At 46.4% G+C, this 61,913-nt stretch overlaps 7 protein-coding genes and 2 pseudogenes across 10 annotated transcripts; 6 read left to right on the top strand and 3 right to left on the bottom strand.

Annotated features, from left to right (window-relative positions):
• Positions 1 to 9,682: 9,682 nt before the first annotated feature.
• On the top strand, positions 9,683 to 14,226 carry LOC101766583 (probable E3 ubiquitin-protein ligase BAH1-like 1). Of its 3 annotated transcripts, none has more exons than XM_004958601.3 (7): positions 9,683 to 10,094; positions 11,156 to 11,400; positions 11,754 to 12,005; positions 12,191 to 12,328; positions 12,405 to 12,463; positions 12,577 to 12,685; positions 14,010 to 14,226. In XM_004958601.3, exons 1-6 carry the CDS (start codon positions 9,929 to 9,931, stop codon positions 12,680 to 12,682), a joined length of 966 nt encoding a protein of 321 aa, XP_004958658.1. In that variant the 5' UTR covers positions 9,683 to 9,928; the 3' UTR covers positions 12,683 to 12,685; positions 14,010 to 14,226. The 3 variants fall into 3 exon arrangements, with proteins under 3 accessions (XP_004958658.1, XP_004958657.1, XP_004958656.1); XM_004958600.3 differs by lacking the exon at positions 14,010 to 14,226 and adding an exon at positions 13,011 to 13,146; XM_004958599.3 differs by lacking the exon at positions 14,010 to 14,226 and having other exon boundaries at positions 12,577 to 12,935.
• Positions 13,051 to 18,200, bottom strand: LOC101767667 (sentrin-specific protease 1). 2 transcript variants are annotated; one of them, XM_004958602.3, is made up of 10 exons: positions 16,371 to 18,200; positions 15,811 to 15,890; positions 15,617 to 15,710; positions 15,341 to 15,439; positions 14,494 to 14,586; positions 14,284 to 14,403; positions 14,036 to 14,136; positions 13,752 to 13,824; positions 13,527 to 13,637; positions 13,051 to 13,286 (listed from the first exon to the last, which is right to left on the bottom strand). In XM_004958602.3, the coding sequence occupies exons 1-9, from the start codon at positions 17,106 to 17,108 to the stop codon at positions 13,575 to 13,577; spliced, it is 1,461 nt and encodes a 486-aa protein (XP_004958659.1). In that variant the 5' UTR covers positions 17,109 to 18,200; the 3' UTR covers positions 13,051 to 13,286; positions 13,527 to 13,574. The 2 variants fall into 2 exon arrangements, with proteins under 2 accessions (XP_004958659.1, XP_012699438.1); XM_012843984.3 differs by lacking the exons at positions 13,051 to 13,286; positions 13,527 to 13,637 and having other exon boundaries at positions 13,778 to 13,824; positions 14,036 to 14,131.
• A 20-nt stretch (positions 18,201 to 18,220) lies between these two features.
• Positions 18,221 to 24,272, top strand: LOC101768068 (annotated as a pseudogene).
• Positions 24,273 to 25,397: 1,125 nt separating this feature from the next.
• Positions 25,398 to 27,244, top strand: LOC101776435 (annotated as a pseudogene).
• A 6,705-nt stretch (positions 27,245 to 33,949) lies between these two features.
• On the bottom strand, positions 33,950 to 36,182 carry LOC101775625. Its single transcript, XM_004959826.3, has 2 exons — positions 36,147 to 36,182; positions 33,950 to 35,508 (listed from the first exon to the last, which is right to left on the bottom strand). Exon 2 carries the CDS (start codon positions 35,476 to 35,478, stop codon positions 34,207 to 34,209), a length of 1,272 nt encoding a protein of 423 aa, XP_004959883.1. The 5' UTR covers positions 35,479 to 35,508; positions 36,147 to 36,182; the 3' UTR covers positions 33,950 to 34,206.
• Positions 36,183 to 37,118: 936 nt separating this feature from the next.
• Positions 37,119 to 40,181, bottom strand: LOC101766175. Its single transcript, XM_004958598.3, has 7 exons — positions 38,989 to 40,181; positions 38,580 to 38,657; positions 38,349 to 38,491; positions 37,886 to 37,956; positions 37,687 to 37,782; positions 37,421 to 37,513; positions 37,119 to 37,344 (listed from the first exon to the last, which is right to left on the bottom strand). Exons 1-7 carry the CDS (start codon positions 39,469 to 39,471, stop codon positions 37,262 to 37,264), a joined length of 1,047 nt encoding a protein of 348 aa, XP_004958655.1. The 5' UTR covers positions 39,472 to 40,181; the 3' UTR covers positions 37,119 to 37,261.
• Positions 40,182 to 40,975: 794 nt separating this feature from the next.
• On the top strand, positions 40,976 to 42,942 carry LOC101765755 (beta-D-glucosyl crocetin beta-1,6-glucosyltransferase). The gene has a single exon (XM_004958597.2). The coding sequence runs from the start codon at positions 41,087 to 41,089 to the stop codon at positions 42,716 to 42,718; it is 1,632 nt and encodes a 543-aa protein (XP_004958654.2). The 5' UTR covers positions 40,976 to 41,086; the 3' UTR covers positions 42,719 to 42,942.
• Positions 42,943 to 45,859: 2,917 nt separating this feature from the next.
• Positions 45,860 to 47,082, top strand: LOC101775227 (protein LURP-one-related 11). Its single transcript, XM_004959825.2, has 2 exons — positions 45,860 to 46,096; positions 46,205 to 47,082. Exons 1-2 carry the CDS (start codon positions 45,860 to 45,862, stop codon positions 46,598 to 46,600), a joined length of 633 nt encoding a protein of 210 aa, XP_004959882.1. The 3' UTR covers positions 46,601 to 47,082.
• Positions 47,083 to 47,685: 603 nt separating this feature from the next.
• On the top strand, positions 47,686 to 51,836 carry LOC101765351 (probable GTP-binding protein OBGC1, chloroplastic). The gene is made up of 7 exons (XM_004958596.4): positions 47,686 to 49,076; positions 49,859 to 50,132; positions 50,279 to 50,570; positions 50,693 to 50,852; positions 50,929 to 51,037; positions 51,125 to 51,255; positions 51,475 to 51,836. Exons 1-6 carry the CDS (start codon positions 47,743 to 47,745, stop codon positions 51,218 to 51,220), a joined length of 2,265 nt encoding a protein of 754 aa, XP_004958653.1. The 5' UTR covers positions 47,686 to 47,742; the 3' UTR covers positions 51,221 to 51,255; positions 51,475 to 51,836.
• Positions 51,837 to 61,913: the final 10,077 nt, after the last annotated feature.

Here is a 61,913-nt window from a genome sequence, read left to right as displayed (position 1 = left end):
AGCTAGCTAGACGGCACTCATCAATTTTGCCTTTTGAGCTCTGTATAACTTTTTCACCACTACTGGTACATACTTCTACAGACCAGTGAATGAATTTCTCTGAAGCAAAGCAATTCTTCAGCTAGCCTTGTCAAAATTCAAAAGTACGTAGTTGAACACGGGATGCCGTACTAGAACCGTTGCCCATCTCTTATCATTCCTTAGCTTCTGTAGCTAGCAATGGACGGAGTAGCACTGTGGTAGACGTACGGTACGTACTTGGATGAAAAAGGAGCTCATGATCATCAGCTATTCAGCCATGACTGGGCATGCAGCAAATTCAAAAGGAATACGTATATGCATGTACAAACAATATATAATACGATAAGAGTTTGTACAAGCAAGCAGCAGTACTGGATGATATTTTCTCCCACGCGCATCCAACCAGCCGCGGAGGGGGTTGTGCGGGGATGAGGAGATGACGGGGGGTCCGTCCCGGCGAGGCGACAACGGGGGTCGCCGGCGGCGGCTAACCTTGGCGCTGCGGCCGAGCGCGGCGGCGGGGCTGCCAGCGGGCATCGAGGAATCTCAGGTATGGATGCCTCCTTTGCAGATTCCGACGGGAGTGAAGGAGATCAGGAGCTGGGGAGTAGATGTGGAGTGCTCGACGAGAGCTCGGAGGAGGAGGGAAACGGGCGTGTTCGTCGGCGACGACACTCGGCGCCGTTCTTTATTTTTTCTCCTCAGCGGACCCGCTGGCCGGGGTGCGAAGCGGTGGCTCTCGCTTCTGGCCGCTGGCGGAGGAGTCGAGTTCGGATGAGGAGGAGGTCCGGCGTTCGCCGGAGCTGGAAGAAAAGTCGGAGGCGGAGTTCCTGCGAGATGCTACTTTAGCTGGTTTTACAGCGGTTGATTTAAGAAGAGCTTTGGCTCGGTTGATTGTGGAGATGGAAATGCCAAACACCCGAGGACGCTTGCGCGGAGGGTAGTGGACGCCGGGGCGGCGCGGAGAAGACCTGATGTCAGGCCATGGCGCGGTCCCCTTCCTAGGCGGGGGTCCTCACTGGTACAGGTGGCCAAATGGGCGGCCCGGCCGATCTGGCCCGAGCACCGTTTGGCCCCACCCGTTTAGGCTCGGCACGGTTCGACCCAGATAATAACCGTGCCGTGCCGTGCCGACCCATGGGCCGAAGCAACGGCCCAGGCCCGGCACTAAGGGCTATTAGCCGTGCTAGTCGGTCCGGTGGCCCGTCGGGCTCATGAAGGCGCCCCTTCTAGCCCGGCCCAGTTAAAAAAAATCCCTCATGAAATTAAATTTCTAAAGGCAAGAGGTATTGTACATACAAATATTTGTACATATATATATTTAGAGGTAATGCACGTACAAACACATATACAAATTATAACTAAACGTGCTTAAACGTGCCTCCATTGTGCCCTGGCGGGCCGGCCGTTAATCGTGCCGTGCCGGGCCGACCGATGGGCTGACGCAGTGGCCCAGGCCCAACACTAAGGATGGGCTGGGCTAGCCCAGGTATGGCTAAGATAGTGCCAGGCCGGGCTGGTACCGGGCCAATTTTTCGGGCCGTGGGCCGGCCCATGGGCCTCATGCCTTATGGCCATCTATACTCACTAGAATGTTCACTAGGTGACATGGGTGAAGGATCTTTGTTCTAAAGGACGAGCAAAGGGGAGGCTGAGGCTGACAGAGTTGGCCGGTGCTGCTGTTCGGAGTGACTCTGACGCCGAGGTGTTCGTCGGTGCTCCAATGGTGGCGGAATCCTCAGATTCAGGCGATGGAAATTTTGAATATCGAATGGAACATACGTTTCAGTTTCCTAGACCAAATGTTTGGGCTGGCTACTCGGGCTGTGTAAAGGTTAGGGCCCATCCAGTTTTCTAGTGTGCGAGTGGTCTAGGGCATCTATTTACGAACAGAGGAAAACACAAAGGTTTCACAACGCATCGTCTTTCCACTGCCCAAAAACAGCACGATTCGTTTGCATCTACTAAGCTACCTGCAACAAGCGATAAGGTGAGGGGGAGTGCTAAAGCAGTGATGCAATGAGGAGCAGGATGGCACGCGCGACTTCCCAGGGGCGAGCCATGACAGGAGGAGGAGGCCATGACCATGATGGTCGCCGGGGTTTTGGAGCAGAAGGGAGGTTCAGTGGAGGAGGTCATAGCGGAGGTGGCAGGACCCATGGAAGGGAATGGTTCCCAGTGATAGATAATGGTAGTGGCGGCACTAGAGGCCGAGGCCGCGGATGGCTGCGACTTGGTTTCAGAGTCAGGCGTGGAGGCCGTACCTCGAGGGATAGCTAGGTGGATGGAACAAGTGGCAAGAGCAGGTAAAAGGTCGCGATGTTGGGCTTACAGGGAGACATGCCATGGGGAAGAAACCTGCTCTGAACTTTAGAACCGAGAAAATGGGCAAGGAAAAAGATAACATGCAGAAAAGAGTTACAACAGAGACCGAGGGTGAAGATATTCAGATGGAGGAAGCAGTTGAGGGGAAAGAGGAAGCAGTTGAGGGGAACAAAGGTGACTGTGATGATGCAAGGCTGGGGGTTAGGTGCTTGAGATGCACAAAGAAGGGACACTTAGCGGCAAAGTGTTCAGTTGAGCTGTACTATGTAATCTGTAACAGCACTGAGCATGTGAATCATAGATGTCCAGTGCTCAAACAACCTTGGCCAGTTGCGCATGCTGTGGGCTATGTAGTCCATGGACTAGGTTTCTATCATATACCACATCCCCCTTTGCCTAGAGCAAGGAAGGTTTCAAAAATGGCCTTAATCACAACAGTGGGAGGACAACAAACCAAGAATCAGGTGCATACCCAACTTCAAAGAATTTTTCCTAGTAAGTGGGAATGGGAACTTACTGACCATGAGGATAAGTCTTCCATCACAAAATTTCCTTTAAAGTCTGAATTGCAAAGAGCAATGGTCTTTGGAGGGGCTGATGTTAAGGAGCAGGGTATTCCACTAGATGTGAGATTGCAATTTGATGTTTGGCATGAAAAGGAGAAGGGATTTTTGCTACCTAAAGTATGGATTAGAGTTAGGATGAGAAAGGAATTAAGGGAGTTTCTTAATCTCTGGGCAGTTGGTTCTATGTTGGGATCAACACAAACAGTGGATATGGAAATGACAAGGAAGAATAATTTTGGGAGAGTTTTTGTGTCGGTTCTTAATCCAACACTGATCCCTCCACATCTGGATGTGGTGATAGGGGATCATTATTTTGAGTTGGAGTTTGGAGTGGAAATAATAGGGGTGGATGAGAATGGAGAAGAAACAATAATTGAATGGAGTGGAGATGCAGATGGAGAAGGGGAAGAGGAGGGAGATGGGGAGGACCATTCACTAGAAGATCCAGAGATGAGTAGGGAAAAAAAGGAGGAAGAGTTCAGAAGGGCTTAATGAAAGGAAGGGAGGACATAATGGTGGTAAACATACTGATCATGTTAAACATGATGGGGGCAGGTTTGGACTCTCTCAGGGAGAAAGTACAGAAGATGAATGAGCATGAATTCATGTCTTTCCTAAAGGAAAAGGCAGAAGCAATTCTAGATTTTCAGTACACAAGACACTCGAGGAACTAGCGGAGAAAGTTATGGCTGAGGATAATGAGTCTTCATTGATGAATACAAATTTAGAGGAGATGGAGAGGGATTATAAATCTGGCCGCATTGTGTACCAGCCAATGGGTTGTGATAGGGTGAACAGTCTTGCTCATTTCTCATTCCGATGACAACAATGTTGGCAAGGAGTGGCAGGCTGTTCAGAATATTCAGGAAGAAGAGATGGAAGGAACGGAGGACTCTTTACAGAAACAGTAATGCGGACACCAAAGACAATTGGCAGGGCTAAATAACCTTCTAATGTTTATGCTCGGTTTGGTGATGGAGAGTTCCCGGTGGTTGCAGCCATACCAGAGACGGTAATATCTCCTAGTAGGGCCAGTCCAAGGCTGGTGCGTGCTACTGATGAGCATACCTTGGCGAAGGCTGAGCGGAGGGTGGCAGAAAAGAATTTGGAGAACATGGAAGGTAACCTGTCAAAAACCTCTTGTTGCCCTTTAATTTTAAGCAATATTGTACATAACATTAAACAACTAGGAGTACGTTGTGGTTCCACAGATAGTGAAGTTGCTTATTCAGTAAAACAACTCTTTTGGATAAAAAAGTTCTAGTGTTTCCCATATACCTTGTTCTGATGACATGTTTAGTCAATTGTCACATGATAGCGGAACTGATGATGATAGCATAGATTTGCTAGAACAGATTATTGTTAAAAGCTTTGTGGGAAGCTTGTAGTGGAGGTTTTTGATTATGACAGCTATCACCTAAGTAGTGATTGAATTGCTATCACAAAAAGAAATAAGTCTAGCGCTAAGTCACAGAGAAAAAAGACTTGTAAGGTGAAATTGTCAAATAAGCTGAAAATGGTTTCCAAATGAGAGGTCTTAGTGACTTGGCTAAAACAAAATTCCTTGCTGACAGTGTTAATGAGCATAACTTAGATTTTATTGCCCTGCTAGAAACAAGAAACAAGGATTTCACCCAATCGACGCTTATTAACTTTGCGGGGGAAGAAATTATATTTGGCATTGGACAGAATCTCTTGGGAGATCAGGAGATATTTTACTAGGAGTGAATCTAGACATTATTGACATAGGGAGTATATATGAAGGAGATTTTTATGTGAAGTTCCACCTGAGAAATAGGAAAGATAATTTCTAATGGGTGTTAGTGGTTGTTTATGGGGCAGCCTAACCTGAGTTCAAGGAAGTTTTTCTTACGGAATTAGTATTATGCTTGGAGGTGATTTCAATATCATCAAAAACCCAAGTGAGAAAAACAATGATAGGTATGATAATAAGTGGCCTTTCCTGTTTAACACCATTATTGATGGCTTAAATTTAAGAGAGATCGAGATGTCTGGATGCAAATTCACATGGGCTAATTTTTTGGAAACCTCGACTTACGAAAAGCTTTATAGAATGCTGGTAAGCACGGAATGGGAACAGAAATTTCCCCTGGCCACAGTTGTTGCTCTGAGTAGGGAGATTTCAGACCATACTTCGTTGCTTATGGATACCGGGGAAGGCAGTCAGACCAAGAAACAAGCTTTATTTAAGTTTGAGCTTGGTTGGCTTTTAAGAGATGGTGTCAGACGTTTGGAACAAAGAGAAGAAAGGTTCTACACATATGCAAAAATGGCAGAATAAAATTAGGAGGCTGCGATAGTTTCTAAGGAGCTGGGCCAAAAATATGAATGGGGTATATAAGAGAGAAAAACAAGAATTTCTTAGGAAGGCAAGCGATTTAGATAAAAAGGTTGAATCTCAGCTTTTGACACAACAGGAAGTCAATTTAAAACAAAATATTAAGGATAGGCTAACTCAACTCCTTACAGAGAAAGGAATCAGATGGTTTCAAGGAGCCAAAACTATAGAGCTTCTTCAGGGAGATAATGATACCAAGTACTTCCAGTTGGTAGCAAATGGCAAAAGAAGGAAAACTAGAATATTTCGACTTGAGCAAGAAGAAGAAGTTATAGAAGGGGAAGAGAACCTTAAAAAATACATCACAAAATACTACAAAGGGTTGTTCGGCCCTGCGGAGAGAAACAATATCCTTGAATGAAGCTAGGACCGAAGATATCCCTTAAGTGGTAAATATAGAGAATGAAATCCTAATAGAGTGCTTCACTGAAAAAGAGGTCAGAGATGCCATTTTCCAAATGAAACACAATAACACGCCAGGGCTTGATGGTTTTTCGGTTGAGTTTTATCAAGTGTTTTGAAGCCTTATAAAAGATGACCTAATGGACATGTTTAAAGATTTCCACAAAGGCAAGCTCCCTCTTTTTAGCCTAAATTTTGGGATTTTAACTCTGATCCCAAAATTAAAGGAAGTTAAGATGGTACAACAGTATAGACCAATTTGTATGCTAAATGTTAGCTTCAAAATCTTTACAAAAGTTGTGGCTAATAGATTTAGTATAGTAGCAAATAAAGTTATTAGACCAACACAGATGGCTTTCTTACCAGGAAGATACATTATGGAGGGGTAGTCATTTTGCATGAAACAATTCATGAGCTCCATAGGAAAAAGCAAGATGGGATTATTCTCAAACTAGATTTTGAGAAGGCCTATGACAAAGTAGATTAGAATTTCTTACAACAAGCTTTAAGAATGAAGGGCTTTTCTCCTTTATGGTGTAACTGGATAGAGAACATTGTGAGTGGGGGCAGTGTGGGAGTCAAAGTAAATGATGACGTTGGGCATTTCTTCCAAACCAAAAAGGGCTTGAGACAAGGTGATCCCTTATCACCCATTCTTTTTAACGTTGTGACAGATATGCTAGCAATCTTGATCTCAAGGGTTGGAGAGAATGACCAGTTTAGGGGCCTAGTGCCTCATTTTGTGGATGGAGGCCTATCCATCCTCCAATATGCTGATGATACAATACTCTTTATGAAAAATGATTTAGAGCAGGCTAAAAACTTAAAAATGGTGCTATGTATCTTTGAAAAGTTATCCGGTCTCAAAATCAATTTCCACAAGAGTGAATTGTTTTTTTTATGCTAAGGAAGTGGTAGGAGAATATGTGCAGCTTTTTGGCTGTAAAGAGGATCCTTCCCTTTTAGATATCTTGGCATACCAATGAATCACCATCAGATATCAAATAAAGATTGGGGTTTGATTGAAGAAAGATTTCAGAAAAAATTGAGTAATTGGAAGGGCAAGATGCTATCAGTAGGAGGAAGACTAGTGCTAATAAACTCAATACTCTCCAGCTTACCTATGTTCATGATGTCATTTTTTGAATACCTAAAGGTGTTCTTAGAAAATTGGACTACTACGGATCTCATTTCTTTTGGCAGTATGATGAACACAAGAAAAAGTACAGATTGGCAAAATGGAGTATATTGTGTCAACAAAAGAGTATGGGCGGGCTAGGAATTATTAATCTGAAATTTCAGAATAGGTGTTTATTAAGCAAATGGCTATATAAACTCCTAAACGAGGATGGTATTTGGCAAAATTTGCTCAGGCAAAAGTATTTAAACAATAAGATGTTGACACAAGTTACTAAAAAACCGGGTCCAGCCTCATGGAGGTTAAATTCATATCCAAAGGTCATTTTAAAATCCAAAGTGGCAACCAAACTATATTTGGGAGGACTTATGGGTTGAAAATGAGACTTTAATGGATAGATATCCCTCTCTGTACAACATCACTAGGAAGAAAAATGAATCTGTTGCCAAAGTGCTAGGCACAATTCCTCTCAATGTGTCCTTTAGATGTGCATTGACAGGAAACAAATTGGCTCAATGGTTTGACCTGGTTGCAAGAGTGGCAAATTGCTCGCTGAACGAGCAGGATGACGTGTTTGTTTGGAATCTAAATAAGAGCAATAGATTCACAATTAGGTCGATGTATATAGACCAAATGAGGACTGAGGGAACACCATCAAGGTGTGTGTCATGGAAGTTAAAAATACCACTCAAAATTAAAGTTTTCTTGTGGTATTTGAAGAAGGGGTCATTCTAGTAAAGGTGACGGGTCCATAGACCTGGGGTCCTCAACGGGACTACTTTCCCGCGATGCTTAGCCCAATAAAGAGCACAACAACAACATGTACCTGGGTCGGCCCAGCTACGCACAGCCGGGCCAAGACCACGACCTAGCCGCCAACCGGCTCCTCCGACCAGGAGGCCTGGTCGACGCCCTAACTAGAGGGAGCCAGCCAGGGGTGGGACCACAATCCGACCCCGACTGAGTACTCCCGACCGAGCGCTCCCGACTGAGTGCTCCCGGCCGGGGACTTGCCGTACCACTCACACTGACCTCCCCGACCGACCCGGTCAAGGCGGACTGGGACACCTGACCGAGGACGCCCGCCCGGAGTGGGCCCAAGGAGTAGGTGGGATGGATAACGAGGCAGCGCCCAGGTCAGCTGGCCGTACGGAGAGCCGTACCACGCCACGCCCTGCGCACGTCTGCATAGTGGCACCGTAAACCTACCCACTATGGCGTACTGTCCTGACGAGGAGAACAGGGACCGAGGATGGAGGCCATACCGTATCCACCGACGTGGAATTCAACAAGACTAGGCAGTGCCCGTACACTCACTCTCTTATCCTTCCCCGACCTGTAAGGACCGTCCTCTTGTACTATAAAAGGGGACAGACCCCCCCGCTTCTACACGGAGAGAGAGGCGTGCTCTCAGACGTTCACACACACCCTTTTACACTCTTACGCTTTCACACATATACACTTAGCGCCCGTCAGAGCTCCTGCCACTCTCTTCCACTGAGATGAGAATAAGGCCAGGACTCAGGCAACCCCCTCTCATACTCCTCTTGTTTGTACCCTACTGCAAACTTTGAGTACCTGGGCTCAGGAATAAAGTCGACCGACTGACCCCAACTGGACGTAGGGCGCGTTGCCCGAACCAATATATATCCTATGTCATTGGGTGCTTATATTCAATCTAACGCACGGCAAAACTATAAATATTTACTTGTCAGCCAGATTTCGCACCGACAAAAGGGTAACCTGGTTAAAAGAAAATGGTAAGGCAGCACCAAATGTTGCTTCTGTAGCTGTAATGAGACTATACAACATTTGTTTTTTGAATGTTACATGGCAAGGTTTGTTTGGAATGCTGTGCATATTACTTTCGGTATTCAACCACCAAGTAGTGTCTATAATCTATCGGGTTCTTGGCTTAGAAATTTCTCTTTGAAGCTTAGAAATCAAATTCTTGTGGGAGCTACAGCTCTTTGTTGAGCTATTTGGTTGAGTAGAAATGATGTTGTATTCAACAGAAACACCCCTAACTCTTGTATGCAGTGGACAAGAAGTTGGTCACTGCTATCTAAAGAAGAAAACTGCTATCTAAAGAAGAAGAGAAGATTAATCTAAAAGAAAGCCGTTAAAAGCTGGAAGTCACAGTGATGAGATTTTCAGCAACTTCGGTTGGAAAGTCAAGAATAGGCTTCAGTGCTAGAGTGTGTAGTTTTTCTTTCATTTGAATGCTTTGTTCTGCCATACAGTGGCGGTAGCCTAAGTGCTACTTTTTGTTTCTGTTCCGTTTGGCTGTAGACATTCACGGAGAATGGTTGAGGTCGGATATTTTTCCTTAATTAAAAAAAGCAGTACTGGGTCAAATTCCCTGTGGAGGCCAAAGAGAGCGCTACGGAATTCGGGATACACGTAGCTGATAGAGACCATGCCGGAATCGGAATTGATTAGACGGCAGTCGTGTTGAAAAACGGTGCGACCTGCTAGCGTTTATCGAATTGGACACTAGAAGGAAATCCCGCGTCCCGCGACGTACACGACCCTAAACATGCGTTCAATCCATAGATTGAGCACAGGCTAGCTGCTACAGCTACACGTGCGGTGCCCAAGCGCGCATCATCAAACCGGGGAAACAAACAAAAGCTTCCTTGAAGAAATGCATCATCAAAGCAGGAAAAGAAAGCTTCCCGAAGAAATGGCATTTCGGCATCCGAGTAGAGCATGGCAGGAAACGAGCGGCGTATGCGAGCAGGCAAGTCCTTTCCAACCCCACTACTAAAAGAAGACATGGAATGCATTTGGCTCTGCCATCCGGCGCCTTCCTTTCCTTTCCTTTGGCTCACCTGTCACCTCCTCCTATAAAGGAAAGCGGAGGAGCCCGTCGGCTTCGGCTCTTGCAAAAAGCCTCCCACTCCCGTCAACCACGCCGCACGAGCCCGTGGGCGACCTCCCTTTTCCTCGACCCTATCTTGGCATGCATTCTGCTCGAGCTCCATCATATCCGAAGCATCCGCAGCAATCCCATCCGCTCCCCGTTGATCCTACGAGACTCCTCTGATCCCGCCACCTCCTACTCGCGTCTCATCCCTTGCTCAGCCAGAGCCCCAGCCAACCACCAAGTTTCACATGAAGTTTGCCAAGAAGTACGCGACGTACATGAAGGGGATGGAGGCGGAGCTCCCCGCCGTGGGGCTCAAGCGCCTCAAGAAGATGCTCAAGAAATGCCGCTCCCATGACGGTGCCGCCGCTGGCTCCCCCGCCGCCGCCGACCGCTGCCCCGGGCATTGCTCTGGTAAAACACGAAACTAGCTTGCTACTCTTCATTTCCTTTCCTGCTCTGAGTCAATTTCCATCGTTAAGCAAAGAGACTAAAAAAAACCTTCACTTCGTTCGCTTTACCAGAGCGATGCCCGGTGCAAAAAAAACGAAACTAGCTTGCTACTCTTCATTTCCTTTCCTGCTCTGAGCCAATTTCCATCGTTAAGCAAAGAGATTAAAAAAAACCTTCACTTCGTTCGCTTAAGCAAAAGGACACCAAGCCTTTGAGCAGGATTACAACTGGTCGATGTCAGGTGGCAATATTTTTGCATTGTAAGCGCGTCATATGCCTGCAGGTTCGATCCGCTCGACAGTTTCTTCACGGAACACATAACCCGTCCTGTTGGCACCTGTCTGATGGTTTTACGAGTTCAACAAGTTTTATATTTCGAGTTCTACGAGTCGATCCTTCCTGACAAAGTCCACCTCACTTCACCTTGTTGACGTTCCTCCTATTGCAATATCTTTTTGTGAATGTCTGGTTTCATGGTTTGTTTATCAACATGACAACATCCTGACCTTTCATTCTTGAAACCAAAAGTTTGCTTTGTCCGTTGAAAACAACCCTTGGAGCATAAGCCAGTTGTATTTCGTTTAGCTTTTCACCCGATCTATATGCATACGCCTGTTTTGAAGGTAAGGCCTATATTGTGGGTTGGAGATTTGTCTACCGGCACTGCAAATTTTTAATCCTGGATTAATGTAGATTATATCAACCAAAAATACAGTAGCATATATCTCGGTAAACGGTGTCTGTGGTGCAACCATTGGCCCTTGGCCGCACTAGGTCGTACTACCTGTTAAATAATTTGCAAGTGCTTACACTCTTCCCGTGCAGAGGTGCCGAAGATGATGGCATCTATAAACAAAAGGCCACTTGTCATCCACCGTGTCGATCTAGCATTTGAATGACGCATTCTTTTTTAACCAAGACTTGTCTACTCTGATTTTGGGGGATGACTTTGGGGATGCCTACCTCTTTTGTATATTGCCTGTCATTTTTGGTCCACTAAAGAATTTCTAACAAACGTGCAGTGTGCGATGGGAGTTTCTTTCCATCTCTTCTGAATGAGATGTCGGCTGTTGTCGGTTGCTTCAACGAAAAGGCCAAGAAGCTGCTGGAATTGCACCTGGCGTCAGGCTTCAAAAAATACGCCATGTGGTTCACCAGCAAGGGTGACGAGAGCCATGGAAAATTGATACAGCAAGGCAAAGACTTGGTTACGTATGCAATTATAAATGCCGTGGCCATGAGGAAGATTTTGAAGAAGTATGACAAGGCATGACCTTCGACTCAAGCATCTTGCACTTTCTTAGTACCTGAGATGAGAAAACAATATCACTTCGATTCTCTTAATATAATACTAGAAAAAAATAAAATAACTAGAAAGCGTGCACCAAGTTTGCATACATTTACCAGGACCTTTGTTTTTTTGAAGTGCATAAGGTGCTATAGGGTGCGTTATCGTTAGGGTAACTGTATATTTGAGCTGCATTACCATTTTTTATAGACTGAAAAGGAGCTAAATCCACACACACAAAAAGAGATCCATCTGCCTTTGCATTTCAGATTATAATAACTAGGTGTGAGTAGTAAGCACTCACAAAGAAGTAAAAGCAACTCCTTTTCCAGATACATTACTCAAAGCAAGGGCAAGAATTCAAAGCTCAAGCTCAGAGTCTGCACATTGAGATACTTCAATCCCCATGGCTCTGTGAGCTGATGGCATTCTACATGAACTTGAGAAGGAGCAAGAAGAACAAGGCTGCAATTGAGCTCTTCAGTGACTGTTCCCTCATATTCGATGATGACAGACCAACGCTCTCATGCAATCTCTTTGACTCTATGCATGTTGACATTAGCTTGACATGTTCCATTTGCTTGGTGAGCTAACTTCTGACAACGATAGAGCAATTTTGCTCTATGGACTTCCATTACAAATTTACGTTAACAATATATGCTGATTACATTGTCCAAGTTGCATGGGAAAGGAATAGTCCTTTTGTAACTTGTTCCTTGTGATATTTAAGCCCACCGTCCAATTCTCTTTTTTATTCTTGCTTTTGCAGGACACGGTGTTCGATCCAGTCTCTCTTTCTTGTGGTCACATATTTTGCTACTTGTGCTGCTGTTCTGCTGCATCTGTGACCATTGTTGATGGGCTAAAGTCCGCAAATCACAAATCAAAATGTCCCCTATGCCGACAGGTAAACAATTTATCACTTAATTTCAATGAGCAGATACTTGGACACTGCTCAAACAACCATTCTATCTTCATTGCAGCAAGGGGTCTTTCCTGATGCTGTGCACCTGGATGAACTCAATATGCTACTGAGCCATAGGTAAGTGCGCCTATACAACCTCCCAGAAGTAAAGAGAGATTAAAAAAAACTGCTCTCTGTTTTTCATCTCTTGATTATGTATTACTAATACACAATTGTTAATATCCCAACAGTTGTCCAGAGTACTGGGAGAAGAGGACGCAATCAGAGCGAGTTGAGCGTGTTCGCCTGGCTAAGGAGCATTGGGAGTCACAGTGCAGAGCATTCTTGGGCATCTAGATAGTGAGTTTCTACCAGTGGAAACTTGGTTCAATTTGTCAAGATTTTTGTCGGTAGATCATGCTTTGCCACAACTCTTTTGGTAATAAAGTTGGATCTAACCTCTGTTGATAGAATTTACCTGTAAGCAGTTCACTTTTGTGCTCCTAGCTTGGCTGCAGAAAGAGAGCAACTGTAGTGGCTGTTCAAGTGTAATTGCATGTGTTTACATGTAACCCTCTTGATTCACCTTTGTGATTTTATCCTAAAAGTATGAAGTAGTTCCATCATTTTTCTGGACCAGTTTGAGTCCATATACATCAAGTTTACATAGGACGTATGGTTGCAGGACTCCTGCATCTATGCACAACCGAAGATCCACACTGAAGTCATGCAATCGCTGGCTCTAGTTCCAACAGCATATGTTATGTTTATGTCAAAGGGAACAAAACGAACTATGTGTCAGTTACTTGTACTACCTCAGTTACAACTTACAAGGGTGAGAGTACTGAGTCAAACTACTTCTGAACTCATACATTTTCTCTAGCCAAGCATTATCATCTTAACCAACTTATCTTTTCCCTTCTCCCTACTCTAGCAAAATCAGGTCCTAGATAATACATGCCTGCAAAGATGTAGTCATGGACATGATTTGACACCAACAACTTATAATAACATCTCCAGAGTTCAACAGAAAAACATACTCCCCCCGTTCCAAATTGTAAGTCGTTTTGGAATTTTAGACAAAACATATATCTAGATGCATAGCAAAAGCTATGTATCTAAAAAACCAAAATGACTTACAAATTGGAACGGAGGGAGTATTTAATTTGTATCGTTGCTGGAAAAAATGCAAGAAGAATACCTGACTTGACAGGATGTCAAAGAATATTAGCCATACAATGGCCATTCTTCAGTCAGCTCTTAATCTCAAAATCTCTTTTGCTGTTCGTTTCCTAAAATACATTATGTGTTCCTGCAAACAATAGCTCATTTAGACAAATCCAATCTACATGAACAAGGTAAATGCATAAAGATAGTTTCCTCGTAGAACTTTACGTGTAACAATATACTTAACCAATCAACTTACCTGACTGAAAGATGGTTCGAGACCTCTGCTATGGAAATCGATGTATTTAAGCATAAACATACCACAATCCCACCTGTAACAATGTAAAGGTGTCAAACATATCCAGGCTGCCGATTGCTATGTACAGCATAAATTTAGGATAGAAAACACTTGGATGTTGAAAATGCAGTATTGTGCTCAACACTGGAATTTAATACTTTATATGATTTCCTTTTCTGGAACCAAAGAAATAAACAATCGCACACTGAATTTATGCAGTGATCAGTACTAGAAGGAAGAAGTACCCATTATGCTGCAAAGGAAGACGGTCTGATACTTCTACCACCCAAGAACTAGTGTCTATCTCTATACTCTTGTCCTTCAATTCGTCCATGATATATCTAGTCTGGCACAAACAGAAAACATAATTTAGACCTTCAACCTCACAATAGTATATACAATAATCACAAAACTGGAATAGTTTGCAACCCCATGCATTTCAGACAATGAACTCTAGTAGCAATGTAACATTCGGTTTGGTGGGTAAGCTTACAAGTACTCTCAGTACATCATGGCCCGAACCTCCAAGAGAATCAAGATATTGGAAAGTTTTATCCTTCATGTTTATAACTGCCAGGCACCAATGTATATCTCTATGTACTGGAATAAAGATCTGTATGATAAATTATGACAATCAGTTGAAATGTGGGAAATAAGCATATAAAAGGGGGGAAAGGACAGTAGAAAAAAACAGCAACTTTACTTTCTCACACTCAGTAAGTCCATATCCCAACTTTTTGAATGTTGTCCATCTTCTGACAGACTGATAGTCATAACCAGCTATTCCACAAGTAAGCTGGGCAATAATTAAGAAGTTGTGAGATCTGCTAGACACTAGCCAAATGCTAAAACAAATGAGAAGAAATAACTTGTAATTTAAAGGAAAGTTAGACTCCAATCATATGCTGGTATTCTAGCTAAACTGAGATGGATGCTAAGACAACAAAAGGTGATCTTTTATAATGTATAATTCTTGCTTGTAAATGAGGCAATAAAAAAAGTAAGGAGTTCTGGCAGAAGCTAATTTGTCAATGCCATTTTCTGAACTCCAGGAGAACAGGAAAATGTGTTCAATTTAGAAAAAGAAGACCAAACACATGTATATATCAGGTAATCACTATATGTTCTTTTATATATGCATAAGAAGACCAAACAGATATATTGTGAGCTTCAAGGTAAGGGTCCGGAATCAAGTTATCACTATGCAGATCAGTTAACTTGTTAAAGAGACCATCTACTATGATGTAGATGCCTGTTCATAAATTATTGTACAATCTCACATTCTGATTTCCAATAGCAAAACTTGCTGATATTAACCAAGATCCATCTTGACAAGACGTAAACCATTGATTAACCAATAATTAAATCCCTGATCGGTAATGCTTTTGCTACCTATGCAGTATAAGACCATAAGTCCCAAATAGGATTTATATATATATATATATATATATATATATATATATATATATATATATGCAAATAGGCCCAACATTTTAAAAGGCATTCTATATTTGCAGTACAGGAAGAAAAGACAATGTGGTCTGACAAACCTTCTTGTAAAAGAATGTATTGAAGAAATGGCATTTCAAAAACCTTTGGGGCTCCCTTTCTGCCCTCTCCTTCAACAATTCGATATATAAATTGATGACCTGCAAGGAGGAAAAACTATAACACCAGAGGTAGCAATATGACCCTAGCATCACACAGATATGTTGAAGCATCATTTAACATCTCTTTCAATATGTTCTGTCTCAGATGAAGAAAAGGTATTCAGTACACTTGTTTCAAAAGAAGAGGAAGAAGAAGAGATCAGTACAGGTATTCACCTCATCATTTAACCAACCACGAGGTCTCAAGCATTCAAGTTTTTCTTTAGTAATCGCAATGTTAGAAGGCTCATGCATCACTATGATTTCATTACTGCAAAAAGTAGAGAGGAGGAATCAGAATGCCACTTAATTGCACCAACATTATCAAGCAAAAGTTGCATACAAAATCAAGCATTGGATGCAAAGAATACCTATGACCACTATCATATAGAAGATTGTTAACTTCTCTTTCATCTTTGTCGGTTAGAGGTGTAAATAGTTCGGACAGATCCTGCAATAAACAAGTACAAAAATTCTTGCATGTCAATGACGTTACTACATATGAAAAGCTAATTATAGAAGTCACAACCAATGAAGGGTAATTGGCCAATATGCTAATTTATATGTTTGACACAGTAGAAACTACCAAAGGAAGATTACTTTTAAAATTGAGTTTATACAGACAGATCATAGTGTCTACTGAAATTTAAGGCTCAAAAGGAAGTTACAATACCCTGGATCTTTGGTGGTATTCACCCTAACTAATAAATGCACAATAGTTATTTAGATGAGCTACTTCCACAAGTATATTTCACAGAACACAGTTCATAAAACCTTAATGTGCACGAGCCAATTTACTACTCGAATGAACAAGCCATGTGTTTGTTTTCTCAATATACTCCATGAATCAATAATGGCTACCTACTTGTATCTATGGGACAGCACAGAGCACACCGGGGAATTCAGTATGCTTGAGCTCCTAGAGACTCACCTCGAATCCTGACTCACGCAATCTCGTCCACTCGAGTGCCTCATTGTGGAACGGCGCCCTCTTCTCCGGCGGCGTTGGAGACTCCAGTGCGGAGACGCTCCAATCGCCAATTCCCCTCCTCACGACATCGACCTTCTCCGGTTCAAGGTCCGGCTCCAACGTGAGATCCACTACTTCCGGCGACCCCTCGAGCCGCTCCCTGTGCACATCCAAGCCACCGTCGCTGGTCGTCTTCCGCAGCAGCTGTGAGATGAGGTTACCCATGTTTACTGAAGCGGGATTCCGGCGACTCCAGGGGGCTGGTTCGTCGGTCGCGAGGAGGAACCGGAGGGCGAAGGGGCGAAGGCCAGGGAAGCGCCTAACCCTGGAAAAAGGTCTGCGGCTGCGGCGGGTAGTGGAGATGTGGTGGCGGGCGTCGTCGAAGCGGAGCTTGCGGCGGCGGCGCGGGGAGGAGGCTAGCGCGATGCGGAGGTTAAACGGTCGGACGGCAGGGAACGGGCTGGTGCTGGGGAGGCGGTTGCTGCGGCAACGGCAGAGGCGAGCCGGAGATGTGCTCTCGTCGTGGCAATGCTTGCAGGGAAGGTGAGGCGCGCTGGCGAGCGCGATGCGAAGGCCGAAGCACCGGACGGCGGGGAACGGGGTGGGAGCGAGGAGGCGGCGGCGGCGAGTCGGGGAGGCGCCCCCGTGAGCATCGTCGCGGCGGCGCTTGCGGCAGTGGCGGGCTGCAGCGCTGCTCATGCCGCCGAGGGACGGCGGCGCATGGGATGGCGGCGTGCGCGCGGTAGCTGGGAAGTGTTGGCGGCGGCCGCGAGGAGGAAGGGGAGGGGAGGGAACTGCGAACGGGGAAATGGATGCTGGCGGCGGAGTTTGGATTTGAAATCGGGGACAGGGGATCGACGGGATCAAGTAGCCGCCGGTAATTTCGCGTCTAATTTCGATTACGGTACAAAGTACAAACCGTAAAACATATCGAAAACGGTGATAATTTGATACTTTTTGTCACCCGCAAAACCTTGTCAAGACGGGATTTCAGTCTAATAGAACTCTTAGATCTCTATAAGACGAGCAAGACAGAGGAAGAGACGGATTGTAGAAATTAAGTTCCATTTGGATTATCACGATGGTGGATGGCACGTTTTGTAGCAATACTTCATGAACCGTAATCAAAACTTTGAAATTAAGCTCATGAAGTATTGCTGAAGCCGGATCCTAAAAACCGAGAATTTTACTCATGAATTACTGGTGAGTGGATCACATAAACCGGTAGAATGTGAAAATAGGTTAGATTTCAAAATCCTGTGAAAGTCGGATCATAGTAAGAGGTGATCATAATGAAACCCGTAATCAAACTTCAATAACTATGCTGTGGTGGTGGTGGAGGAGGCGAGCGCGGTGGAGAGTTAACGAGATGTTGTCTGATCTCGATAAAAGATGATGCGAAATTACGACCGTAAAAGGTGCCAACACGCACTAGTTATAGTGCATAGAGAAAAAAAATTGCATTAGTGAAAGTAAGAGATGATAAAAGGTACACTATAAATAAAAACCGAGTATACGGTAAAATGCAAGATAGACGGAGTGCTTATAAAAAGAAGAAAAATGACGTGATTCAAGGAGTGTTACACTGTAATTTTGATTCAGTGGGTCAAGTTCGGTATCAACTTTCTCGTTGGTACAGTAAGATAACCAGCCTATTAGACTGGTGTGACTTGTAAAATTCTGATTAAAAATATTATAATGAATAATGACACTTGACACGTCTACAAATTAGATTTCTTAAACTTTACGCAAGTGGCAATCTAGAAAGCTCCTCTACCATAGCCTGCAGGGAAACATCCAAAACGAACGCAGACTAGTGACCGGCCCCGTCCGTCCGTCCGATGTGTACTCGGACCATCGTCAACCGTCCCGAGTCGGCACCACCCCGCCTCCCCGTCTGCTCCCACGTGCCGTCCGTGTGGCCATCGGCCATCACCGTCTCCCCACGCCCTCTCCCTCGTCCCACCCTTTCCGCGCACTCCACATCGCCTTCCCCCCTCCCTCCCTTCCCTCACCCACCGCCCCCCGCCGCTCCAGGGCCCGGAATGTCGGACGAAGGCGGCGCCGGCGAGCCGCTCAGCGACCGCCAGAAGCGGGAGATCGCCGTCTGGTTCCTCTCCAACGCGCCCGCCGGCGAGATCCACTACGTCGCCAAAGGCAACCCCCCCTCCTTTCCTCCTGATCCTATGCGTGCAATCCGGCTCGATTTTTGACTCTGCTCGAATGCGTGGCGTGGCGTGGGTCCGCAGATGTGCGCGCTCTGCTGGGGGACGACGCGGTGTACGAGGCCGCCGCCGCGGAGGCCTTCCCGGAGTACAACAAGGCCCACCTCGTGTCTCTCGAGCTCCCGGACCGCAGTGGCGACGTGAGCATCTCTCTCCTGATTTCTGTTTGCTGATTCGCTCTGGCGTTTCGTATTCTTAATATGCGCAGCGGTTATGAATTTGGGAAGGGAGGCTATATCTGCAATAGCATCGCCATCTGTAAATTACTAGTAATTAAGTCATAGGAATCCTGCCTTTTTGCATCAGTCATTGCTACTATGCTTTTAGATTCAGAGGCTCAGAGCACCTGCGGACTGCATAATTGTTGTTTATGAGAACTTAAAACATTTTGGCAGATCCCTCCCTTTGATAACATGATAAGTAGGGGCATTTTGTGTTGCAATGGTCACTGTCAAATGAAAGTTGGGTATAATGCCTTTATGCTTGCCGAAATTTTGATGAAACATTGATTTCAATTGTGTGTGTGCAGATAATCATCACAACATTTGGGGAGCTTGACAAGAATAATTATCTGGACCCCAGGACTGCTCAAGTTGCTACTGTTGATCATATTAAACAGGTAATGTTGCACAGCACTAACAGTGTTTCCCCTGCCATACTAAACAGATCTGTTATACCAACTGTACAGCTGATGTTTTTCAATGTTAGGAAACATAGTACACCAAACAATCTAATCATCGTAGAGAATAGTTTACCTTAAGGTGTTTGGTGAAGTTTCTTATTAAGTATATGGATGTGGGGCTCTTTTCTAGTTTTACAGATTTTATATGGTCACTCTCAAATATAGATCTTCATTTAATGAATCCATAATGTTTTGTATTTTCATGATAAAAGACTTGTACAAAATTGAGGCCTGCTGCAGATGAGGAGCTTCCATCAGCTTATATTGAAGAGTTTAGGTAGACTAGCTCAGCTTCTTTCCTTTTACTCATTCTCAGCTTCCATATTATACCACCCAACTCAACATATGTTGCCTAATCTTATGTATTAATACAGGAGTGCTTTAGATGTTGAATTGTCAAAATATGTTGCTGAAGCTTATCCCAAAGGGGTCTGTGCCGTTTATTGTACCAGTGGAAAAGATATAGAGGGACCAGGAGCAGATTTCGGTTTTGCAGTAGTTATTTCTGCTGCTAAGCGTAGCCCACAGAACTTTTGGTATTGTTCGATTCATGTCTTCTGTCTTTTCCTTGTTCTTAAAGAAATCATGTTTTCTTTATTCTTGCACATATGGATCAGTGTGTTTGGTTCTGCATTATAGGGAGACTTCAACTTTTATGGACCCTTTTTAGCCTTTAAGGTGATTTACCAATTACCATTTTCCATATTCTCTATAGTTTAGATCTTTATTCAGGAAAGATCCTTAAAATCTAATTTTCTATCAGTGTGTCCTTGCATTCCTACTTATTTTTTTTCATTCAGTATGCAACTTTTGGTCATTAGGTTTTTCATGAGTAACTGAGTATACTGTTTATCATCTGCCTATAACTTTATGACATGTTTAATACCTCTACGTTCTTTGTATTTCTCTGTCTGAAGAATTGTTTATAGATTTGCTCTGCCTATCACTAGAGTTGTGTTAAGCATGCTCCTTATAGATTTGCTCTTTTAATCGTTTAGCCTCTGATGAAGGCCAACTGGTTACTGAATATTGTGTCATCCAGCAATGGCAGCTGGCGTTCAATTTGGACTATGGAATTCAATTATGAGTTGCAATTTGTTGATATTAAAGGAAAGATACAGGTTGGCCTTTTTTACTTAACTGAAACTAAGAGCTCTAACTTATGTTAGTATAATAAATAGAAGTTGATAACTTTTGTGTAAATATCGCTTGCATATACACCAGGTAGATGCTCACTATTTTGAAGAGGGAAATGTCCAGCTGGATACTAACATCGATCGCAAGGACTCCACCATAATGCAGGTTAGTTAATGAATTAATTTTCAATTTTTAGCCCTTAATATTAATATGTCATCCTTTCTTTCCTGACCCCACACATTTAGTCCATCCGCTGTTTCATTGGTTGTCACCTGTTTGGTGTGTTTCACCTGCACAAAATAATTCATTCTACAATGTAGCATATTCCTTCTACATGGTATCTATTTGATTTAGGTGTTTGTTAGAACTTAAAAAGTATTCCATGTACGTGTTTCGTTATAATGCATGCATTTAGGCATACTTTCTATGATTTAGTATCTATAGTTTGTAGGACTACCTGGTTCTCTCTTCTTTAGAAAAGTAAGGAATAAAGAATGAAGTGAACTTAAATCATGCCTCTGACATTATATTTCTCATGTTTGATATTTTAGTCACCGGACGATTCTGCGGTTTCAATAGCCAGCATCATTCGACATCATGAGTCTGAGTATTTGTCATCTCTTGAGGTCTGAATCTGTCTGATGTTTATATTCAACCAATCAGCCACTGATGCTAAACATTGAATAATGCTGAGTTTTCTTTACACGCAGGAATCATACTTGAATTTATCTGATGCAACTTTCAAGGTAGGCAGGAATGGACAGTTTTAAATGATAGTTATAATAGTTACAGTGCTATATCGTCATTGCTACATGTCCTTTTGACCTTTTGTTTCACAATCGCTGAAACTGCTCATAATTTTGGCACAGGATCTTCGGAGGAAACTTCCAGTTACCCGAACCCTTTTTCCATGGCATAACACATTAGCCTTCAGTCTGACGAGAGACCTCGCCAAAGAACTAGCGCTCGGAAAATGAAGTCTGCAGACTATGTCACCAGATAGCTTCAAGTGGAAATTTTATCTCCATGCCATGTGATGTTCTGTAGATTGTGCTATTCATATGTCGTAACCAGCAATCTTCATCTTTTGATCGGTGAGCTTCACCGCCCGTGTAAATCAAGAGAACACACTTTTTGTGGAGAATTGCATTTCCTGAAAATATACATCCATTCAAATTTCCTCCCGTCTGTCATCCAGAAGTAAAATCTTGCCCTCTGCAAGGCTTCTATAGACGTGTGTTTGTTTAATCACCATTGCCATGGATTATTACAGGTGTTCATGTCTCATTTAAAAATCTGTATTATGTGGAGATTGATATCAGAACTCAGACCAAAGAATGCACAGTTTTTTTTAAGGTAAGAATGCACAGTTTTTTTTTAAAGGTAAGAATGCACATATTAGCCATTACTGCTGTTATGAAATTTCTATATGGGCCACATGATACGAACCCAAATATTAGGCCCGGCCCGGCCCATATGGTCCATACTTGGCGCAGCCCAAAGGAAATCTATAAGCCTCTGACTCGGCTCTTCTTCCTTCTCCTTTCCTCCCTCCCCCAACCGAAAACCCGAGCTTCCTAGGGTTCCGCCGCCATGGTAAGTCCCCTTTCTCGCCTCCTCTGATCATGGACCTCTCTCCTCAACTTCCTGCTCCTCTCATTCCGATCCATCTGAGCTCCCCGGCTCTTCCGTTTGCTCATCGATTTCGCTTTTTTTTTAAAAAAAATTGTGCTGATTTTTCCCGTGCACGAGTTGGCTGCAGCCGCAGGGAGACCACATAGAGCTGCACCAGAAGCGCCATGGGCGGCGCCTGGACTACGAGGAGCGCAAGCGCAAGCGCGAGGCGCGCAAGGTGCACAGACTTTCGAAGGATGCCCAGAAGGTGCTGTCTGATCTGACAATTTACCAACGTTTTGGGTTGTTGTTCATGTGTTCCTGTTGCTGATGACTGCGTGCTTTTTTGTTATCCCAGTTGCTTGGTGCTAAGGGTAAGAGGTTCGCCAAGAAACGGTATGCCGAGAAGGCGCAGATGAAGAAGACGTAAGCGCCCGTTTGCTACTCCCAGTTCATTTGATACTTTAAGCAGTAGATATGAGTTTGAATTTGATGCTTCTAGTATATGTGAGAATTAACTGATTCAACTGATGTATGAAAATTTGTAAGTCCTACTCCTACCTAGGGACAGGAAGTCTGAGCATGAAAATTTGTTGACAACTCAATGTTGAATATACCTTTCTGACTGCAATTTTATTTATGCGGGCTTTACTTAAATTGGCTCTTTTGCAGCCTGAAAATGCACGATGAATCAACTTCACGGCAGAAGGCTGATGATGTCCAAGAGGGTGCCCTTCCTCCGTATCTGCTGGATCGTGATCAGACACAGCGTGCCAAGGTAAATGACTGTTCTTGGCTTCTCACCAGCTAATTGTAATACAGTCATCTTATGGCATTGATCATTGGTGTCTGGTGAAACACAGGTTCTTAGCAACACAATCAAGCAAAAGAGGAAGGAAAAGGCTGGCAAATGGGATGTTCCCTTGCCAAAGGTATTTTTCAACTCAAAAGGCCAATTCCTGGTTGCTGCAGTATGTTCTTGTGTACATTGACTAACTACTGTCACAATTTTATTCCTTTCAGGTCAGACCTGTAGCTGAAGAAGAGATGTTTAAGGTTCTGCGAACTGGCAAGCGAAAAAGTAAGTGATGATGGGGTTTGTTAATGAATGTGGAATTTGTTTGCGTTAGTTTTTTTTTTTTTTGCATGACAAGCTACACATTGTTATGCTTTGAGGAAATTTAATATGCTACATGCGTGCAAAACAACTGATTTTTGTAAATAACGTGTTCCATCTATTAAAGATTCTATAAACACTTCATAAGATAGCACACAAAATTGTACATCTCTTTCCTTCGATCTGAATACTGTAGTTGATCTTATTTTCCTTATTATGCAGCCAAGCAGTGGAAGAGAATGGTTACTAAAGCCACCTTTGTTGGAGCTGGGTTTACAAGGAAGCCGCCAAAGTATGAACGGTTCATCCGGCCAACTGGTCTGCGTTTCACTAAAGCTCATGTGACTCACCCAGAACTGAAATGTACTTTCAACCTGGACATTATTTCTGTGAAGAAAAACCCAAATGGTCCAATGTACACTTCTCTTGGTGTTATGACAAGGGGAACAATCATTGAGGTATGTCAAGCATTTTTTGCCAATCATTGCATAACTATCGTGGTTGATACTTTTGGTATTTGATTATCTAGCAATATTTGATGCTTGTCATAGTCACTGAGATAAGATATACCTCTCCCCATCCTCCAAAATTGGTGCTTACATTGGCCTTCCTTTCAGGTGAATGTTAGTGAACTTGGTCTGGTAACTCCTGCTGGAAAAGTTGTTTGGGGTAAGAGATCTGCTGGCCTTTGCGTTTCTTTTCCAGACCTTCCCTGAGTCCTTCAGTAAACCAAATTTCTTGTGTTGCAGGTAAATACGCTCAAGTAACAAACAACCCAGAGAATGATGGGTGTATCAATGCTGTCTTGTTAGTGTAGAGCCATAGTGAAATTCCGTTTTGCTTGTTCATCTTACCATTTGTATCCGCTCTGATGAAGATGCATTTTTGACCGATGTTGTGGCAATTCAGGTAGTCTGTTGTGCACCATGGGCATAACATGTGGCAGATTCCAGTAGCTTATTGTGCACCATGAACATAACATATCTGTATTGTGGCTTCACAACAAATGGCTTCACAATTTATAGCCCGCTGTAAAATTTGAGGAAATTCAGGTTAGCAACGTTTTCTGGAACTTAATGGTTCTCGTTGATGAGCTGTCTTTGTACATATTATCATGTATCAACCTACATCTAGTTTAAAATGATCGTCACCAAAGATTTGATCATCTTCTGTCACGGTGGGATGTTTAAATCAAACATACTTTTTCGGAATGCTTTAATTCAATATGAATGCTTCACAAGTACAACAACAGATAAAACTTGCGAGCAAAATACTGATTTCTTGAGTAGCACATCAAATCCAAATGTTAAATTGAAGTCTGTTTTTCCTTCAATAATTCACACCATGTAACTTGGGAAGATGATAATATGGAGGGCCATCAGCAGATGAAAATTCTATCTACTGGAGCTGAATTGGTCATATTCAGATAATTGACGTCAACTGCATTCTCCCCGAAATCATCTGCAGAAGTGTTTTATCTGTTATTAAACTGATACACATGTCATGCCAATGACGAAACAAAGCGGGAACCTAACCTTCGTACACTGTTCTTACAATTTGAACATAATCACGAATCATCTCTTGGTAGATAATGCCATCAGGATGTGCATCCAAGACGACCAATGTTCCTGTCGCGTGTGGCGCAGCTGCTGTTTCACTCCAGCGCATAGTTTGTTGCTACTAGTACTTACAGGTTGTATTTGTTTTCCAATGTAGCGTTATTATGCAAAAAAAAACCGTGTGCGTGTGCCCGGATAATCCGCGTTGTAATATTCTTTTTCTTTGTCAAGGTGCGCAGCTCTCCGCGTATTCTCGAGAAAAAAAGTTGCGGAGGAAAATCATGAAATGCCAGTTAATGCATAGAGATTGAGATTACAAAGACATCATAGTTAGCATCAGTCGCTGGCACTGAAGTGTTCAGCTTGGAGCTTGTTGGAATCGTAGCACTGATGGTGAGGTATGGAAGCTGCAAGAAATTGCGCAGCAAGTTGGAGATACTACGCCGGCCGGTACAGCCGATCGCTGGTTGCAATTGGGTCCTAGTGGCTCGACGTCGTCAGAAATCTGTACTTTTTTTTTCTAGAATACGAAATCTGTACTGAAACAGACCCGCTCTCTAGTCCGGTGATCCAGAGACCGTCGACGCAGCAAAGATCGACAAGAGCACGTCCGGCTGAAAAGCTGAAACGACTAATTTGTTGTGAGAGGAAAACACTGTTTGATGGCTGATAAGCCGGCTGAATAAGCTGAAGCGAACAGGCCGATTGTTTCCTCTATTTTTCTCTACACAACTCCCAATTGGGTGGTGATTTTGGGTATAGAAAAGGGTTCTGGCTGGTTAAAATTTCTCGGCAGCATCACTTGTCATCCTGCACCCAACAGGATCAGTTTGTTCTTGGTGGATAGATAAGAGACCGGACCTGCAAGAACTAAACGCAAATCGCCGCCATGGCCGACCTCCCACTCTACCTCCTCTTGGTATCTCTGCTCGTCGCCATCCCACTCTTCTACTTCCGCCGGTCGTCAGCGCGCGGGCACGGCAGCGCGCTACGGCTCCCGCCGTCGCCGTGGGCGCTGCCGGTCATCGGCCACATCCACCACCTCGCGCTCGCGGGCGCGCTCCCGCACCGCGCCATGCGTGACCTCGCGGCGCCTCGGTCCGCTCATGCTGCTCCGGCTCGGCGAGCTCCAGGTCCTCGTCGCGTCCTCGGCCGACGCGGCGCGCGAGATCATGCGGGCAAAGGACCTCGCCTTCGCGACGCGGCCCATCAGCCCGACGGCCAGGGTCCTGCTCGGCGAGGGCAGCTACGGCATCGTCTCACCACGGAGCTCTTCTGCGCGCGCCGCGTCCGGTCGTTCAGGGCCGTGCACGAGGAGGAGGTCCGCCGCCTCCTCCGCTCCGTCTCCGCGTCGGCTTCGGCGTTAGCCTCGCGGTGAACCTGAGCGAGATGGTGTCGGCGTACGTGGCCGACGCGTCGGTGCGCGCCATCATCGGCAGCAGGTTCAGGGACAGGGAGACGTTCCTGACGCTGCTGGAGCGGCGGCTGAAGATCATGCCGGCGAGCAGTTTGCCAGACCTCTTCCCCTCGTCGCGCCTGGCGATGTTCATCAGCCCGACACCGCGCTTGATGATGCGCGAACGCGAGAAAATGATGGCCTTCATCGACACCATCATCCAGGACCACCGAGACAACAGTGCCGCCGGCGTTGACGAGGAGGATTTGCTGGACGTGCTCTTGAGGATACATAGGGGGGACGAGCTGGATCCACCTCTCACCACTGACAACATGAAGAACGTGATAGTCGTAAGATTTCTCGCAAAGGAATTTTTTTAGAAGTTCTGCAAACTTTGTGCAGATAACAGATCACTTACGTACTGTGATTCCTCCAGGATATCTTCGCAGCGAGCAGCGAGACATCTGCCACGACGCTGTCCTGGATCATGGCGGAGCTCATGCGGAACCCGAGAGTGATGAGAAAGGCGCAGAACGAGGTGCGGCGAGTCCTCGACGGGGAGGAGAGTGTCACTGAGGATAGCCTCGGCGAGCTACGTTACCTCCCACTGGTCATCAAGGAGGCGCTCCGGCTGCACCCTCCGGCGACGTTGCTGATTCCACGGGAGTGCCGGAGCCCATGCCAGGTCCTCGGCTTCAACGTGCCGGCTGGAGTGATGGTGCTCGTGAACGCGTGGGCGATCGGCAGGGACCCGAGCAACTGGGACGCGCCGGAGGAGTTCATGCCGGGAGCGGTTCGAGAACAGCGACGTCGACTTCAAAGGGTCGGACTTCGAGTTCATCCCGTTCGGCGCCGGGCGGCGGATGTGTCCGGGCATAGGGTTTGGCCTGGCGAACATGGACCTCGCGCTCGCCTCTCTCCTTTACCACTTCGATTGGAAGCTGCCGGACGGGATGGAGCCCGGCCAGCTAGACATGACGGAGGCGCTGGGGATCACGACCCGCCGCCTCTCCCACCTCATGCTCGTCCCCACGGTCCGCGTGCCGTTGCGCGGGGAATAGAGACTAAGGTGTTTTGGTCGTTCAAAATAATAATGATTCTTTTATTTGATTATGCCCAACCCATTAAGGATGAAGCTATCCCACTTAATATATTACTAGCAGAATTGCTAGTGCGTTGCTACGGGTCTTTACCCTCTCTAAAATAATTATTTGCTTATTCCCGATTCATGTTTCATGGTGCTTTACTACTCTTCTTCTTCTCGTTCCCGAAATTCCGCACAAGAAAAATTAAAGAAGGAGATAAGTTATCATAAGGAGAAAAGTTCATGGATTTTATACCAGGTGCTATCACAAGAATACAGAGGTTCTAGATGTAATTTGATGTTGTGATCCACATTTTTAAATCAATCTATATTAACCCCCTCCACCGCTGCCCGGCCAACGAAGCTAGTACCGCTCCGCTGCAACAGCCCCCCACGCTGTCGTGCGAGGGACACGCTGCTGTCATGCGAGGCGCCCGCACCCACGCTGTCCTGCGCGCTGGCGTTGGCGTGCCAGCCATGGCTGCAGCGAGGTGGGGAGATGCACACAGGCCATGCCAACGGTCTTCCAAGCCGTACTCCTCTGTCGATGCGGTGCCGTTGTGGGCTGAGGCTGCCGTTCTCAACCACGCTATCCGCTGCAGCTGCTCGGTCGTCCTTCTCCTCCCCCGCTAGATTTGCAGTGCCCGATGGGAAAGGAGAGTCTTTCGGCGTGGGGAACTTCATCCTCAACATCCCGACGAGCTCACAGTGTGACTGCCGAGAGCAGCACCAGCATCCGGGCCGAAGATGATGAGATCTAGTCCAGCACCACTACGACGCTGCGCTTGGCTTGGGCCTCCACGTGTACAGGGCAGGTTCTTCAGCCGTTGCCGGGACCGCCACCAACGGAGGGGGAAGCAGCAGCAGCAAGCTCCCCGTCATGGTCGCCTCCCATGGCGGCAGCTTCTGCACCAACTCCTACGCGACGTGCTGCGACTCCCCGGGCGGGCGCGGCGAACTCCAGGAGGGAGGCCGAGTGGTGCGGCGTGGGGAGGGGGACAGACGGCGGCAGATTGGGAGGCTGACTCCCTGGGCGGGCGCGGACCCAACTCAGAGTGTGGGCGGACGCGGGCGCAGCTCAGAGCAGGGGCGGCACGGGACGTGGAGGGACGGCGGCGGGGAGCTGGACTGGAGGGCAGCGCGGAACGTGGAGGGGCGGCGATAGGGGGTGGCGAGAACTTCGGGAGGGAGCCATAGACGCGAATGACGGCGCGAGAGGGACGGGGGCAGCGCGAGGGATGGGCAGAGGCGCGGGAAAGAAACCGAGGCAGAGACCGAGACCGGAGAGAGACACGCACCACGGTCAATAAATCAATTGTTAGGCCCACCCGTCAATAACTAAAGTTGGCCCACCCGTCAATGATTAAAGTTGGACCAAACTAAAAAAGTGGGCAGAAGCGGTCCATACTTTATAAATAGGTGTGTGTATGTAGATTCTACTAATAATAGGGTGTGTTTGGTTTACTCGTAATAGGGTGTGTTTGGTTGGTTGTATAATTTGATTCACGAATGAAACGATTCAAAATAATAATGATCCTTTTGTCTGGTTGGGTAAATTGTACACTACACTAGAAATGATTTTTACAGGGAGGTAAATGAGCTTTGTGCTGGCGAGCGGAGCACCTGCCAGCAACTTTGAGCCAGCACAATGACTATCCCACTTAATACATTATTCTACTAATTAGAGTCAACCATATGGTACAAGCAAATTGGTTGAATCACACCGTCCTGGATCATCCATACATGCACCATGTGGTGCATGCAACCAAACACACACATAGTGAACCATATGGTATAATTAAATTAGTTTAATCCATCATTCATACGTGCATCAATTAATGCATGCAACAAAACACACATTTAGTAGCTTGATGGTCCTTGTGATCATTCATTAGTGCCCAGGCTGGCCATGTGATCATGTGCGTAATCACGTTGTCATGAATTGATTACCCGCTCCAAACTATTTTTGGAACAGGGGTAGAAATATGTGGTTAAATTATCAATCGTTTTTTAAATTTCATTTTAAGGTACTCCAATTTAAAAAAAAAAGAGCTACTCCTGGGCGAGTTACTTTCCAGCCCTGTGCCTCTAATTCACTCCATTTTTCGCCCTATATATGCTTATCCAAATGCTTATATATACCAGAAAATGATAATTTGTTCCCAATAAATATTTTTTTTCTGCACTCATCCATAGATGTAGTGGGATAATTTGTTGTTTTCGGACCAACCATTAAGATTCTTGCTAATGACAAAGTTTGACTTGCTAATGACTAAAGGACAAGCTTATCAGTAATAATTTTTGAATTGCCAATGACTAACAGACAAATCCTAGATACAAGTCTTTTAAATGCTTGGGATACCAGCAAAAGTAGAATGTACCTCTTGAATCTAGATATTTAGCTTCTTTTCCCTGCTAAACAGGTTTTAGCAGAAAGCAGAGGAGAGCTGCGTCCTGATCCACGGTTTGATGCCATCAATGCTGTATCTTTGGCCACTGAGGATGATGCTGATAATACTGTTGAAGTTCATGTGTTTATACGTGACAACAGTGACATATCACGCAGGAGGAGGTCTAAAGCCACTTGATATTTAATCTTGTTCATTTTGCAATCATCACACTTAGCTCTCTTAGATTTTGTAGAAATCTACAATGGCCTCAAAGCTTCTCTTAATCAACACCTACTATCTATCTTCAATTGCAGAAAAATTTTCTAAATTTAAAATATCAATTAACTGGAGGTTTCCAGGCAGTTACCAGTCAACCCTGCCAAGCGTCTGATTCCCTTTGAATTATAGACAAGTGAGATATATATGACATATCAACTGACTAGGATGGTGGCGATGGCAACTGATGCTGCATTTCACGAAAATATGTTGCTTTGCATAACTAAGTTACGAAAGATCTATTGTAGAATTGATTTGTTCAACCAGAAACTTTGGGTGCTTGCTTGTGCTGGCTTGTGATATTTGCTTATCTTTATTACATGCATTAATGCTTATAGATTCAAGCGTCACGCGCTTCTTTCTTTTATATACAGAAATCTGGATGGTATTGCTGGCTGTAATGTAGACGTCTTCCCTGAAGAGAGGGACCTTCTGAACAATCTTATTAGTGCAGTCTGTTCAATTGATCCAGATATCCTAGTCGGACGGGAGATTCAGTCAGATATCTGGGTATAGGCTTACTGAAAAGGATTTCAAGAACACCACCGCATGAGCTGAATCATCCACGTAAAGTTCCAGTTGATGACTCTTGTCAGATGCTTGCTGAAGCATCTTCTGCTGATGATGTTGATGATGTCAGTGAGAATGACTGGAGTCATACTCATGCGAGTGGTATACATGCTGGTGGAAGAATTGTTCTTAATTTATGGCGTCTCATGCGTGCAGAAGTTAAGCTTAATAATTACTCCCTTGAAGCTGTAGCTGATGAAGTACTGAGGAGAAAGATACCAACGATACCAAACAGGATATTGAACCGATGGTTTGCAACAGGTCCTGGACGAGGAAGACACCGTTGCATAGAATATATTAGCACTAGAGCTAGAATCAACCTTGAAATAATGAATCAACTGGACCTGGTTAATTGAGTTTCCTCCATGATATTCTTCCTAGTATATTGTCAACTTTGTTTTTTTTTTCAGACTTCCCTTGTTTGTTCAGTTCAGATATTTTATCAGTTAAGCAACTTGTCCTTTTGATTTTCTACTTCTTTTATCATTTGAACAACTTGGTTCTATTTACATGTCCTGAATAAGCTATGGACTTTTTTTCCCTGATAGCTCAACATTACAATCATGAGGATCATCCTATTGTTACTTGTCCTGGTATGCTGGTGAATCGAACATCTGAACTTGCTCGTGTATTTGGTATTGACTTCTTTTCTGTTCTTTCTCGGGGATCTCAGTATCGTGTTGAATCTATGCTCCTGAGATTGGCTCATACACAGAACTACCTTGCAATTTCGCCCGGTAATCAACAGGCGCATTTTTCTGCCACCTGCCAATTTTAGTTGTTCATTTTTTTGCTGTAAATATACTGTAGTTGCTCATTACCCAATTCTGAACCTCCAATATTAGAACAACATATCTTGTTCATTTTGAAATTCTACTGATGAGCATATATTGCATGAATTTTTTCTGCCAAAGATGGCCATTTTTTTTTGCAGGGATCCTAAGATGTGGCGTTATGTAAGTAGCTAGAAATGGGCTCATCGATTTCTTTAGAACTACAGGCTGGCCATTCACAACCTCACTTGAACCACAAAAATAGGATATATTTTCTGCTAAACTGTTACTAATGCTAATTTGCAGGTTGCTTCTCAACCAGCCATGGAGTGCCTGCCACTTGTAATGGAACCAGAATCAGCCTTCTACCCTGATCCAGTTGTTGTACTGGATTTTCAGTCCCTCTATCCTTCCATGATAATAGCATATAACCTATGTTATTCTACATGCTTGGGTAAAGTTTTCCCATCAAGCAGATCCGCATACACTTGGAGATCTGAAAAATCAGCTGCTGCTTACCCCAAATGGGGTCCTGTATGTGCAACCTGAGGTGATGTTCTTAATTTCTGAGCAATATCTGATGTTGGTAATGGCAAATTTGAAACATTCCATAGATAATTGTTCATATACTACAGTTTACCTGAATACCTCTATGGTCGGTAGATCAACCTGTGTGATTGTCCTTTGCTGCCATCCAGATGAATTACTGGATATATTCTTGAAAATTTTGTTTTCAGTTACATGTTTAGTGATTCTTGGTACATTCACTGTATCACTGCACATTATATTTCCCTAGTAACTATTGACCTTTCCAGTGCAAGGGCTTCCACTCTGCCACCTGCAGCAATCGTTGCAACAAAAGCTATGTTGTCTGATCCAAGGGCGGAGCCTCGGTATGCAGAGAGAGTGCCATATGTTGTAATCCATGGGGAACCAGGGGCTCGTCTCGCCGACATGGTTATTGATCCTTATGGTCTCCTAGAAGTTGGATCTCCTTATAGATTAAATGGACTATATTACATAACCAAGCAGATTATCCCAGCACTACAACGTGTTTTTGGACTCCTTGGTGCCGACCTGAATAATTGGTTTAGTGAAATGCCTCGCCCCATGCGACCAACTCTTGCTAAACGGCAGTCTGCTTCTGGTCATGGTTTATTTTCTCGTGATGGCAGATTCATCTGGTTAGGATTGAATAATAAAGCCTCCAGCAAGGGAGGCAGAATAGATACATACTACATGTCAAGCCACTGTTCAATTTGTGGTGATCTAATTCAAGGATCAGAGACCTTCTGCGAAAATTGCTTGAAAAATGAAGCTGTTGTTGCCACAGTAGTTGCTGGTCGAACTTCAAAGTTGGAGCGAGAAATCCAACATCTTGCTGCTGTAAGTCTGAAATGCTTGGTTATTATGTCAAACATACTTGTGTAGTTTACCTCACATTTACAGATTTACTCCATTCAACAAAAAAGCTAGAGAAATCTTGAGTTCAAACTGAATTTACATGCTAAGCAAAATAGTATCATTGGATGAAATGCTGTTTCATTAGCATTTACATTCTATAATGGCAACTTAATAGTCACTTAATTGATTCCTAACAGTTGTGTGCAACAAGAACTCAATGTCAATATTTGATGTTTAATCTTTTTTTGGGCATAACAAACACATAGTTTTGATCTGAGCTGCTTAAGATGAGTTGGCAGTGACGCTTTGAACTTTGTCCAGATATGTGGCCACTGCGGCGGCGCAGACTGGATCGTTGAAAGTGGGGTCACGTGCATTTTCCTTGCATGCCCAGTCTTATATGAACGGAGGAAAATTCAGAGGGAGCTGAGAGTTGTCTCGGAATCGGCGGGAGAAGCTGGTTATTACCCTTTTTGCTGTGCTGAACTTTTTTGACCAAGAACATTTTTCGGGGTTGCGTCGTCTTCTATGTTCATACCGTGCAAATTGTGAAATTTGTAGCTTGTACGTCACACTTGTGTATAGTTGCTGCTGCTGCTGCTGCTGTTGTCGTAACGATGTACATGTATTGAGGAAATAGATGCAAAGGATATGTAACGAATGAGCTCTACTTAAAGGGGCACGTGTACCACATAGCTTGCTGCAGACCTGTTTTTGGGTTCAGTATGTTGTTGGTGTAGCATTATTGTACAACATGTATCGAGGAAAGAGAGAGATGTAATGAAGGAGCCACGTTTGAAGGGAGATATGTGATACCTGAGTCAATCCCTGACTGGATATTTGACTCTATGCCTAGCGGTGGTGATTACTTCATTGGCAATGTCAGTCCTGCAAGGATGGACTTCCGCTGGTTCTGCTTGGGCAACCTCATTGCGATTCTGTCATCTTTAGCAACTGGAGAAAAAGCTAAAACAATATTGGATCTTGTGGAGGAATGCTGAGAAAAACTTATTGTAGAGATTGCCTTGAAGATCTGTTACCCTTCAATGGAAAACCAGGGATGGCAGATAGTCACTGGATGCGACCCAAAATCACCTGATGTTACAGGAAGAATACATTCAGGCAAGCTTGCAATATTGAAGTACTTTGCCCAGGCCCCAGCCCAGACAAGTACTCCTCAAAATAACAATTTGATTTTTTTTGCATTAAACGACATCATTTTACACAAGCACAATCCAGCATTCAAACAACAAAGTGATAGACGAGAAACAAACAGAAGCTGTTATGTTCTACTTCTAAAATAGCAGGTCAAGTCAGGTAAAACAGAATTTTCAGAGAGACTTCAAGTAGGAGTACTACAAATCAGTTGCTCAGCAGTAAACCTGAAGACAATTCTGCAACACAAATTAGGCGCTGGAATAAGCATCCGGAACAATTTATGGTGGTTTCATACAATCAGTGTCCCAAGATTATTCAAACACACACATTAGGTAGTCTCTGGTAGTGGGTACTGACAGTCCATCCTTGCATAGATAGATAAAAGGATGGAGCTTTCAAAGCAAAGACACAGTCAAAGTACCGACTCGAGGGAGTAGTGGATGTTGGCAAGCTTGCAAACACACAGTCTAGACTTGTGCTTAATCATGCGGAGCCCATTGCCATTGCCCTTGTCGTTGCAACTGTCTTTGTCACTGTCACTGCTACTGCTACTGCTACTGCCATTGCCATTGCCAGCCAACACTTCCAAGCCAGAGAAAACAACAATTGGACTGCCATCTGAAGCTGATAGTCCATCCATCGAAGGGGGCCTGCCTCCCATATCTTGGAAGAAGTTGATGATACAAAACCTACCAGAACCCAAGCTGACAATCTTGGCAGGATTAAACAGATTCGGGAGCCATTCCGCCGGCACATGTGGATCCCCCCAAACATAGTGCTGCTGCTTCTTCGGAGCATGCCCTCTCAGGATAGGGGAGAGGTCAGCTGCACATGGGAGCTGGTGATTACCAGCAGAGGCGCCAAACCAGAGCTTGAGCTCAGGGACGTACTCGGCCTTGCCGGAGAAGGGCATCTGCCAGTCACCAGCCATGCTCCACTTCTGGCTGACCGTGTCAAAGCAGTATGTGCCATGGCCGTTCACAGAGACGCAGATGATGTTGCCCACCACAGCATAAGACTGTACCGAGGTAGGCTCGTCAGGTCGATGATCAAAGAAGGGCGGCCGCGGGAGGGCGTCGCAGTGCCATGACTTGTGGGTAATCAAGTAGTGTCCACCTGCGCAGTTGCGCCAGATGAGGGCCTCGAACGGAGTGGCATTCATCTCGTCAAGAAGCGTGTCCATGATGTAGAGGCTGCCGCCGTCCTGGTCCTGCTCGCCTTCAGGTCCTTCAGGGCTGGGGACGGAGAGGGCGACAGGGAGCTTCTTGGGCGCATGGAGGCAGGGCGTGCTGATCGAGCAGCGAGCCTTGGTGTCGTACAAGGTGGTGCGTTTCCCACTGTCGGCGAAGAAGATCTTGGTTCCAGAGAGAGGAAAGGAGTGCAGCCGGTTCCAGTCTCCTTTGGTCACCGGGCACGTCGATGGGCGGAGGCTGAAGATTGGTGGCGGCGGCTTAAGAGTACTCTCCAGCTGCTTATCTGTGAGAGCTGCCGCCTGTTTCTTCTTTGGGTCAATCCAGGAGGACAGAGCATTTTGCGGCACTCTTTTAAGTCTGGGCAGATCTCGCGCCTTTGCTGCTGCTTCCTTTGCCGGGTAGAAGAAATTGTCGTTGTTGAGGCGGCGCAGCGAATAGATGCCTTGATCGTGGTTCGCCATCACCAGATTCACGTACCGCCGGAGGCTCATGGTTGAAAAATCCGAGCTTGCTTCAAAACCCTTCAAATCCACAACAGAAAGGAAAGCATTAGAGCAGAAAATCCTCCCCTTTCATCTATTTGATTGACGTCAACAAATTCTATCATCCAGACTTGCGGATTGCTCGAGTAATGTTCCCCTTAACTGTGACATCATATGTAATTTCATTACGGACTTCTAATTTGACAGTTCCTGCAATATTTACTCTAAAATAGTTCATAAACCACAATAGTATGCAAAGGCTTGCATATTTACTCCAAAATAGTTCATAAACCACAATGGAATCTAAAAGGCAGTTTGAGGGTTTTAAAATCCAACATAAGACAAATACCCTCAAAACTTGGATTCATATTAAAAAGCCAACAGAAACGATCTTAATTAACATGGATGAGTTAATCAGATCATTTGAGAATTTAATTGATCTCAAAACTAGTTCAGTCACTGAACATCTGCAGCAATTCAATAAGAGAATTTAACTACTACTACGCATTCAAAAAGATGAGAATCAACTAAGTGTCTGCAACCATTTAAGTGTCCTAGATGAGAATCAAAAAGATGAAAATCAAAGGAAACCTTGCATAAGACATTTGTCTGCAATCATTTAAGTGACCTAGATGTTCCAAAACATCGGACGGAGCCGGAGGTGGAGGGGAGGGCACCTGGCGGCGACGCGAGGGAGGAGGCGCTCGGGGTGGGAGGGGATGGGGAGGGAGAGGTCGGAGGCGGGGAGGGGAGGGAGAGGGAGACGGCGGGGGAGGCAGCGAGTCGGGACGGGCTCGGCTAGGGTCGGCCGGTCGGGCTCTTCTTTTCGATCAAGGGTTAGCACATTGCCGTTGGCACAGTAAGTTACGTTACGACGATGGTAATGGTGAACGTCGGCATAGATTTTTTTTTCTTTTTTCCTTACATTGGCACTGAGATAAGATATACCTCTCCCCATCCTCCAAAATTGCTGCTTACATTGGCCTTCCCTTCAGGTGAATGTCAGTGAACTTGGCCTGGTCACTCCTGCTAGAAAAGTTATTTGGGGTAAGAGATCTGCTGGCCTTTGTGTTTCTTTTCCAGACTTTTCCTGAATCCTTCAGTAAACCAAATTTCTTGTGTTGCAGGTAAATACGCTCAGGTTACAAACAATCCAGAGAATGATGGGTGTATCAATGCTGTCTTGTTAGTGTAGAGCCATAGTGAAATTCTGTTATGCTGGTTTATCTTACCATTCGTATCCGCTCCGACGAAGATGCATTTTTGACCGATGTTACGGCAATTCAAGTAGTCTGTTGTGCACCGTGGGCATAACATGTGGTAGATTCCAGTAGCTTATTGTGCACCATGGACATAACATATCTGTATTGTGGCTTCACAACAGATGGCTTCACAATTTATAGCCCGCTGTAAAATTTGAGGAAATTCGGATTAGCAACGTTTTCTGTAACTTAATGGTTCTCGTTGCTATCCCCTTGTGCTGCTGCATTAATCTCGTTGATGAGCTGTCTTTGTACATATTATCATGTATCAACCTACATCTAGGTTAAAATGATGGTCGTCAAAGTTTTGATCATCTTCTGTCACGGTGGGATGTTTAAATCAAACATACTTTTTCGGAAGGCTTTTAATTAAATATGAATGCTTCATAAGCACAACAACAGATAAAACTTGCGAGCAAAATACTGCTTTCTTGAGTTGCTCATCAAATCCAAATGTTACTTTTGACGTCTGTTTCTCCTTTAATAATTCACAACATGGTAACTCGGAAAGATGATAATATGGAGAGTCGTCAGCAGATGAAAATTCTATCAACAGGAGCTGAATTGGCCACATTCAGATAATTGACGTCAACTGCATTCTCCCCGAAATCATCTGCAGAAGTGTTTTATCTGTTATTAAACTGATACACATGTCATGCCAATGACGAAACAAAGCACCAGAACCTAACCTTCGTACACTGTTCTTACAATTTGAACATAATCACGGATGATCTCTTGATAGATAATGCCATCAGGATGTGCATCCAAGACGACCAATGTTCCTGCGGTGTGTTGCGAACGAAAATCATGAAATGCCAGTTGATGCATAGAGATTGGGATTACAAAGACATCATCAGATTACACACAAGGTGTACTGGAAACAAATATCATCAGGGAAAAAGAAAGGATCAAAGTAGAATGCAAAAGCAAAAATGAGTACTCAGTATCACCATACCTGGTGCTAACCAAGCTTTCGTCTCCTTTGAAGGCAATGGTGCTAACCAAAGGATATTGCGCAAGTTCATAGAATCATCATATGGTACATTGGATCCTATAAATCAAGAAAGGGGAGTTCAACAAAATAATGCTCGAACATGAACTGAAGGAAAAGAAAGTTGATTATCTATCCAACTACAAACAATCCAAAATCATACCTGCTTGGCAATATCCCAAATTATAAGGAAACAATTCCTTGTCAATTGCTGGATATTCTTTAGCATGGAATCTGCATTGAGAGAACCATCATGAGGTTATGACTAAACCAAACAATTAAAACATTTTTTTACACTTTGACACAATTTAGCTCTTAAGTGTTCTGAATATACCTAGGGGATAACTTGAAAGATGATACATTGAAAGGAATGTCATGAAAACACTGAGATAAAATCTGATTTTGTCCAGCTCGGTTAACTTTCTCTAAGACTTAAAAGATCTGTAGGTTTTAGGTGATTAGGTCTGGATTGGCACATGAAAATTCGACATATTGTGACACCAACAGACGTGTCTGAAATCAGATAGCTATTCTGCAACAATTAATGAAAGGAGGTCTGAGGCTCTGAGCAATGAACACTAGAAAGTTCTGGGAACAAAGCTTTTGCAACAGTTAAAGGCACCTACAGAATTCCGAGCCGTCCTGTTTCATATGAGAGGAAAAGATGCCCATGGAACAAATCATATCGACTGAGTGATACGTTTAGTCCAACCAAAGGTCCCCGTGCCACAATCAATTCAAACAAGAACGCCAAATACGAATTGAGCTCCTGTTAATAACACAAAGGGGTCATAACATGTGAACAAACTGCCCAACTTAGGAGTATAATTTCAAGCAGGTTTGAGCTAAATATGGACCTCATTGGCGAAGCGCCTCCCATATGGTGTTCTTGTGAGTTGGCATTTGTCCTTCTGCGTCCCCTGAACATCTGGCACCTGTTGCAATGATTTAATTTGTTAGGCAGTAAAAAAAACAATTATATTTCAGGATGATCTCGAAACTGCGGCCGGGACTTAGATCATTTTGTGCACCAAGAAGCTGTGAGAAGGTACCGTAATTCAAACTTAGTACAGAACTATGGCCCATACCACCAAATTCAGACTGAATTATCACTTGCAACCGTGCACCATCGCGTGTATCTATCCAAACTAGTTCTTGCAATCCAAAATGATATCAAATTGGATCCTCCTTGAAATTTTTCTTTGCATTACCGGTGCAGAAGATAATAAGTTAATAACCGAGAAAATGGGAGAGCTGAAGACTCACTGGCAGCATTGTTGGATCCAGCGCGCGGTGGATGGCCCCGGGATCGCCGCCGGAGTCGACGGCAAGCCGCGCAAGCTCCATGACCGGCGCCGGCGGCCACATCACCATCTCGTCCGCCTCCGCCGCACCCGCATCGCGACCTTCCCGCAGAAACTTCCGGGAGCCTCCGCCGCTCCAAGAAGAGACCTTTGAGGCAGCCGCGGGGTTGACCGGGGAGAGAAACCGGAGGCAGGCGCGGAGCCGCGAGGCCTCCGCGGGCGGCACCCGCGCCGCGGCGCCCGGGCCGGCGAGGACGGAGAGGAGGTCCGCGGCGACTGCCTTCGGGGAGGGAGGCGGGGACCGGGACCGGGACCTGGCCGATGCGTGGGACGATGACGGTGGGGATGGGTCGGCGCAGCAGGAGACGGAGAAGGAGACGGCGAGAGAGATGGTGAAGGCCAGCTTCAGAGGGAGGGGAGGAGGCCGGAACAGCCGGTGAAGCATCCTCTGTCCCTCAGCAGCTTCTCCTCTGTCCCTGTGCTGCAGAGTTCACTACGATTTTGAAGCAGATTTTCAATGGAGATTGGCGAGCTGCGAAGGATGATTGGATCGAGAGGACAATCAGTGCCCAGACGAGCTGCTTGTCTTGAACACGATGAACATGCTGTGCGCTTGCTTTGCGCCTGGTGGGTGGATGATTTGCTTGTGCTGTCGTCAACCTCATAAAATTTTGATCGAGTCGAGACTAACTCATGTGTTTATACGCGGGCTTGGACAATAATTGACAGGATTACCCGTAAACCAAACCAAACCAAACTCTGAAGTCCCTCTGATCCGAACTGATTCCTTCTGAAAATTGTTGCGACGCAGGACGCAGGACTGCTGCCGGGCTGGATCACGCGGCTTCGGATCAGTACACAGACAGACTAGTTAATTGTGGGCTGTGATCGTGACGAATCAGCATTGATTCGCGAGCTGGGCAGCTGCAAATTGAACAGGGAGAAGGAGAAGAAAGGGGAAATGGTCTCCAGCGAGACTAGGGGCGCTGGGTTAGGGGTTAACAGGGAGGGCCAGCGGCGGGAGGCCGGCCCGGCGGAGGTGGCGGTCGCGGGGGCGGTGAGGCGCGGCGGCGGGGGCGCCGCCGGTCGGGCGGTGGTGGAGGGTGGTTGGGCGGTGCCGGGGCGGGGCAACGTAGCCGACGGCGGCGGCGGACGGCGGGGGCGGAGGAGGGAGGGGTGGCGGTGGGAGGACGGGAATCGCCGGCGCCGGTGAGGGCAGCGGGGAGGAGGAGGGCGGCGGGGGCGGACGAGGAGGGAGGGGCGGCGCCGATGAGGCAGCGGGCGCTGGGGGCGGACGAGGAGATTGATCGCGTTCCGAATATTTGCAAATGTACCCCTATATTTTACAAATAGACCGCGATCAATAGCTGTGATCCGAATATTTACATTTCAAATAACCCCCTGGATTGATCCTAATTTCACAAATTGGCCGCTGGTTTGCCTCTGCTCCGGCTCCGGCTCCGGCCCGTCCCCCGGCGATTGCTGCTGCCGCCGGCCACCACCTGCCACTCCAGCCGGAAGCGCAAAGACCCCATCCCTCCCAGCCCTTAGAATCAGCTATGCACTCCCCTAATTCGCGCAGGAAGGAGCCAAGGAGCGGAGGAGGCGCACACGACTCGACGACCCGGAGCCGCCACCAGCCGTGCGTTTGAAGCTCGCGAGATCGGTCGAGCATGGCGGCGGCTTTGCCCGCAGTAGGCGCGCCGTCATCTCGTCCCGGACTGCGGCAGTCGATGCATCGAAACCGCGGGAGCGAATTTGGTTGCTGGCTCCTGGGGCATGGCAATCCAATTGCACTTCGCTGAAGATGGCAATGCGCAATCGCTCATGTTCTTCAGTAATTCTGCGACTATATACTGCTCCGCATTGGAGGACAGTGCGATGAAAAGTGGATGAAATCAGAGGTGGGTCATGGTGAACTGGTGAAGTATGAAGGCGTGGAAAATTCCCCAGCGAAGTTTACATCCACATCTGACCCTGTAAATCATGCGCCATCTGTAGAGCAGAGAGGAAAAGAGACGGAGCACCCTGGCGCGCCTCTGGAAGGTAACCGAAGGGGCATGGCACGCGCGTCACCTACGTGGCCACTGGTCAGAGGTAGGCCGGCCACGTCGCGAAGCTGCATGCCGCCGCCGCGTCTCCCGGAACCCTCCGCCATCACCCCCTGCCGCTTCGATCCATGCTTATTATACATCCATGCTCCGATCATCACACCTCGATTGCCGCTACAGCCACCTAGCTCGTCGATCAGACCAGCACGGTATACATCGCCAGCCATGGCGCAGGGCGAGCGCGAGCAGCTGAGCGTGGTCATGTTCCCGTGGCTCGCGCACGGCCACATCAACCCCTACCTCGAGCTCGCCAGGCGCCTCACCTCCACCGACCGCGACGGCGTCGACGTGGTCGTCTACCTGGTCTCCACGCCGGTGAACCTCGCGGCGATCGCGCACCGGCAGACGGACAGGATCCGGCTGGTGGAACTCCACCTCCCGTCCCTCCCCGACCTCCCTCCCGCGCTGCACACCACCAAGCACCTCCCGGCGCGCCTCATGCCGGCGCTCAAGCGCGCCTGCGACCTCGCCGCGCCGCGGTTCGGCGCGCTCCTCGACGATCTCCGCCCGGACGCCCTCCTCTACGACTTCCTCCAGCCCTGGGCGCCGCTCGAGGCCGCGGCGCGTGGCGTGCCCGCGGCGCACTTCAGCACCTGCAGCGCCGCCGCCACGGCCTTCTTCGTCCACTGCCTCGGCAGCGCCGACCGCGCGCCGCGGGCGTTCCCGTTCCAGTCCGTCGGCCTCGGCACCGCCGACGAGGAGGCCAAGTACACCGAGCTGTTCGCCTTGCGCGAGGACCCCGCCGCTCTGGTCTCCGAGCGCGACCGCCTGCTGCTCAGCCTGGCGCGCTCGTCGGGGTTCGTCGCCGTCAAGACGTGCGCGGACATCGAGCGCAAGTACATGGACTACCTCTCCGAGCTCCTGGGAGGGAAGGAGATCATCCCCTGCGGGCCTCTGCTCGTCGACTCCGGCGGCGGCGGCGGTGCGGCCGAGTCCGACCGCGTCATGCGGTGGCTGGACGGCCAGGAGCCGGGCTCCGTGGTGCTCGCCTCCTTCGGCAGCGAGTACTTCATGTCGGAGCATCAGATCGCGCAGATGGCGCGCGGCCTGGAGATGAGCGGCGAGCGCTTCCTGTGGGTGGTGCGGTTCCCGGAGAGCGCCGGCGGCGGCGAGGAGGACCACGGCGGCGCGGCGCGCGCGCTGCCCCGCGGGTTTGCCCCCTCGCGCGGGCTGGTGGTGGAGGGGTGGGCGCCGCAGCGGCGGATCCTGTCGCACGGCGCCTGCGGCGCGTTCCTGACGCACTGCGGGTGGAGCTCGTTGCTGGAGTCGCTGGCGGCGGGGGTGCCGGTGGTGGCGCTGCCGCTGCACATCGACCAGCCGCTGGGCGCCAACCTGGCCGCGGAGCTGGGCGCCGCCGCGCGCGTGCGCCAGGAGCGGTTTGGGGAGTTCCGGGGCGAGGACGTGGCGTGTGCGGTGCGCGGGGTGCTGCGCGGGGAGGAGGGGAAGGCTCTGAGGCGCCGCGCAGGGGAGCTGCGGGAGGTGGTGGCGCGGAACGACGCAGACGACGCGCAGGTCGGCGAGCTGGTGCGGCGCATGGCGCGGCTCTGCGGCAAGGGGCAGCGGGTGGCCGTGCCCAACTGAAACTGTGGTGCAACGAAACGGTGCACGGCTTCAAAGTTGAAACACGATTTGAATTCGACGAGGAGACATTGTTTAGTTGTCATCGTCTCGGGTTTGAGCTGGGCTGCCAGTTGACACCTTGGGCCCTTGTTGGCTGTTTGAATGTGTTGCAAATAACCCCTGGAATCCTGTTCCTTGTTTGCTACTCCCTCCATCCCGTCCCAAATTATAAGTCGATTTGACTCCATCCCAAATTATATATTTCTAGAATTTTAAATTTTACTATACATATCTAATATACATAATAAAAAAGTTATGAATCTGGAAATACCAAAACGATCTACAATTTGGGATGGAGGGAGTATATTATTTACTAGTAAATATGCCCGGAGGGCGAGTATATTATTTACTAGTAAATATGCCCGTGCGTTGCAACGGGAACATCCAACTGTTGCTATTCACAAGTTATCTTGTTTTGATGATACTCAGCTATCATTTGTTGAGCGTGGAGTCACCGCCACTAGCTAAGCCACTAGCTAAGCACGACTGGTATCGTTGATTGTCATGGCACTGCCACCACTTTTGCTCACTCGATTTTCACAAATTGTTGCTATTCGCAAGTTATCTTGTTTTGATGATACTTAGCTATCATTTGTTGAGCGTGGAGTCACCGCCACTGACTAAGCACAACTGCTATCGTTGATTGTCATGGCTCTGCCACCATTTTTTCTCACTCGGCTTTCGCCTTGTTCAGCCACCAACATCAGCTACATCAAAGAGCGTTTTGTAGGTGCTTTGATCAAGGGTGGCATCGCTTCACTGTGGAGGATATGGGCTATCTCAATTATTCGCACATTAAGTTTGAGTGCTTTAGAAAATCCTTCAGTTCCTAGTTTTTATCTATGGAAAGATCCTTGAACTACAAAATATATTTTTTATTCTTCGGATTAGTTTTATTGCTATTTAATTCTTTTATTATTCATTTGTATCTAATTTTTATAGTCAAATTTACTTGACAATTTAAATTGTTTTGGACCAAAACACGAAGTACATCTAAGGACAAAACACTAAGCAAATTTAAGAGGCGGTCGTGCCAAGCACCATTCCTACCTCTCTCTTGATTTTTTTTTCATGTGTTTCTTCATCATTCAAATAGGCAAACGGCGGCTGCAGAGCACCCATACCAAGCATCGGCTCCACCTGCATCTCTCTCTTATTCCCTCCTCAATTACTCATCTCCAGGTCTTCTTGTCAGTTGCTAGTGCAGCATATCCATGCAAGGATCTTGAGGGCAAGCTCAAGCATGACCTGCAGCCTCGCAAGCTACTCCTGTGCTCATTTTCCCTCCCTGCACCACGAGCTACTCCTGTGCTCATTTTCCCTCCCTGCACCATGTTGAGGATCAATGTGTCATGGGTCCATGGCTGAAGCAGATCGACACGGAGGGGAGCAGCAATAATAAGCGGTGTGCATGCAAGGGCAAGGTGAGTGGGCGGCGGAGGGCGGCAGTATTATTTCTGCTGCCTACGAGTTCTGGCCGACCATGACGAAATAGTTCCAACCTTCCACCATCAAGAACTATTTCAAGGATCGCAGGTTGATTACGGAAAAAGTTGAAGATCATGATGCACTATTTATATTAGGTAGAGATTACTGATTTCATTAGACCTCCAAGTTTAGTCAGGATGGCGTGGTGGAATGTCCGGCGAACCAAACCATTTCGGTTTAAATAAAATCCAACTTGTTCATCTCGTAAGCAATGCAATTGGGGTTCTTCTATAGTAGTATAGTATCGCGTAACATGACAACTTTGAAAAGTGTGACATGACACAAAGGGTTGAGAGTAGCGTTACTTTTTTTTTTGTTTTGAAAGTGATTAGCGTGACTTATAGCACCATACGCAGTCTGCCGGTGCGCATGCCTTTGGTTGATGAGACATTGAGGCCGTCACCCGTGAATGGATCAGCTGAAGCTGCCTTATGACCTGCACGGAGGCACCTCAGCACCTGAGAGGAACGAACGTCCCGTGAATGGGCTCAACAGTCACCGGCGATGCCGACGAGGCAACACGATAACAAAGTGCTCATCAACAGGGCTGTCGTCTGTGCAAGGCTGCAAACTTGTCCTCCCAAAATTGACCCTACTACAAGGAACCGTTCATTCTTGTGCATGCATGTCAAGTGGCAATGTGCTATGTATGGAACACGAGTGCACGTAGTTTACTATAGTTTTCTGAAATTTCGGCGAAAACCTGACAATTCAGTCTACCAAACTCTTCATTTTATGTTGAACTATGCGCACCAAAAAAAAATGCACTAGTACATGCATCTGCAGCTATAGTGGCTCCTTGTGCGCTCGTCAGCTCGAGGGGGAAAGAAAACAATCCAGTTCCAGTTTGGAAGCTTGCGTTGTGTGCACTTTTGCATGCGTGGTCATGCACGCCTGATGACGCGAATGCCCTTAACCCCGCATGCTAAAACTGACTATACTTACATGTTTGGCACCAAGCAGTAGTAACTAACATTATTTTTCTGCCTGTACTGTCATCACCTGCTGTCATGTACCGAAAGTTGAACGGGTCCGTTCGCTTTTCTTACTTTTTTTAGCATGAACTTTATTTGAAGGGTCAGTTTAAGAGTGCCTGTCATTGCCCGTCATGTTTGGCTACGGGACCTGGCCTCTCGGTTTCAGCGCTTTGTTACATCCATTGGACAGAATGAACAGGAGACATACCCAACTCACCCAACTCTGTATGGGGAGTGTTACGTGTGTTTAACATTATTTAATTTGTCCGGCATCTGTCCCCTCCGTTCTAAATTATAAGCTGTTTTAGTATTTCTTAATGTATAATTTTTGTTATGCATTTAGATTTTGTATTTATATTTAGAGGAGGGAGTCCGGCGTAACAAAACGACCTACGTTGACGCACCGTAGGACAGGGCACAGGACCGAAAGAAGGAACGATATACACTTGGCTTGATTATGCCCCCAAAAGAGTACTATTGTGATTTGCCCTCCACCCATTATAGCTTAATAAGTAACTACCAAACCACGTCACTCTCTACCGACTGTCAATGGAGTTGTATCCTATCTCCTCTTCGTCCTTTGTTGTAGTATATTAGCACGCGAATTGGGGCAAACCGCGAACGAATCCGGGCAGCAATGGCGCCGCGGGTGCACTCCTCTCCATCATCATCGCCGCCGGCGACGCGCGCGGGTGAGCAGAGGAAGGTGTTCACCGTGTGGATGAAGTCGCTGGTGCTCAACGGCCACGGCTGCACCGTGTACGACTCCGGCGGCGGCATCGTCTACCGCGTCGACAACTACGGGTCCAGGTGCAGCGGCAGCGTCTGCCTCATGGACCTCGACGGCTCGGTCGTCCTAAACGTTGTTAAAAAGGTACAGCTAGGCCGTTACTGACATAATCCACCAGGCCATGTGATTTTTGCGTTGCCGCTGATCATGCAAGTTCTTGATCTCATGTCCATGGTGCCCGATCGCACGCAGAAGCTCGCGTTTGGCCGATGGGAGGGGTACAAATGGCGAGGCCAGAAGCAAGAGCCGAGGCCATGGTTCACGGTTACACGCCCGGTCATCAGACCGTTCCAGTGGAGCCACGGCCGCCCGGCGTCGTCGTCGTCGTGCGAGTTCCGGTGCGACACCACCGGCCGCGTCATGCGGTACACGATCGCCGACGAGTGCCGCGCCGGGAGCGGGAAGCAGGGGTGCCGGATCGTCGACGAGGCCAGCGGAGTCGTCGTCGCGGAGGTGAAGAGGAAGGTGACGGCGAGCGGGGTGGCGCTAGGGGAAGACGTGCTCTCCCTGGTGGTGGAGCCTGGTACTGACCTCTCGCTCGTTGTGGGGCTAGTGCTCGTGTACGGGCTCATGAATCGCACCATGTGAAGCGATCTAGCGACGCGGGCAGAACTTTGTTCGTCAGACTAGCAGAGAGAGTCGCCGAAAGAAGAATCTCGGAGGTTTCGAGACTGAAGCTTTTTGAGCCTAGTTGAAGAACGCTGTCACCTGACTGTCGAAGAAACTTCAGAGAGCAGGGGAGCCTAGTGAAACAGGAGCCCTGAGTCGTCGGAGATACGAGAGTCGAGTAGCAGCACTAAAGAGAACAATCTTTTCGGTTGATTTGTTAGCGATGAAATAGAAGATTCGCTTTGAACTTTAACGTAAGGATTTACAAAAGCTTGTCTAACACCCTTTAGTTTTGAGGACCAAATTTGCGCTACAATCTGGCAGAAGCTTGTAGGATATAGATTGCTTGCCACAATCCAAAGCTAAAACAGACCAATTCATGTTAACACCAGCAACAACCAACAGGGCAAGCAGGCAACTCTTTGAAAACGTATAATTTTCTTCCATGCGCCATGCCGTAACAGCGCCCTCTTTATAGTTCAACTGCAACAGTAATAGCTTTTCACAATAGGTGAGCATTAGGAATACTAATTAGTTTATAATTTGACAATGTGGTGCTACAGTAACCATTTGCTGATGATGGATTAATTAGCCTTAATATATTCGTCTCGCGAATTAGACTCCATCTGTGCAATTAGTTTTATAATTAGCTCATGTTTAATCCTCCTAATTAGCATCTGAACATCTGATGTGATCTACTAAAATTTAGCACCTCATATCCAAACATCTCCTAAATTGCTGCAAACAGTGACCACATACCAGAGCGATCTGTGCCGTCCACAATGCCGGCCGGAGATGCCTTGTCCGTCGCCGGCGGTGAGCGTCGCTGGCGAGCGAGAGCTGCTCTGCATCCAGCTATTTTTTGCGACTACACTGGATAGCAAAAATGATCTGCTATTTTTTGCGATCGCAACTCAGCCTGGCACTCTTGTTTCTTACCGAAGTCAACAGTAAAAACTGATGCCACGAGCACCGCCGCACGATCTGGAATCCGATGGTCCAGATGGCACGCAGCTGCCAAAAAAAAATTCATCGCACCAAAAATCTCTGCACAGCCCCGGCGCCTTATCCGCTTTTCCACTCGAGCGACCTGCTGCTGGCAACTCTTCAGCTCAGCAGGCATGGCGCCGCCCGCCGTCGCCGCCGCAACGGCGTTCCCGTTCCGCCTCTTCTCCGCGGAGGCCCGCCGGAACGCCAGGGGCGCGCGGGGGGGCAAGCGGAGCGCCGCGAGGCCGCTCAAGTCCTCGCCCCCGCCTCGCCCTCCCTCCTCTTCTTCCTCCTCCTCCGTCAGCGGCGGCGGCGTCGCGGCGACAACGTTCACCCGGCTCCCGCTCCGCGACGCGCCGGAGTCAGCGGAGGTCACGCTCGACCGGTTCCCCACCGCCCCGGCCAACCCGGAGGCGCCAGCACCCGCTCCCACACGCGGGAACGGTGTCCAGCGGCTGGAGGACGAGGAGGAGTTCGAGGTGGGGTTGGGGGCCACCTCGTTCGCGCAGATTCCGCTGCGGGACTCGCCGGACGGTGTGGAGCTCACCATTGGCCAGTTCGACGCCCGCGTGGCCGGTGGGAAGAGCGCGGGAGGCCGCGGGTTCGCGCGGCAAATGGTCGAACACCTTGAAGACGACGGTGACGAGGAGTTCGTCGTCAACAGCCGAGACGTATTTGAGGTCAAAAGGGGGCGGAATGCTCGGGCTGTTGTACCCGAGGTGCTCGACGACGACGATGACGTCGTGGTGTTCGACCCGGACTACGGCGTCGACAGCGACGACGAGGAGGAATTCCACATGTTCCCGATCAAGCAAAGTCACGAAGCTGGTGCCACTCCACGCACGGAGCTGGGAGAGCTAGAGTACGACGAGGAAGAAGACGACGACGACGATGAGATTGTAGTGTTCCACCCAGACTACGACGACGAGGACGAGGACGAGGACGAGGAGGCCTTTGAGGAGGACGACGACTACGAGGAAGGGGACGGGGAGGCGAAGGAGAAGGGCGTGCCCGCCGTGATGCGTTGCTTCGACACGGCCAAGATATTCGCCAAAGCCGGGGACGGCGGCAACGGCGTGGTGGCTTTCCGCCGCGAGAAGTACGTGCCGTACGGGGGCCCCTCGGGCGGCGACGGCGGCCGCGGGGGCGACGTGTACGTGCAGGTGGACGGGGAGATGAACTCGCTGCTGCCGTTCCGCAAGTCCGTGCACTTCCGCGCCGGCCGCGGCGCGCACGGCATGGGCCAGCAGCAGGCTGGCGCCAAGGGCGAGGACGTCGTGATCAAGGTCCCGCCGGGGACGGTGGTGCGGTCGTCGGACGATGGCGTGGAGCTGCTCGAGCTGATGAAGCCTGGGCAGCGCGCGCTGCTGCTTCCAGGTGGGCGCGGCGGCCGCGGCAATACGGCGTTCAAGTCCGGCACAAACAAGGTGCCCAGGATCGCAGAGAAGGGGGAGAAGGGCCCAGAAATGTAAGTTCTCTCTACCGTGAAAGTTCTTTCGTCGTCTCTTATGGTTACACTGAATTTCTCTCTGCTCTTGCATTTGTCAATCCTGCCATTTAGTATTAGGACACTATCTGCAGCTTCAATTGTCGATGGTCATCACTCATCAGGCCATAGATGATGATCACTAGATCAGGCATGGGGGAATATTTCTGTAGTTTTATTTGCATACCGTCTGCTAACATTGAGCCAATGATCCAGATACCCAGTACCCAGCTTCTTGCTTCTCAACACTATAGTATAAATACGATGTTAAATGTAATGCTATCTGAAAAAAAAATCAGTGATTAAGCAGAGATAGTGTGTCACTTATATTTGTGCCTAATTGGTTTAGTCTGACATTGCTCAACATATGGAATTTACCGGCTCTCTGGATTGTAATGCGGTTGCTTTGGTGCCATAGTATTGTGTATTTGCATTGTACTTACGAATTTCCAACTGACAGTCATGAAGTTTTGTAAATCTTCAAGTAGCATAAACCCTGCTTAGAGAATTGAATGTAATTGCAGTGTCCTACTAAAATGATTATAGTGTTTATCCACACATAAATTGACCTGCGATCATGATGCCACCTTAATCATGACATCATTGTTATTCTTATTCCGTAACAGTTGGCTTTCCATGTACTAATTTACTTTTTATTGTAATATCCGGTTCTCGTTCTTGATTAATTATTGGATGTATCATCTATTCCAGCTCTGTTTTGCTAACATCAAATTTCTTATTTTGGGATCGCTGATGGTTGTCAGGTGGCTAGCTTTGGAGCTAAAGTTGGTTGCTGATGTGGGGATTGTAGGTGCTCCAAATGCTGGAAAGAGCACTCTCTTGAGTGTTATTAGTGCTGCCAAACCAACTATAGCCAATTATCCTTTCACAACATTACTGCCAAATCTTGGAGTTGTCTCGTTAGATTTTGATGCTACAATGGTTGTTGCAGACCTTCCTGGTCTGCTGGAAGGCGCTCATCGTGGATATGGTTTGGGTTATGAGTTCCTAAGACATAGTGAGAGATGTTCGGTCTTGGTATGTTCCTTTTTCCTTCCTTTCCTCTCATCTTGATATCTAGTATGTTGATATTAGGCTTTGTTATTTTAGAAGTCTCCATATTATGTATCTATCTACAAGTATGACTCTGGTGATCATTGTTTTATGGCCTGTTGGATTCTTAGGTGCATGTTGTTGATGGTTCTGCCCAACAGCCAGATTATGAGTTTGAGGCAGTTCGCTTGGAACTGGAGTTATTTAGCCCATCTTTGGTTGACAAACCCTATGTGGTAGTGTACAATAAGATGGACCTTCCAGAGGCATCCGATAGATGGAATACATTTAGAGAAAAGCTACAGGCTCAAGGCATTGAACCTTATTGCATTAGTGCAATAAACAGGCAAGGCACACATGATGTTATTCATGCTGCTTACAAGCTTCTACAGAAAGAGAGGCAAAGGATAAAGGAAACTGAAGGTGACTACTTTATCCTCTTGATTTAATTGAGTTGTAGCCAACACTTAATGAAACCTGACGGTGCTTTCTATACAGCACCTCATTTCCTTTTGGGCTATTTATCTTATACTATTTTGCTGCAGAATGGAGTGGGACAGAAAATTTGAACCACGTGTCGGATGCAATTAAAAGGGAAAGGCGTGCTCCCATGAATGAGTTTGAGATTTTTCATGATAAGGGTACAAGTACGTGGACTGTTGTTGGAGCTGGAATTGAGCGTTTTGTTCAGATGACCAACTGGCAGTAAGTAGTTTATTTTTCAGTGCTCATTGCTTTGCTGACGCCACTACATTTTCTCTTCTAACATCTCCTGATGCAGGTACTCAGATTCCTTGAAAAGATTTCAGCATGCCCTAGAGGCATGTGGTGTCAACAAAACTCTCATCAAACGTGGAGTCAAAGAGGGAGACACGGTGATAATTGGCGAGGTATGAATGCTCTAATCAGACATGATCAATTGCTGAACTTACAGGTGGGCAGAGCTATCAGCTTCAACAAAAATTGTGTTTCTGCAGATGGAAATGGTTTGGAACGATGAAGCTAAAAGTAACCGTCCATCAAAGACGATGAACACAAAAGATGATGCTGTCCGGTGGCCCGAATTTGGCTAGAGCAAGAGTTATTCAGCTTCTTCTTAGATGTAGAGGTAAGTCTCAGTGAAAGCTTGGCGCAAGCTTACTGAAGCTTTGAATTTCGATACTTTATTGTGCTTGTGCATCCAGCATCCCTACTTTAGCTGTTAAGGTTCTTGTTCTTTTCAGAAAGATCAGAAACTTGAAGAGAACATGTTTGCACTTCTAATCGCCTTTTGTTTCGTTGGGAATTTGAATATATTTCCTTACTTTGCAATTGTTTAACGTTCCAGCAAGATGCTAGTGGTCGGCGTGCACATCTTTCGTGCAGTTTGCACGCAATGGGCACGATTGGCGTTCAGATCAGTGAGCCCACTATACTGCTTCCACTTTCCAGATGATCTGAACGCGCGCTGGAGAGACGCGTCGATTGGAGTCCGATGGTTGGAAGTTGGAACAAGTTGCCAAGGAAGAGCGACGCTGGGCGCTGAAGTTTTCTCACGGTTTTCCACAGAACGCAAGAGTAGATTATACAGATGTGATGTTTGCTGAGAAATGTAACTTATTTTGTAAGAAAAGAAGGTAAATGTCTTCTTGTGCAGTGTATGTACGCAATCGAACTGTTTTAGTCAAGAAAGAGTTTTAGATTTCCCCTTTTTCTAAAAAAAAAGGAAAATGTACATTTCAGCTGCAGGCCGGGTACTTTCATCACGCTCAGCACCACGTTACTTACTACGGGGCCCAAAACATGCCATAGAATCCCCTGCTTAAGTCCAGACCCACCAACGGGCCGGCCCTTTTCAGACAGTCACACTGGCTGCTGGTCCGACTCGGAATTTGAAACAAAATCCGAGTAAGATAGCCGCCGCTTCCCGCCGGTCTCTCGCTCTGACTCCCCCTGTATGTATTTAGGGGGTGTTTGGACGTTTAGGACCTCCTAAAATTTATGTCACATCGAATATTCGGAGGCTAATTAGAAGGATTAAATATGAGCTAATTATAAAACTAATTACACAGATGGATGCAAATTCACGAGACAAATCTATTAAGCCTAATTAATCCATCATTAGCACATGTTTACTGTAGCATCACATTGTCAAATCATGAACTAATTAGGCTTAATAGATTCGTCTCGCAAATTAGTCTCCATCTGTGCAATTAGTTTTGTAATTAGTCTATATTTAATACTTCTATTTAGTATCTAAATATTCGATGTGACATTAGCCCTTAACTCTGCAGCACCACGGCCAATCAACCGCACCGGCAGTCCAGCACAGCGCAAGTCCGCAGCACAAGCGCAAGCCGCTTCTCGCCTGCGCACCGCTCAAAGAGCCAACCGTCCCATCGATAGTTCTCGTCCTGTGCTCGTCGCCATGGCCGTGTTGCACAGCTGCAGCTTTGTCTCGCCGTCGCCGGCGGTGTTCGCGCCCTCCGCGAGAACGAAGCCACCACCCAGTGCGTTTGCTTCCGTTCCAGCAGGCCGCCGTGAGAGCTCCTTCCCGGGCCTGACGCTGCGTCAGCGTCCAACGGCCGCCCTTCGCCCGGGCGTTGTGGTACGGGCGCAGAGCCGCCGCGGCGTGCCGCCGGCGGCTGGACCGGCCGATCGTTATTTCGTCGAGGAGAGGAAGCACGTGATGGGCCGCTACAACAAGATCGTCGGCGTTGATCATGGTTGCCTGGTACGTGTCACTTTATTGGTACTAGTAGTAGTAGTGCATTCTCTGTTTTTTTTTCGATTTCTATGCCTGCACGCCACGATTCTAATCTGATCGTTTGTCGGTGAACAATAATGCAGTACATGGAGGCCACAACGATGTCGGGACAGGTCTGTCTGTCTGCAAAACAAGCGCTTAAGATGGCTTCCAATGTCATGGTTAGTTTCAGTAGAGTACTACAACTTGAATCCCCTGTGCATTAACCTCATACGTTTAGCGATGCTTTGGACTCCTTGCTAATCAAAGTTACCTCTGCTTTATTTGCACAACTTCAGGACAGTGCATGCCTGAATCTTGGCGTGCCAAACGAAATCTCTCTGGACACAATCCACGGGACAATTCGTGCGTACGTGAAGATCTTCGTCGATGTAGCCGACGCCTCTTACAGCAAATCGGTCCGGAAGGACACGGTGATGTCTTTCCTTGGTGCTCTCACAGGGCTGGCCTCCATCAGCCACATCTTGCTTGACACCGCGCTTGAAGCCCTCAGCCACACGCACCCGAGAGCTAGCATGTCGGAGTATGCTTTCAACTGTGACGTCAAGGGCATGCGCGACGAGTTTAACCAGCAGATGTATGACCTTGAAGATGGAATCAGCAATGCCTCATCCGCTGAGATATGCAAGGTACGTGTGGACATGCACAATGTCTATGTTCTCAAGTAATAGCCTTTTAACCTGATTCTTTTGCTAATGTTCGATTTTTTGCAGGTGGTGATACCAATAATCTTGGAAGCTATGGAAATAACGGGATCCTTTGTGGGGCTCATGGTAGGAAAGGCCCATAGCGAAGTAACAGTATAGTTTCTAGCTAGCTCATAGATTATAATATCGATGATTCGAGCTGGGGCATGTGTTGGTATGTGTTTGGCTGTGTTGTTTTTCATCTGTGACATGTGAATCCATCGCTCTCAGGGCAGTCTCATGTGACATTGAGACATTGATTCATCCATTGAACGTATTTTTTACCTTTAACAGTCTCATGTGGATCATTTGCGAAGAAGCTTTCAGTCTCGTGCTGATATACTTATTAAAAGATGCTAGTTGTGCTATGATTGGTGTTACTAGTTGACTAAAGATCTCAATTTGAGACTAGCATCTAGATATTTTTTCCCCTCTTGCATGTACCTTCATGCTCTAAGGAATATCTTTATTAGTAAAATATTTTGGAAACTATATTAATAGAGTTGACGATTAATGCCTCCCTAGTTTATAAGGGACGTCTTCATTAGTAAAATATTTTGGGACAGCATTAATCGTCAAATGTTCAGTAGAGTGGACGATCAATGTGTCAGATGTTGTTCTATTGTCAATTGTTCAGAGCTCGTTGTTTGTAAATTGCTGATTTGTAAAAGGATTAACACTTGAGATCACCTGTAAATCGAAGAAAAATGATGGGTTATATCATCATCGAAGTAGGGTGTTTTCCACAGCTAATTTTGTATTTTACATGTTCATTTCTTGATTTTGCTGCAAAAATGGAAAGCACAGTTGGGTCCTAGGTGCCGGCCTCTGCCGCTAGCTTGTACAGGACATAACCTCATTTCCTTTTTTGTTGGAAGGATGAGATACATGTATCAAAAGTGAAAGTCTGCATATTTTTCATATTTCTGAACATTTCACGGTACTCGCACAGCTCTGTTAGGACTTAGGAAAGCAAGATTGCAAATGGATCCAAACGGATTGAAAACTGAAACATTCATGAGTAACAGCACATCCATACATTGCGTGAGGTGCCGTAGGGAGAGTCAACGGTGGTACGTTGTGGCGCTAGGCAAGCCAATCGTATTGTGAGCCTCCTTCGCAGCGTCACGCTGGGCAAGCCAAGCTGTGCAAGCATGCGCACAAACGAGTAGAACACAACTGGGAATTAAACAACCAGTTAATTTTGCACGATGACAAATTTGACTACTTATGAATGATAGATTGATGACAACAGGTAGTTAGATCTTCCTGGATAAGTTAAACAGGCAAAGATCAAAAGAAGTAGACTATTATCGTACCAACTACAAAACTAGTACTAGCTAGCAGCGGCAGAGTAAAAAAATTCAAATTTTAGCTTGTTAGGGGAGTGATAGTGTAAATTTTCAAATTTTTGTCAAACTTTTCTAGTGCAAATTTGTTTTTTTTGGGGGGGGTTATGCCCCTTGGAGATAGTGCCTTAATTTAAACCATACGTTGTGACTAGTGAATCTAGATGATAAGCTCTACATCTCGATGATGTCTGCATTAGATAGGGAGCCGGGCACATCAATCGGGAGCTTGGGGAAGCGGGCACAATGCCGCTACGACGAGCCGCGAGCCTCAATATGTAGACCATGCTGAGTCGGTGTGCCGCTTCCACCACGTTCTCCGCCAGCACGTAGCCTTCTTCCTTAGCTTGAAGCAGGACACGGCGGGTGTGCCGGTCGGTCTGGTCCACGGCAGCGGCATGGTCATGGCAAACTCCCATCGATCAGAGTAGAAGCACGAAAGGGGAAATGGGGGTACACTTGATGAGAACTGGGGCAGCACTAAGTGGACGAGCAAAGAAAAGGACCCATCCTCTCCTCTCTTGTTGGCATGCAGGGCGTGTTGGCATGCAGGGCGTGTTTGATCATGCCTTCACCTCGCCACAGTTTGTCGCGCCTGACTTCCACCTATGTTTGCTTTGCACCAGGGGCGGATCCAGCGTGGGGGCTGGAGTCCCCTACCCCCATGCAGCCCATGGAGCCCTTGAAGCTTCTCCTAAAAATTTCAGTCATGGAAGAAGAGGAGGAAGAAAAATTGAAGGAGCAAGAAGAAAAGGAGAGTGGAAACAAAGAAGGGGAAAACAATTCTTGGATTCGCCCCTATTCGCACCGAACTTGCGAAGGAATTCTTTCCCAGTGTAGACACTGCTGAAGGAAGCCCTTCTCGCACTCCAGCGCAACCAACTTCAAGTCCTTCCTAATCGTTATCAAAGCCTACAAGGCAGACACGTTTATTTATTATAAAAAATGGAAGATATATGCAAAAATGCATGGTATCGCAAAGGCAAAATTCAACCTCACGGTTCATTGGTGTGGGAGCTCGAATCTCCAAGGTCACCTGTAGAATGCACCCATGCAGTGGTGGAGGCAAGATTGGGAGTTAGGGGGGCTTATTTCTTCTTCAAGTCCATCTCCACTCTTTCTTCATCTTTTTCTTCCTCTTTTCTTCTCTTCTCCTCACGTTCCTCCTTTGATTCAATGGTGTTCTTGGGCAGTAGGAGGCCCTAGCCCCCCTAGATCCGCCCCTGCACCCATGACAAATTTCCATCTTGTACGCAAACACCAGTAACATATTCTCATATCTGCAGATTGGAAGAGATTGAACAACAATTATTGATAATGAAGTAGTAGGCATAAACTCTCACCATGGCAAAACCCTCAAGGATTATATATCTCAGCCATAGCAAAATAAGATAAGGAATAATAAATACAAAACTTACAGCTAGCAAAACTCTCTCAGACGTAGCAATGTCAGGGTTAAAGTCATGGATCTCTCTATGGACGGAATCGCTAGGCCTAAACTTGCGAAAATACTCCTGGACAACACAACAAAGAATATATCTTACACACAAAACCACAAAGACCCATCCCAAAGCGAATAATGGCGCGTTCATTCATGGAACAACTCAACTCGCAAAACCCACCCCCACCAAATTGAATCGACGAGATCACGACCGGCGTTTACTGTTAATCGATGGGAACTTGGGCGTGCTTTGAAACAAAGTTGCCATATATGTATGGATTCACCATTCTAAAATCCATTCCTAAATTATGATTAGATATGCAGATTTAGATTTCTAAACCCTAGCATAACAAAAACAACCAAGGCCAATGTTTAGTTTGAGGCCGTTCAAGTTGCAAAAATAATTAACTCAACAGTTGGCTGATTGACAAGCAAGCACATGATACAAACTAATAGAAATGCTTGCACAGGTGTTCTTCTCCATTCCGTTACTCCTCACACCCTCGCCTTAGCATCACCCACCTCCTCCCATCTCTGGCGGTACGGTGTACCTGAAGAGGCTCCTGCCCATGCACCGATAAATTTGACTAATTTTGCACGATGACAAATTTGACTACTGACGAATGATAGATTATTGATGACATCGGGTAGTTAGATCTTTCTGGATAAGTTAAACATGCAAAGATCAAAAGAAGTAGACTACTGTCATACAAACTACAGAACTAGTACTAGCTAGTAGTGGCAGAGTCAGAAATTCAAATTTAGCTCATTAGAGGAGTGATAGTTTAAATTTTCAAAATTTAGACAAAATTTATTTTTAGTGCAAATTTTTATTTGGGGGGGGGAAGGGGGTTATGCCCCCGCTATCTAGGCACCTACTAGATAGTGCCTTAATTTAAACCATGCACTGTGAGTAGTGAATTTAGATGATAAGCTCCACTGCAGTGACGACATTTGCGAAGTCCTTGAATAGGATCTCGTATTGGGTCTCGATAACCACAAGCCCCATGTAGACCATGCCGAATCAGCGTGCCGCTTTCACCACGTTCTCCACCAACATGTAGCCTTCTTCCTTGGCTTGAAGCAGCACGCGGCGGGTGCATCGGTCGATCTAGTCCACGGTAGCGGCATGGCCATGGCAGACTCCCCCAATGAGAGTAGAAGCACGAAAGGGGAAATAGGGGTACAATTGACGAGAACCGGGGCAGCACTGAGTGACCGACCCGTCCTCTCCTCTCTTGTTGGCATGTAGGGTGTGTTTGGATCATGCCTTCACCTCGCCACAGCTTGCCGCGCCTGACTTCCGCCTATGTTTGCTTCGTGCCTAGGGGTGGATCCAGTGGGGGCTGGAGCCTCTACCCCCGTGTGCCCAAAGAGGGAGGGAAGGAAGAAAAAGGGGGCCTTCATTTTTTGAATCCATCCCTGTTCGCGCCGAACTTGCGGGAAGCCGCACCTCTACGGACGCTCGCTAGTGTATTTGAATGCTGTTTTCTCGCCGAAAGTTCAACGGTCGTTTTCTTCGCTGAACCTGTGGCGTCACTTGAACGCAGGTTCGGCAGACTCTGGAGCCAAACAGGGCCGCAGTGCGCAACATTGAGCTCTTGTGACCCGTGAATGCAACCACGCGCTCGCTGATCAGTCATCTGCTAGGTGTTCACCGGAGGAATGGAGCAGCCCTGAATCCTGATCGATGAGGTAAACTACTACTTGGTAGCTAGCTTCATTTGGTGCAAGAGATGGCAGCGATTCGGTCCTGGATGGTGCCCGTGGAGTGTGGGAAACTCTTGCTGCAGGACTGGGCCCCGCCTGGCAGTGACCACGCTCCACAGGGAAGAAGAATATTAGGGGGTTTGCTAGGCGAGAGGAAGACAGTCTTCATCTATCTGCAGTGACGAGACGTCGAGAAAGAGCCTGCAAACACCGATGCCATGCCACCGACCGCTGCGGCTCTGGCTCGCAGGACATGCATCCTTTACAAGTAGCCGGTGGGAAAAACGAAAGGAAGAAAAGAAGCAGCGCGAGGGAGGCATATGCCCTTTGCAAATATGCAATTGCAACTTCCAACTTAATTCAATTTCAGCATCGATCAGAATTTGGGCGTCACTGCATGCAGTTTCCTGTCTTGGCAAATGCACACTAGTCGCTTTAATTTGGGATATTTCCTTGGAAGGCGATCGGGCTCGCTGCATTTGGGAGATTTCGCTTGTATGGTCGGTGTCCGTGACCGTGTGCATAGGAGCGAGGTCTGCTCCCTGTAGATTTAGGGGATGTTTGTTTTCCAGGAGCTAAACTTTAGTTCCTGTTACATCGGATGTTTGATACTAATTAGGAGTATTAAATATAGATTAATTACAAAACTAATTGCGCAGATGAATACTAATTCATGAGATAAATCTATTAAGCCTAATGATGGATTAATTAGACTTAATAGATTTATCTTGCGAATTAGCCTAGGGCTTTTGCAATTAGTTTTTATAATTAGCTCACGTTTAGTCCCTAATTAGCGTCCAAATATTTGATGTGACAAGAGCTAAACTTTAGTCTAAAGATCCAAACACACCCTCAATTTGCATTTTGCATTTTTTTAGGCTGCGTGGTACCGTGGAAGGAAGGGCTCTGCCATCGCTGTTTTGTAGTGCATCAAATGCCAGCCAATCATTCGTATAAACTGTTGCTTGAGTGTTTCTAATGCCTTTATTATTTCTTGAGGTGGCAGAATTAGAGATCACATTGTTTCGCGATGAGGACGACAAACTTCCAACTTAAATGAGACAGATCGCTTCAAACCGATGCATTTTGGTTAGTATTTGATATTACATATTATCTGAGCTTGCATGCATATAAGTAGTCATTTGTTGTTACTAGTAATTTAAGATCAAAGAAGAGTCGAAAATAGCTTAGCTGGCCCCCCTAATGGTTCCGCTTCGTCCCTGCACTTCATACTTACATACGGGAGCACCTGATCTTGACCCGGGCCACTGAAGTGGCAGTAGCATTTTCGATGCAAGTAAAAAATATTTTCAGCTGACACATCGTAAGACTTCCAGTTATGATTGCAGTACCTAGTCAAAATTGCTGCAACATGTGCGCGCAAAAGGTTATGAAATCTGTGTTAGTATCGCAAATAAAACGCTGGATAATTAAAATATGATAGTGCATAATTTATTAATACTAGCACTGGTAGAAAACTGAGCATTAGTCCCGGTTGGTAAGGGTCATATCTCTCGGATATCCATCCGGGATAAACCAACCGGGACAAAGGGGGGGTCTTTAGTCCCGGGTATTTTAACCGGGAGTAAAGGACCCCCTTTAGTCCCGGCTCAATTCCAACCGGGACTAAATTGCGCTTGCATGGCACTGGTGACGCCTGAATTTTTCATGCATGCATCACGTATACGTATAGTAGTACCGCGGCCCTTTTAATTTGTTAACCTTGTAGTTGAGATTTTTTTAGAATGAATTAAATCAACTAGTATTTCAACGAATGGGATTTGTAATTATACAACTACTATATATATACACAATCCTTATACACAATTCATATACACAATTCAACTAGCTTAATTAGTACAAATCGATCATATATACAAATAAATCAAAGTATCTTCCTACGATCTTCCCGTCGTGGTGTTGCTGAGAGGAGTGTCTAATTGTCGTCCATCGTAATAAAATTCTCCTCTTGGATTTACCACCTCGTCCATTATGAATCCAATGAGACCTTCACATATTGTCGCTACTCTTTCTTCCTTCAAGAGTCCTTGTTGAATATTTAACATCTATAATTTGGAAATTTGTGAATGTTACATGAACAAATACATACAAGGAGCTAGAAAATAATTAACTAGTAATATATTTATTTTACGTACTTTAAAGTTGTGCGGCGTCATCTTCGGTCCCTTGGGTCCCAAAAAACTGTGCATGTGCTCACAGATGTAGTAGCCACATAGGTTATTCCCGGGTTCCTGTCTTAAGCACTTCAGTGCGGAAAAAAAATAAGTTATGAAATATTCGTGTTATACAATGTAATAAATGTGCAGACTTCATACGTACCGGGAAGTCTGTGTTCCATGTAAGATCTTCTTTGAATGGACCTTTGTGTGTCCTTATGAATTGTTTCCATACGCTGCGGATTAGAATAATGAATGACATACTGTAACAGGGATAAAATTTAGGAAATAAATTTTTGCATAGAGATAAAGGTCCAGAATTATTACAAGCCTAGCATGTCTTGCAATTCTTGGTAGTCCACCGGATCTTTCCGTAACGAATCAAAGACAGTGACGTGGCTTCTTTCAGGCTCAATTATAATAAGGATCCAGTGGAAGCTGCGTGCGTAAAATGTTCATGCATATTAGAGCTAACTAACATGTAGAGATAAGGAAAAAGACATCGAAAGTAGACGGTATACACACACTTACTTGAAGTTGTATGGAAGTAGTATGAAGTCCTTGAATGTTTGTTTGTGTAGGAAATTGTATATTTCGGCAAAGGTTTTTTCCGGCGCTAATTGTATCTGTTGTTGGTTAACTACAGATGGATCCATGAAGCCTACATGTAGGTACGCCTCTCGGCGGCATGTCTGAATTAGCATCCTACATGAAATGGAAGATGAAGTTAGTACGGTGACGCACGCCAAAATTTACATGTAGAGATAATAAACGGACACTTACAGAATCCAAGCGCTGATCAGAGAGACGTCCAGGGCATCATGATGGTACACTTCGTATATATCCTTGAAGTCTAGCCACAGCACTTTCTCCCCTTCACCGTGAAAATCTATCGGTTTTACCTTCATGCCGATCATCTCCCTCGATTTGGCGGATGCCGTCATGTACCATTGATGGAATTCGTACATCTTTGTTGACAGCTTCCGTACCATTGCCGGCTTCACTAGAGGCTTGCCTAGCTCATAAGGCCATCTCGGCTCAGGGGGCGGTGCAGTTGGCGTCTCGACTTGCCCTATGCATTCATCAAGTCCCAGATCTGTTTCTTCCATGAACTTCAATATATTTTCTTGTTGATCCAAGGGCATTGCTTTTACCCGTTGAGCATCTTTCTTTGATAAATGGCTGAGGTCGGGGACTGAACCGCTGGAGGATGATTTTCCTTTTCTTTTATCCTTTTCATCAGCCTTTACTAGAGCCCGTTCATAGTTTGACAAGAGTGGTATCCTTTTCTTGGCTCCTTCCTCCATCCTGATAAAAAAGTTTAAATCCCGCCGACTTACTGGCGGTGGCTCCATCTCCCTTGCCTTTTTTAATTCGGCTTGTTTCTTGAACCACTCACTAGCCTCTCGTTGGATTTCTGCCCACTGTTCCGCATGAGACATTGCCTCAAAGCGTTCCTTGCGAGCCACTTCAGGGTCGACCTTTGTTTTCTTCTTTCGAGGCTGTCTTTGCTTGGGAGGCGGTGCTCGTGACTTCTTGAGTGGTGCTGCAGGTTCCTTCGAGGGGGCCGCTCTTGGTGCCGGCGACGGTGATCGGGGAGGGGTGTTGTTATTGTCGTCGTCGCTCCCAGCACCAGGATGTGGTGGAGATGGAGACC

This window comes from Setaria italica, chromosome II, assembly GCF_000263155.2.
Source record: "Setaria italica strain Yugu1 chromosome II, Setaria_italica_v2.0, whole genome shotgun sequence".
In the NCBI taxonomy this organism is placed as follows: domain Eukaryota; kingdom Viridiplantae; phylum Streptophyta; class Magnoliopsida; order Poales; family Poaceae; genus Setaria; species Setaria italica.
This window is presented reverse-complemented; position numbering and strand designations above follow the sequence as displayed.

Coding starts and splice junctions, on each gene's coding strand:
- LOC101775227 (XM_004959825.2), top strand. CDS start 45,860: ATGGCGCCGCGGGTGCACTCCTCTCCATCATCATCGCCGCCGGCGACG. Junction 46,097..46,204: donor TCCTAAACGTTGTTAAAAAG/GTACAGCTAGGC, acceptor GATCGCACGCAG/AAGCTCGCGTTTGGCCGATG.
- LOC101775625 (XM_004959826.3), bottom strand. CDS start 35,478: ATGAGCCTCCGGCGGTACGTGAATCTGGTGATGGCGAACCACGATCAA.
- LOC101767667 (XM_004958602.3), bottom strand. CDS start 17,108: ATGAGCAGCGCTGCAGCCCGCCACTGCCGCAAGCGCCGCCGCGACGAT. Junction 15,711..15,810: donor CTATATGATAGTGGTCATAG/GTATTCTTTGCA, acceptor TACTTTTTGCAG/TAATGAAATCATAGTGATGC. Junction 14,587..15,340: donor ATACATTCTTTTACAAGAAG/GTTTGTCAGACC, acceptor ATTATTGCCCAG/CTTACTTGTGGAATAGCTGG.
- LOC101766583 (XM_004958601.3), top strand. CDS start 9,929: ATGAAGTTTGCCAAGAAGTACGCGACGTACATGAAGGGGATGGAGGCG. Junction 10,095..11,155: donor CTGCCCCGGGCATTGCTCTG/GTAAAACACGAA, acceptor ACAAACGTGCAG/TGTGCGATGGGAGTTTCTTT. Junction 12,329..12,404: donor AATGTCCCCTATGCCGACAG/GTAAACAATTTA, acceptor TCTTCATTGCAG/CAAGGGGTCTTTCCTGATGC.
- LOC101765755 (XM_004958597.2), top strand. CDS start 41,087: ATGGCACGCGCGTCACCTACGTGGCCACTGGTCAGAGGTAGGCCGGCC.
- LOC101765351 (XM_004958596.4), top strand. CDS start 47,743: ATGGCGCCGCCCGCCGTCGCCGCCGCAACGGCGTTCCCGTTCCGCCTC. Junction 50,133..50,278: donor GTGAGAGATGTTCGGTCTTG/GTATGTTCCTTT, acceptor TTGGATTCTTAG/GTGCATGTTGTTGATGGTTC. Junction 50,571..50,692: donor AAGGATAAAGGAAACTGAAG/GTGACTACTTTA, acceptor ATTTTGCTGCAG/AATGGAGTGGGACAGAAAAT.
- LOC101766175 (XM_004958598.3), bottom strand. CDS start 39,471: ATGCTTCACCGGCTGTTCCGGCCTCCTCCCCTCCCTCTGAAGCTGGCC. Junction 38,658..38,988: donor TGGATCCAACAATGCTGCCA/GTGAGTCTTCAG, acceptor TCATTGCAACAG/GTGCCAGATGTTCAGGGGAC. Junction 37,514..37,686: donor GAAAGCTTGGTTAGCACCAG/GTATGGTGATAC, acceptor AACACACCGCAG/GAACATTGGTCGTCTTGGAT.